This window comes from Centroberyx affinis, unplaced genomic scaffold, assembly GCF_046629955.1.
Source record: "Centroberyx affinis isolate AG114_WGS23_722 - 3 ecotype Tasmania unplaced genomic scaffold, CSIRO-AGI_Caff_v1 ptg007973l_1, whole genome shotgun sequence".
NCBI lineage: Eukaryota > Metazoa > Chordata > Actinopteri > Beryciformes > Berycidae > Centroberyx > Centroberyx affinis.
The window spans coordinates 161,455-229,739 of NW_027283997.1; the positions used below are offsets into that span (position 1 = coordinate 161,455).

The 68,285-nt window shown below is 42.6% G+C and overlaps 3 protein-coding genes across 5 annotated transcripts in view; 1 reads left to right on the forward strand and 2 right to left on the reverse strand.

The window, feature by feature from the left end:
• Positions 1-3,891, reverse strand: part of mrpl23 (mitochondrial ribosomal protein L23) — a 30,331-nt gene extending 26,440 nt beyond the window's left edge. The window contains exons 1-2 of one of the 2 annotated variants that reach the window (XM_071514120.1): positions 2,034-2,053; positions 1,874-1,996 (exon numbers count right to left, since the gene is read on the reverse strand). In XM_071514120.1, the coding sequence (XP_071370221.1) occupies positions 1,874-1,996; positions 2,034-2,053 (143 nt within the window). Of the gene's footprint in view, positions 1-1,873; positions 1,997-2,033; positions 2,054-3,778 lie in introns of those variants that run through there. The other variant, XM_071514119.1, reaches the window with a different exon arrangement.
• Positions 3,892-12,204: 8,313 nt separating this feature from the next.
• On the forward strand, positions 12,205-31,937 carry LOC139639954 (SITS-binding protein). Its single transcript, XM_071514123.1, has 10 exons — positions 12,205-12,675; positions 14,630-14,801; positions 23,063-23,270; positions 23,474-23,624; positions 26,281-26,478; positions 26,885-27,153; positions 28,056-28,192; positions 29,067-29,188; positions 31,427-31,606; positions 31,764-31,937. The coding sequence occupies exons 1-10, from the start codon at positions 12,205-12,207 to the stop codon at positions 31,935-31,937; spliced, it is 2,082 nt and encodes a 693-aa protein (XP_071370224.1).
• Positions 31,938-36,917: 4,980 nt separating this feature from the next.
• Positions 36,918-60,276, reverse strand: cpt1ab (carnitine palmitoyltransferase 1Ab (liver)). 2 transcript variants are annotated; one of them, XM_071514122.1, is made up of 19 exons: positions 60,178-60,276; positions 55,545-55,709; positions 54,850-54,992; positions 52,774-52,945; positions 51,762-51,863; positions 50,744-50,881; positions 50,490-50,567; positions 48,864-48,971; positions 47,345-47,429; positions 45,026-45,221; positions 44,056-44,244; positions 43,827-43,932; positions 43,485-43,601; positions 42,990-43,154; positions 41,179-41,310; positions 40,779-40,931; positions 39,658-39,771; positions 39,278-39,370; positions 36,918-39,155 (listed from the first exon to the last, which is right to left on the reverse strand). In XM_071514122.1, exons 2-19 carry the CDS (start codon positions 55,683-55,685, stop codon positions 39,069-39,071), a joined length of 2,319 nt encoding a protein of 772 aa, XP_071370223.1. In that variant the 5' UTR covers positions 55,686-55,709; positions 60,178-60,276; the 3' UTR covers positions 36,918-39,068. The 2 variants fall into 2 exon arrangements, with proteins under 2 accessions (XP_071370223.1, XP_071370222.1); XM_071514121.1 differs by lacking the exon at positions 47,345-47,429 and adding an exon at positions 47,980-48,067.
• Positions 60,277-68,285: the final 8,009 nt, after the last annotated feature.

Here is a 68,285-nt window from a genome sequence, read left to right on the forward strand (position 1 = left end):
CACTACAACAGCGCCTACCCACACTAACACCGCATACCCTCGCCAGTCATAACTACGGCAGCTTTCACTGGTGCAATGACTCAGACTCGTCAATAAGCTGGGAGTGGGAGCGATATTTGCTTGTGTGTGTCATTGTGTCTGTGTGTGTGAGTCAATTTACTACGTCTGTGTATAAAAAGTAAAAATAGCAAAGTGTCTCAAGCGCACAGTGAGGCTTCAGCAGCATATCAATCAGCGATGCACCTCTCCCAGGCCCAGGCATCAAAGGCTGCGAGGAAAAAACCCTTACACACCCTTATATACACACACACACGCACCCTGCACTTACCCACTTTCGTGCACGCATACACACAGACACACACCCTTCTTACAAACTGACTCACCCACACTGACAAGCGCACACACACAATTACATAAGCACCCTAGGAGTTTGGCAGAGACGCAAGAATCAGAGTGGGAGGCCAGGCACCTGGATGAATAGATTATGGTCTAAACCCCACCAGAGACACATAGATGATCTGCCTCTAACTTCAATTTTTCTCCCCAGTGTGGGTTCTGGAGGACTGCTAACCTCAATGACCTTAGCTGGAGGAGGGAGTCAGAATCAGCTCATCACTACTAAGGGGTGATTGGTATGGGCTTAATGTTGCGTTTTATGACAGAAGAAATATCATCCAAAACCGCCGGGTCTACTAGTTGTAAGAAGAACAACAAGACATATAGCAGGGGAGTGCTCCCGTGCAAAGTTAGTAGGCAGTTAAGTGGTGTTATGCGTAGCAAACTCCCTTGAACTCAAGTTTTGGAGAAGTATCAAGAACATTTTGCCTTCATTTTTTTTTTTTGTAAAGATATTAATACTGGCTCCTCACAGTAACTAATGTTTGACGTCTGGCGGTCGATGCCATCCTCCAACTCTCCACTGTAGCGCCAAACAACTACACTTTTGACCTCACCCCCCACCCCACTGATGTGTCAGCCTTTCACAAGTCATCAGTCCCACTGATCCTACTAAAGACAGCCATAGGGTAATAAGAACTGTCTACGCCACTGAGGACTGATGCCTCTCATTTCTTTTCTTAAGGTTGACACTCCACCTGGTGGCCATGATGCCCAACTACAGCTGCAGGTCACTGGTCCGCCAAGACTACTAGTGAGTCAGTGAAGACAATGAAGTCATTGCAGCCTTTAAAAAAAAACAGACGTGCATTATAAAATAGGATTGCATTGCACCAAAATACTACCACAGTCTCACAAGAGCAAAAACGTAAAATAACTTTGATGCCAAAGATTCTGTACTCTCATAGTACTATAAGCAGTAACATTTAGTATACATGGCATCAGCTTGTGTAGGATATTAAATCTGATTTCTTTAAAGAAACATTGTAAAATATGAGACCAAAGGAGGTGATTATCTTTGCAGTTTGTGTTATTATCCACCAGTGGCATAGTGTATTGATAACAATCATTCATTCACCTTGCAGAGGACTCCTTGAGCAGGATACTGAATCCCTACCAGCTGTAGGATGCTGCTCTGTAGCTAAGCCTGCACTTTGATCTTTGAAGACAAGTGGCTAGTTGTCTTGGTATTGAGATACTACTTAGCCTGACAATGGCATTATTAAAAACAATACTCCTGCAATAATGGTAATAATAATGATAAGCATTTAAGGACACCATGAGACTATGTAATATTGAGTCTGACACCATAAGGTACTGGCAGAAAGACACAAAACCTACAATAAAATCGAAGTATTGCTTACTGAACAATTTTAACTACGGCTTCAGTAGTTTAATAATTGGAAACATTATGTAATAGATGTTCAGATTCCCTGTAAAGCATGGCAGGGAAGAGTCACTCTAACCAGAGACTTACTCCATGGGGACGCGAAACTGGACGGTGTCTTTCGGCTGCTCCCTCCCCGGCCTCACCAGTGTCAGCGCCCAGTTTGGCCTGAAGATCCTCAGCTGAGGGTTTCCCAGCTGGTAGATGGGGTATCTGGAAGGAAGAAACGAGGCAGACTGTTAACATCAACAGTAACCTGCTGTATTTCATTACATCACATCAACAACTTGGTAGGTGTCGGGGCTGCACAATTAATCATGTATAACTGCAGACTGCATTTTAGTTATCACAATAATCATAGAATATTGGCAAATTAAAACATTTTGATCAGAATGTCTGCTACAGTAGAAGATTGTCAAAATGTTGGGATGCCAAAAATACAAAAAAATAAATCTTTGCCAAAATCATCAAGACTAATACTCATAATTAATAACACATTTAACACATTTAATTAAGAGATGTGTGTGTAATTCCAGACCACAGCATATGACCACTGTTTTTAGTACATGTTTTTAGTACAATACAACTTAATGAGAATATTACACATGCCTTGATGTTACGGCTGTAGTATCAAGGCATCAAGGAAATCTTTTTACATCCCTCCATGTAAGCACTGAGCTCACTTGAACAAAAAATGGCATGCTTAAGAATTTGTTGGTGGTTGTATGAAAGAGAGGTCATGTATTTTTAAGAAGTATTCCTCACATTTGTTTAACAAGGAAAACATGTGGATACTGGACATTGGAGAAATAAAACTTAAGTTAATCAAACATCACTACTACAGTTTGGCTTTGACAGGTTACTTTTTTATGTCAAATGAAGATCCCTGATTATCAAGTCATGGTATCAAATCTCCTTTCAGATTATCATCACATTAATGTAAGGCCTGATGGAAAAGTTCAAAATTGTGTCATTATGCTGCTATAAATATGCCAATGGGACCTGTAGGCTATTGCCACCAGGTCTGGCAATTTTTCTCTGAGAAACACCATACATTGAAGGCTGTTTGACCACTGTCTATGCTGAAAGATGATGCAATATATCTAAAAGAAAATGCCATTATTAGCTGTTAATAATTGTGCTCCAATATCTGAACCCTAGCTTAACACAAGCCCTTTTATTCAACATGTTTCATACCACATGCAACATAAACAATGAAGTCTTAGCAGCCTGAAGTGGACTGATTGGTGAATAAATATAGACCCCCACCTGTGAAGTAAAAAACATATATGGGATACAACAGTGGAGAGAGTGAAGCCAATGATTAAAATAGACATTTATTCATTCATTCTCGCATTGGGCTAACTTCTAGGAAATCTAATAAATAGTTAAATTCATGTATTACTGAATTTGCTGTGGACCCTGGTAGACTCCCTCAAGGAACCCTGGGAGTCCTCGGACTGACGTAGATGACACAATATTCACAGAGCAATAACCCAATATACTGACACAGGTAAGTTACTTTACCAGCCACAGACCACTACAGTCAGTGAGCTCCGTGTTATGTTAACCTACTGTACAAACTTAAACTGTTCACTTTCTGAGTTGGAGCTTCTCTGAAAACAGACAACCAACGTTGGCTGTAAGTTAACGGGAGGATGTTTTTAGCATGCATTAGCTGGCTAAAGCTAACTGCAAAATTCAAGTTTATTGATTAGCATTATGCATGTTTTGTTTTTGAGTGCTTATTTGTGATGCACGGTGAGCAGACGGGACATTGACTTAAACGCGTTATGACAGTGTAACAGAAAGACATGAACACTGTGATTGCTAATTTTACCAAACACACATAGGACAGCTGGAAGGCTCACAAAGCTAACAGTGTAATATTAGCTGGGTTTGCTAGCTTACTAAATTGCCAGTAAACTGTGACTAGCTGAGATGCTTTTGCACGTATTTACACCCAGCACTGTACGGACAAAACATGACACTTACATTAGTCTTCTTGTTGCCATCGCTGTAGTGGTTTGTTGTGAACCATAGGCTGATACCTGTTGTGTAGTCTTGTCAAGGACTAGCTGTCAGAGGCTACACGTGTGGAGTACTTCCGGGAACAACCTTACTGCGCAGGCGCGTTCGTGTTTCACCCACAGAGGTTATGCCCTTGAAGTGATATCCCATCCTGTGTGACTTCTGCCTCTTCTGCACAGTTCTCTCAGTCCTAGGTGGTAAAACAAAATTAGTTAGTCTCAAGTTTAAAAAGCTAACATACGCATCAGCATATTGCTGTGCAGGTTTAACATGCAGCGCTTCATTCACAGACTGACCCACCTGCTTGTAAACGTTTTCAAAATTACAGTTTTGCCCAAGGCCCCGCTGAAATTACAGATTAAAAAAAGGTGATATATTTGTCACTGATTGGCCCAGCGGGGAGTACTGATGGTGGACAACATGTTCACAGATAAGATTTAAAGATTTTTAACTTCAGTATATTATATCCATCCAATGTATCTCACAAGATTTGGCATTTTACCATTTTTCATTCTTACACCCTCGATATCCATCCTGCAAAAATACATTTACACATACATTTAGAACACTATTTTCCTTCTATGTTTGTTTTTGTGTTTTCTTGTTTATTTCAGAGAATAAATAAATTAATAAATATTATAGGTGTTTATATATTGGTGTATTATAGGCAGAACGATATAGGTAGATATACTGTAGATATTGATTTAGATATTACTGCCTTATCACACACAATTCAATACTCAATTAGCAGTTATGGACCAGAAAATGTGACTGTATCTCTACTGAATACTGTCATTTTGCCCATAAACTCAGTCTCCCATTCAGAGTTAGAGGAGCAGCTGCAGGACTTGTCCCATTCCAAGATTACAGCAGAGGGTGTATTCTTTTCAAGGGTGGATTTCCCTCTTGGGAATGTCACTGCTGTGAGTATTTCTCTGGGCACATGTTATGAGACATCAGCAGAGGGAGACCTTATCCCACTGGTCCCGTCCCTCCTTCAGACCCTGTGCCCCAGCGTCTGACCTCACACCCACTACGATGTGCCTGCCATGGGGGTAAGAATGATTGCGGGCCCCCTGAGTGGAACATGAGTCCCTGGCTCAGCTGGTTCAGAGCTGGCAGGGGCGGGATAGCTTACAGCCCACACTGACAGCCCTCGCTATGCCAGGGAGGGAAGTTTCCATCAGTTAAGATGCCATTGTGTGTGTGTGTGTGTGTGTGTGTGTGTGTGGAGGGTGCTTGAGGGTACAGCAGTTAGGCAACTGATACAATTACCACAGAGTCTTCATTATGTTTGTAAGTTGACATGGGTACTTGTCACTCTATATCAGAATATCTTATCAGTCTTACAGTCTACCGCTTGTGTCATTTTTTTTGTTGCCTTGAGAAAAAAACCTTACGGTGCCACAAGTTCATTGGTTGTTTACTTGTTTGTTGCTTTGGATCTGATTCATCTGACAGCTGATATGAGAGTGTACTGGAGATTCATACAGAGGCGGGGCGAAGTTGGGAAGCTTCCTTTCAAAATGTATAATGTATAATGCCCATTACTTATTACTGAGTATTACTATTTAAAACATAAACCGCTACATTATGCAAACTCAGTAACACTTTATATTTCAGTTAAATTATTAAATTCTGTTGGCTCTAAAATACATTAAAAAAAAAGAAATCAAACAGAGAATGTATTGCAATACAGGCTGTAATTTGAATAGTGTTCTTGTTTTATTGGGTTATCATGTTATCACATGGTTGGCAGTGGCTTAGAGGTTTGTGACTGGAAGGTCGCCGGTTCAAATTCCAGACCACCAGGGAAAATCTGGATGAGGAAAATACACTGTGCCCCCCTCCCTCAACAACTACTGTCCCCACAATATCTAGTGTGAGTGTGTGTTCTTGAGTGGGTGTGAAGCAGGGCATGGCTGAAAAAGATGATGCACTATGTCAACCTAAATTGGTCAACAAATGTCATGTCAACAAAAAAAATTATAATAATAAAATAATCTAAAATCCAAATTTAAGTAAATACTGACTTTTCCAAAATGATCTGTAGTCTGATTAACTAACAGCTTACAGTTACAGGGATGACTGTAGGAGTTCAAAGATACAAAGAGGTGTGTGTGTGTGTGTGTGTGTGTGCGTGTGTGTGTGTGGTGTGGTGTGGTGTGGTGCAATGTCTGTGTGTATCTGTGTGTGTGTGTGTGTGTGTGTGTGTGTGTTATGTGTGTAAGGTTGATTCCCAGATTCTTATGACCCCCATCTGTCCCTTGGCCTAGGACCCGGAGCCTGCTGTGGGTGCAGTAGCAGTAGCAGCCCTGATTACCTCAGTCGAGGTGCCAATGTTTAGTGAGGCTGCAGCCAGGGCAGACCAGGCCAGGTCTAGAGGGAGAGGAGGGGGGCCGCAACATGAACCGGAGCAACCTTCAGCCAAAGGTCTGGTCTCACACTGTTGTCCAACTCTGCCATTTATAGATGCGATACAAGCCTGTTTGTTAGCGCACACAGTTGGGCTCTTTGACGGAAAATAAAAGTTAACCATATTATCTAATTTCACTGGTCGTGACACGGGTCATATGTGAATGCGAACCTGATTAATGACGTTTTATTGCCTTCCACATGACCGGGGCAACAGCCTGAGGGAGCCCTGCTGCTCTCATTACTTTTTAAATTTGCTCTTGTGCAAATGTTGCTTTTTTTTTTGCTTATGGTTAATTTTCACTGAAGTCATATTCTGGTTAATGGCTTGGCCTTTGCTTGCCCTCTTTAGCTACTCAGCTCGCACCACACACACACATACACACACACACACACACATAGACACACATATGCATGCACACACTGGCACGTTCAGGTGCACTCAGGTGCACATGCAGCAAAGGTCAATAAAACAAAAGTAGCAAAGTTCTATCATAAATCAATTATTTCTTGTAGTGAGACAACTCAACAAAGCCCTCAGTGTACTTATACCAAAATGTCCACAGATTTTACTCACACCACTCTGAATGTGTGTGTGTGAGAGAGAGAGAGGGAGAGAGGGAGAGGGGGGGGGGGGGGGGAGATGGAATGAGGGGTCAGGTCTGGGGTAGTGGAAAGTGGCTGTTTGTGTGACAGTACAAAACGGGGAGAAAGTAAGGGAGAGAGAGAGAGAGGGAGCACTCTAATGGGAGAGGTGGATAGACGGAAACAGTTCGGTCTACAGCAGGATTGTCCCGCCAAGAGCGGGCGCTGGGGCCGCATGGAAACTTTCCCCCTCCGACTCTCAGGCAGCCGGGGAGAAGTTGTCGGTATTGAATATCCTAGAGAAGAAAAAAAGGGAAATGGTAAATTGAAGATCCAGACGTGAAGATGGAAAAGTTTGTCAGTTGAAGTGAATAGTTTTGCTTGTAAAGGGACCCAGTGTTTTAGTGTTTTTGTCTGAAGCCATTTCGCCCTTCCACGAAGAACGGGTCATCCTTTTGCTTTGAATTGTTTCCCCCCTATGGCTGCTTGGCTAAAAGATTAAGATGTGTTAATGACAACTAGATAGATAGATAACTACATAGATAGATAGATAGATAGATAGATAGATAGGTGGGTGAGCAGCAGGTACACAGAGAAATGGTGGGACACGACCAGAGACAGAGCAAAAAGGGCGGGAACAGCAGAGTCAAACTTTGGGTCCAGGGCAGATTCAGCAGTGGCTTGTTCATTGATGTGTTCTGGGAACGCAGGCGAGGCCAGTACAGTAGGGCTTGGGCTCCACTCCCAGTGGGGATGTTATGTGTGCTATGTAGCACAGTTAGGGATGAGGCAGAAATGTGTCCGGGGAGCCAATTATCATTTTTGGCAGCAGCTGTTTATTAAACCATTTTCAATCCCCTCGTTGACAATCTGTAACAGATGTTTCATTGGCAGAGAGGATTGTAGGCTTCAGTGGCTTCCTATCTATCAAGGGTCACTGAACAGTCCTCGGATCACGTCTTTAGATCGTAGTGAATGGGACAGATGTTCAAGGGGGGCGATTGAGAGATCCAAAACCAGCGCTCCCACTCTGAGAGGCTTGATTAATACAGTGCGAAGGATCCAACCTCTAATGACAAGTGAGATGTGATGACAAGTAATGACAAGTAATGATAAGTGGAAATCACACTGATGCTGAAAAGAAGAACAGTGGTTTTATGAAGAGAGTCTGTCCTGTTCTATTAGACAAGAGATTTATCAGATGTCATAATAATAATCTTTATTTATATTTGATAATATAAGATATTTATTGTGCTAGAATTGTATTAAGAGATACACCTGTGGGCAAATTTTGTTTTGAAGTATTTTACACTTTCAAGAGGAATGCAAAAGCATCACAAGAATTCAAGAACAACTTCACAAAATTTGGCCCATGAGAGATTTGATGCATTGAGTCATGGTTATCACCAAAATAACGTGATTACAAGTAGCTCCGGCAAATTGTCCACAGCTAGTTGCCTTAATTGCAACTTTGAACCTTCTGCAGTTTAAATGAAGCTGTCAGTTGACTTGTCACACCAAGCGCAAAACCGTTAGTCCCTCCACCCCACACCCAATTAAACCCTTGCCCCCTCGCCACCAACACTAAGTGTGTGGTCAGAGGTAGTGGCCAGTTCAGGTCAGATTCCTCTGTTTTTTCATGTTCCATGTTCACACTCTCAGAGGGAGCGGGTGCATGCCACGCAGCAGTCCTCTGGCTATTTATAGCCTTGAGGGATGGAGTCGGGGGCAATCTGGATGGCGTGTAAATTTAGACCCTCCCCCCTGGATGTTCCGTTGATGTCATAAGCCTGACCTCTGACCCAGGAGCCTGGCTGCCACAAGGCCCATGTTGAACTTGAATTTCAGGGGTTCACTGCCACACGCATGCAAGCGCACACACACATACAGTACACTACATACATATAAGCATGCACACACAGGCACTAACAAAATGTACTGTGTGAAACTGTTCATAGCAAAGAGCTCTATAAATATATTAGTGAAGATGCATCGAATTTTGTTCACTGATTCAAATACTAACCCTCACCCTTGCACTGTAAGGTAAGGTAGTGTAGTGACTTTGCTATGCCCTAACAACAACTGACACTAAAAAGTAGACTGTAGAGCTTCTTTCTCTTTCACATTGACTAGCTTGTGCGCACATGGAAACACTGTTCTTTCCCATGGGAAATATTTTGCAGGAAACACAGTAACTACAGACTCTGTGTCTCATCCTAACCTGAAAATGTGGGTCTAAAGGATTACAAAGATTGTGTAAAATGGAGAGGAAAGACATATACTGATTTCCATAGATTTTGAAATCGGCTACAGTTGAAGTTGGGGTGATTAGGTGGAGAGCTCACACAGGTTCCCACAGCCTTATCCAGTGTCTCTCCCCCTGCCAGAGATATGTGATGCATCAGGGGGGCCTGACATGCACAAACGGGGACAGGGGCAACTGATCTTGAAGGTATGTCAGCCGACACTCTCGGGATATCTGGTGCACTGCACCGGGGCAGGCCTTAACCTACAAACATAACAACACTGTCCAAGCCACAATATGCCTCTCCTCCGATTTTTAGGTTAGACAAAGCTGGTGTTGGAGAGATTTCCCTGACCGATGGAGACATAAGCTTGTTGCAGTCAGACAGTAGAATCCTCCTGGCAAAGGATAAGGATAAAGGATAAAATCCTCCTGGGAAAGGATTCTTCTGTAATAGCTAAGAGTTGAGCATCAGGTATTTGATCATGGCTTCGTTTGTGCACTATATTGCACGGCTGCTGCTGAAAAGGGAGCGTACATTGATTTGGCATACAAGTCGATTGTCACCAGAGCCGCTATGTGTCAAACAGAGTGACATCAGCTATATGGTGACTTTGTGGTTCCAGACACAATGGATGTTGACAGTCCAAATGCGTGCCAATGCCACCTTCCACCAATCACACCGCCACCCGCTACCCTTGAAGCGCTCATAAACAACATTCCTACCCTCAAATGTCTCTCCTCCATACCTCATGAGCCACGCCGTGCATTAACCCTTGCACACGATCTACAATGTATTTTTGGGGTCGCGTATCAAATGCAAGACGTCCATAATCCACCGTAGATTCTGATATTTTTCCATCCCATGCTTATTACACACATGCGCATTTTGCACAGGTCTATGACAGTGATATTCCTAAACCACATGCACTTAGCCATTCCCAAAAATTGTCTATCAGTGGAACAAATTTATGGGCCCTATACCATTACAATACACCCAAAATAGATGACACACGCCAGAAAAAAATCTCTGTTTGTCATTAAGTTTCAACTATGTGGGTTTGTCCTTTGGCTAGACCCATGCATCTCTGCACATCAAGGCCGTACTCCATATTTGGAAGTGTTTCTTGAAAGTAGTATTTCACTTCTAATGTGTTGAAATGTTTTCTTTTTTATTTTATGCGCAGAACAGACCCTAATGATTCCCATGTTAAAACAGCCCAAAATAATGGTTACCCTGCAACAAAGTGACTTAGTCGTAAAATCTTTTTTTTTTTCTTAAAATAAGTGAAACTTTCTGTCAATGTTGTGAGATATTTCCATTTGTTTCCAATGCAGTCTCACTTGTTTCAAGAATATTCTAGAAACAATAATATCTTGAAACAAGGCAGAATAAGGCAAATCACTCCACTAATACCAAGACAATGACATTTCATCCAAGAAAATTATTGAAATAAGTTGAGGTTTGGTGTGAGGTCAAGTGGGACCTTTTCGTTAATGACTAGTATAACACTATGTAATTTTCAGTTATTGTATTACAGTTACCAACAAAAAAGTAATCAATCACTTCTTTTGTTATCACCCCCAAAATATCAGGTTGATGTTGCATTGTCCAAAACTAGTGCCCCAATTAGTTTTCATCATAACTCCATTAATCTAGTTTGAATGAGAAATGGCAGAAGGGTTTAGGCTACTTCCTCTGTGTGGAAGCATTCCCACTACTTTGATTTAATCGAGCCAAACAATGACAAGAACATTGGACATCAACATAATTTGATTCCCATGATCGTCCACAGGAGACGGGACTGAGTTGCCCTGATATTTGGTGGGAAGAGAGGATACAGTTGTCAATTTTTGGGTTGTAATGGAGATGTAATGTAAACGTTTCCAGTAAGTAATTATTTTTGAAATTAGTCCTAAGTGATACTTTATTGAAACTCTCTTTTCTGTTGCCCACTTCCACAGGGAGGTCAGAGGTCAGGCTCAGCTGCAGAGTAGGAATTCAGTGTCTTGCTCAAGGACACTTCAGCAGGGGAATGTTTGACCCAGGGGGCTTGAACCGGGTGTCCGGTTGAGCAATAATAAAGAAATAATAATATGTAAGTGACCGTTCATGTGAGAAGTTGTCAAAGACAGTTTGAGCATCTATACACTAAACCCTATAAGATATGGCAAAGTCCCTGCATCTATCAATTGCCACTTCAAAGCCTGTTTGATTTCTGGGGACACGTGCAGCAATGACTGATGACGGATAAGATATTTTTAATATTTGGCCAATGTTATAAATTATTTGACGTAGCCAATCAAACTATCTTGCACAGACTGACGCACGAGGCTTAAAGGGAACACTGTCCTGGATACTCCACTGATGTGATTTTGTACATTTGGCTTCCAAATCGATTCCAGGGAATATTGCTTGATCTTCGCTCTCCATTCTAATGATAAAAACGACAAGATCCAGTTTCGGACTCGCTTAGACTGAGGCATGGCAAGTGCCCCTACCTTGTTATACCCAACTGACGCCCATTACCGTTTACCAAACAAGCGGACGACAAGTCTCCACGGTCTTTACGCACGGAGGGCGCACGGAGAGTTAGCGGGCATGGGGTCACTCCCTCCACGCTGTCCGTGGCCTCGTCGCCCCGGTGGGCAGCTCCGGGACTCTGCCAAACCCTCCCGATCCCCCTCTCTCCTCTCTCTACCTTTCCTCTGAAGAAACAGCCCGGCGTTACGTCAGAAAGTGCAGGGCAAGCAAGTTAGCGTCTTAGGAGCTATTCGTAGGCATTGCTGCCAAACCCGGCTTGGGGCTGCTCACGAGCTCACTGCAGCCAATGCAATTTACAAACCCAACTCTTTTAAAGCAGCAGCAGCAGCATGTGGTAAGTCAATTATTCATTGATACTTTTTTTATCTCCCCGTTGGGATTTTTTTTGACAGTTTTCTTCACATGACAGGTCTCTGTTGCTGGCACAATTGCGCAAAAACCAACGGTGTAAACGGTGTAGCAAAGATAAAGAGTAGGCTGTTTTCCCCTAAAGCCTCACTGCAAAACACCATGACATGATGAACCATCATAGATTTTTAACGCACAGAGATTTCTGCAGCATTTTTAGTGTGTGATTCTTTGCTCATCTCAAAAAACAACATGCCCCACGCTCGAAATAGGAACCCTAGCCCCATCCCAGAGGTAACATGGGACACGGGATTGAAGGAGATGAACGAAACCTGGAAGGGAGCTATAGCCTGTCTCGGGGTGGCCGTCTTCTTTGTAATGACCATCGGGATCATATACTGGCAAGTGGTGGACCAGCCCAACAAGAACTGGATCCTCAGGGGGACTTTTAGCGGACTGATCTGGGAGAGAAGGACCCACTCGCTGGTCATACAGACCCTGGCGGAGGACAAGACCTATGTGGAGATAGACGTCGGGAATGTGGGGAACCCCGACATTGAGGTTCCCTTCGTGAGGAACCTGTGCTGGCTGAATAAGACCGAGTTCTGCTATACGTGGGACTCGGTGGCCGAGGTGAAGATCTCGCTGGAAGTGAATGAGGAGACGGAGACGGAGTGCTACAGCATGACCTGGGCGCCGGTGCACTGTCATGTGGAGCTGAAGGTACGGCTTCTCTGTCTCCATCTGGCCACACGGCACTTAAAAAGAGTCACCGTGAATATGCGCTATTTCTGCTGAATGGAAATGCAGCGCAAAATTAGGCCCGCAACCAATTTTTTGCACATGCTCATGCTTGGAACATTCAGGCTAATGCGCGTGCCATTTATTCAGTGTTAAGCGGCATGTTGCTCATTGTGCTTGAATTGTTGCAATATGCACACTGCAAAAATATCAATCTTAACGAATCATTTTATCTAGTAGAGTCTTAAAAACTTCAAACAAGTGGCCAATCTGCCAAGGGTGAGATCATTTCACTTGCTTGCCAATGTAACGCAATTTGTTTCAAGACATTTCTTGGATCAAGTGTCATTTTCTTCTAGGAGAGTGAACTGACTTCATCTGCCTTGTTTCAAGATACTGACACCTGTTTCGAGAAAAATCCTGAAACACGAGAAACTGCATTGGAAACGAGTGGAATTAACTTTTCCCACTGGAAATGATTTTCACTTGTTTTAACAAAAAAGATAACTGACTTGCAAAGATGGACTTTCCCCCCCCCCCCCACAATGTGTAGGCTTAATTTAATGTTTCCCCCTTAAATACATTTGCACCCAGCCTAATATTTAGCTCTGGTGGGAATTCTTGTAATGGCTTCATTTTGTTTGGATTTGCTGATTTGAGATGTTTTACATTTCTGAAATTATCTTACTGGGAGCCTAATTAAATTTTCTAAATATCACGCACTCGTTGCACTATCTGTAGACGCGTCATGAGTCATCTGAGTTAAAATGATGTTACAGACAATAATAGAGTTTGCGTGATTTTGCCAAACAGCACTTTCCCTTTTTCAGCCCTCGCTCCAAGCGCACACGGCTGTACTGAAGATATCTATTTCATCTCAAATCTGCCTCGTCATCGTATTTGTGTTTTTGTACATGCACAGTACTTACTGTACTTTCCCCCCAGCTTAATTATCGAAGGCACTGAACTATTCGGATGTTTTTTCAAAGGTTAATCTGTCCCCACTGGAACATTCCTCGGCATAACTCCCCGTCATGTGGCACGACTGGTCACAGAAAATCTTTCCAGCCTAAAGTCGCATTTATTTCTAATTTCCAAAATCCTGCCCAGCGCCTCTCAGGTGACTACTTGGCACCTGCTTTAAAACTCTTTCACGGGGCCCAGGCTTGCTGACATGAATTAAATGATCGTTGGCTAGACTTTGCGCAATTATCCCCTGTGCGTAAAGACGCTCTGGGAAAGAAAAGCTCCCCCTTGGAAATAGCCAGTGTCATTTAATCCTTCATGCGTGCGGTGCTTTCTCAATGCAATAGTCATTACCCATCACTCGATGCACTATTCTGCACCAAAGTAACAATAACTTGCACTGAATATCAACGTTTATATTTATACATATTCCTTAGTATTCTAAAATATCAAGAACATAATTTGATAGCATTGGAATATATTACCTCTATCAAATAAATCATGGCCAAATCTCACCAATACTTCAATTAAATTTACATTTGCCATTGTCACTTATGTGTGCTTTGATTATTAGGATGCTCTTGCAGAGTTTTCAGATGGTTTCTGTGTGTGTGTGTGTGTGTGTGTGTGTGTGTGTGTGTTTAGTTATGTAGGTATGTGGCAGGAAAGAAAAAAGATAAAAAAAGATAAAATATACATTTTCCTCTGTCCTCCATTGTCTAATACAGCTCACCACCATCTAAACTCTGCCACTCTACCACTCCAATTTTGTAAATTTCCTCTTCTACAGTATCTCCACCTCCCCAGTCAAGTCTCCCCACACCTATTTCTGTTTCATTGCATGTTTTTGCTGTTTATTTGTGTGTTTGTCTCTCTCTTTCTTTCTTTTGGTCACTTTCTCTCTCTCACTGTTTCTCTTTTTGTTTGTGACTGTATGTGTGTGTGTGCGTCCATGTGTGTATCTTCTCAGGACTGCTTCTCCATGGCCAACGTGTCGTGGTACGGCGGGGCCAGTGTCCGGGGCCAGAGCTGGCCCATCAACGACCAGAACGCCACCATGCAGCCCTTCATCGTCAGCGATCTGAAGGACAACCCCTCCGGCTTCGGCTCCGCTCTTGAACGCTACTTCCTGGGCTCGTCAGGTAAGAGGTCATCGCCATGGTGATTTAGGAAATCCAGAATACAATAGTGCTTTTATTTATTATTATTTATTTATATTATTTGTTTGTTTTTTGTGTGTATTCGTCATTTATGTCAGTTTGAGATTACTTAGAGATTATCGCCTAAGCAAAAGGCGTCTCACTGAGTCACAGTCATAGTCCACGTCTATAACAAGGAAGGCATGTTTAAATCTTTAAACTGATACAGGGTCAGCTGTTCCTCCACAGCTCCCAGTGGTGCAGGGTTTGCACTGCGGCTAGGGAAATCTGATCCCGCATCAGCGGGTATATGCCGTGCGGCGTGAGTCACTCTGGGGCAGCGAGGGAAGCCCTGTGGATGTTGTTGTGTTTACTTATCCGACTCATGCGCGTGTTTGTTTGTGTTCGAGAGAAGAAAAGTCATCCCGCCGCCTCTAGAACCGCCGTCTCCAAAACACCACCACTGGATGGGACAGCTGGCCCGCAAATAGAGTGTAACACAATACAGTCTGCGGTCTCCCAGCATATTAATTGAGAGATTAGACTACAAAGGGAAGCAAACCACCTTTTGCATCTTAAATTAACTCTTAGGGATACCGGGGTAATTGCCTTTTGTTTCTATTAAAAGGGCAGGTTGGATGAGGGCCGTGCTGACTCTAATAACTCGGCAGGTTATTTTGGGGGTGTTGGATTTTATCCTGGGGGCAGAGGGGGGAGGCAGGGATGCCACGCTAAAGGACCACTGGCGGATGTGAATGGGTAATGTGACTGATGAAGAACGTCTGGTGTGTCTGTGTGTCTGTGTCTACGGGTGGGTGTGTGTGTACAGGTGTGGATGTGTGTGATAGTGGGTATTATATTAACCCCGGGGACTTTGGGCTACCAAGCTGGCAGTGTGTGTGCATTTGCTTACTGAGCCGTGTTCCAACCTATAGCCAGCCACAAACACAAACACACTGCAAAATCCCAATGTACGTGCACATTTTGACATGTGCGCTGTAGGTGTGTGTGTGTTTGTCCGTCAACGTGTTAAAGAAAGCCTGTGTGTGTGTGTGTGCATGTGTGTGAACTGAGTAGCTAAAAGGTTAAAGTGCTAAGCTGTGTCCCAGACAGCTGTATGACTCTAGATCAGAGTGGAGGGCATGACATCAACTAAAGGCCATAATTATCATGTGATACAAACAATCATCTATTATGACTTCACTGATTGTTAGCAGGGTTCTGTGTTCCAGCAGCCTCACGCACACACACACACTCATGCCTGCTGACAGAAACAAAAGCATGCACGGCCACACACACACACACACACACACACACATGCTGAGGTCTTATGTAACACAGTGGCGGGCTTAACTAGGGGAGTCGCATGACTTAAATCCCTTTTCCACCTTGTGAGAGGACAGCAGTAATTATCGGGACCCTGTAACCCTTTGTTTCTCCGTTTAGCTTTGCAGAGACGGGGAAAAAAAAACGCAACGAGATGAGATCCTGATGAGAACAACTGTTTGAATGTTGCCAAGTAACCACTCACAGACACATACTGTACATAACCCCAAACATAGCAAACTGATGCCCAGCAATGACAACAATGCCTATTGCCTATTGGAGCATTAAAGGTATATTTGACATGATGTCTTGTTTTAAAGTTCAAGGATTTCTTTTTGTTGGCCCTTGGATCGGTGTAATGTGCATATTTGTAGAGAATCAGTTATTCTTCAGAGTTGAAAAGGCAGCACTGAAAAATGTACTTAGCTACATTCCTAATTAGGAACAAAAGAAGTTATTCACCATGAGTGATTTTGATGAGGTTGGATAGGGCGCTGAAGGTAGCTGTGCACTGTCTGATTCTTCCTTTTTTATAAATTAAGGTGAAGAGAGTTCATGAGTTAAGATTACACAGACCTAACAGTGTGTGTCATGTGCCACATTTGGCTGTGGCAAGAAAATGCCAAATGTTTTTTAACTTTTCACTTCACTCTACTCGCTCCTGCAAAGTCAACAGTAAGTGGGTCAGTTAGGGGGAAAAGATTTCAGTCAGAGAACATGGAAACATCAACAGGGATCCATCAGATCCTTCCCTTCCTGTCCTGTCCCGTCCCGTAGAGCACAACCTGAAACTGACATGAGTGCAGCTAATTGTTTTTGCCCCCTTTGCTGTCCAACAATGAAATCCTGTTGATGTCTGTGTGTGTAACTGAGACCCTCCATACCCAGAGTAAATCCCAGGAACCTGATGAAACTATCTATACCACAATATTAAGGTCACGTTTCACGACCAGAGATTAAGATGTGCAAGGTGTTGCGTAAAAGATGCATGGTGACGATCACCACTGAACGCTCTATTTTAGTATAAGATTAGGCTTTATAGCCATATGAGAAACTTGACTGTAAACCATTGACCTCTGACTGTAATAGTTATTCTTGTTGCACATTTGAAGCATTGTCAGCACATGGGCCTTGTCTTCACTGACTCTAGTTAGTCCAAAGTTCCCATTATAAATGCAACAGGGAATATGAGAATATGTGTGTGACATTACCAACCTAAGAGGACTCCTGGGGGTTGTTAGAGAGCGAGAGAGAGAGAGAGAGAGAGAGAGAGAGAGAGACATAGGGAGGGAGACTACATAATTGTTTGTATTAAACAGTGGGACAGAAGAGAGAGCAAAAGCAAGAGACTGAGTAGCAAAGTAAAGAAGAGGTAGAAAAGTACAGCAAAGACGCAGCAGAGAAGATATGCAGCAGTGCGCTAGAGTGACATTTGAGAGTGGTGCCAACTGGAGGAACTTGTCATAGTCCCACCTGTCTTTAACCATACAAAAACAACTGGGCTACTAAGAACAGATTAGATATCGCTGAGACCACATCCTGCATTGAGAAAAATAAGACGGGAACCTCAGGCAGGAATTGTCCTAACGCACCGGGGGCTTAATCCTACATTGACACTACCTGAGATCCTGAAGATACATTTTACATGGGGCTGCAATGACCAATAAGTAAGCAGAATTAGTGTTGGGTAAACTGTAGGTGGCTGTCAGACACTGACAGATACTTATACCATGGAACTAAATTGGTAAATTGGGAAGGAGAAATCAAACTAAAAGGAAAGGCTATTGGTTTGATAGAATACTGCAGTGCAAAGTTCCATTGTCAATTATTTACAGGGATTCTATCTAGTTCTGAAATCATAAATGAAAAGAACTGAATCCATGACACATCAAAAGGTTCAGTTTTATAAATCACAAAGGCAGTATCATCATTGCCCATGTGTCCATTGTGTGCCAGCATTGTTAGAATAGGATATTCCAGCAAATATAGATATTTAAATAAATAAATGTAGATTTGTATTTTTTTTTTTTTCTGTGTACGTAAAGCATCTATTTCTGTTTTTATCTGTTATGTTGCTCACAAAACATAGCTGTAATCTATTTGTTGTTTTATTTGTTTTATTTCACCACTTCAAAGATTTTCTTTTTTTACATCCTTTGCATTGAAATATTTGGCAGTTCATTTGATCTGTCAGGCTATTTTATTCAATTCTGGCGCATATATTTGTTTACCTATTTTCCTATTTTATGATGCTCTTGTTTAGTATTTTTCTTCTGTTATAGTTAATGAGGTCTGCCAATCAAACAGCATTGGGTGGACCAACTGGAGCAATCGATTATAGATCACAAAACCGTTATGGCAGCTTGGTGAAAACTTGTCTTTTTCCTTGTACAGTGTCCCTGTTGGCTGATTGAAAACACAGCTGCAGGCTTGTGCAGTCGAACCCTCAACAAGCAGGATGATTAGCCAATGACATGTCAGAGCCTGCGGTCAGATCCACCTCGCAGTTTAGCCACGCCCATCTCATTATGATATTGCAATAGAATAGGAAGTAGAAGGAAAGTACTAAATGGGAGAAACAGAAATAAGAAAATAGATATATGAATGTGGGCCATGACTGAATAAAATAACAGACACATAAGTAGTTTCAGTGCAAAGGATAAAAAATAAGAAATATTAGTATGAATTAAAATAAATAAAACAGTCATTTAAAGATGTGATTTGTGAGACAATTAATAAATACAGCAGTAATAACTTATTTAAGTACAGAGAAAAATGTCATTTATTTGTACCCATTTAATGATCCTCTCCACACAAATATGAATCCATTTATTTAAATATCTATATTTCATGCCTGATCATCCTCTTTGAGATGCTGGCACACAATGGGCACCATATTGCCAGCTATTTTACCCTGAAATATAATTAATCTTTTTTCCATTGTCTCATCTTTTCTCTCAGGTACAAGCATATTTCGTAGCCAAAAGGCCTATTTCTTCAAATGTCCTCATGCAGATACGCCTAAATAAGACAGATAACTTGGCTCTCCTCAAAGTTTCCCCAACTCATCATTACAAATAAGGGCTTGGAAAGATCCCGTCCTCCGTTGTTTTCACAGCAGGCTGTTGTAATAAGTGATAGCGTGATAGCTGTTCCTTTGAGATCACCTAGCTCTCTTGCAGTCAGTCTGGATCCAATAAAAGTAATTTATTTGCTTTGCGGTTGATATCTGGTCTCTAGGTTTTTTCCATGCTGGCTTTTATGGAGTTAGCACCAAAGATTAGCGAAAGAAATTAATTCTACAAGACACATTGGACCTGACAGCAACTCCTTGAGACATGTAGACCCCCTCCTGCACACACACACACACACACACGCGCGCGCACACACACACACACATACACACACACACTAACTCTCTCATCTCCCCATCTCTCACTGTCTTTCTTAATCTTTCACTTCAGTATAATTTTTCTCTCCTTTGTGTTCACTATCTCCTGCCCCTCTTTCTTTATTTTTCTCACAACTCAATCTTTCCGTCTGGAGCCCAAAGGAAAGATACTTTGCTGCTCTTGCTCATTTGTTGTTTGGCCTGTTGGTGGGAACCGGCCAAGCACAACAGACAGATAGGGATAACAGTTATTTAACTGTTGCGGTTTTTGATACTCTCAGATTTTCTCTTTCAGATAATCTTGTATTACATCAAAGGCTGCTTAGCCTAAGAATGACTTAATTACCTTATTCTAGTTGCTTAGTATGATGGCCTCTTGTCTGATCCATTGATGGAAGGACGCTGTTATACATTTGTGATGTCAAGTTACATCATATGACAGCAAGGAGTGTCTCATGCTTGAAACACTAAAATCCTAACTCAGCTGATAGTTATGATCAACTGAGTGATGACGGGAATAGAGCAAAAGTGCAGTGAAGGTTCTTCAGAATTTCAGTAAGTGGGATTGGAAATTTACTACTATGGCATGATCCCAGTTTTTGTGGCCATCAATTTCTTGAGGTTGGGCACAGAAACTAAGTTTCCATTGTTAAGGAAATACATGCCTGAACACACTCACATGCACGTCCGCACGCACACACACACATTCGGGGGTTTGAATGCACATTTTTATAACCCCGGTCAGGTCTGTAAGTGTGTGCAGGTGTCATAAATAACAGTATAAATATGACAGGTAAAAGAGTGCAGCCCATCTGGTCCACAGCAGCGCTTTCCCCCGGTCCAGCCATTCACCGAGGCCTGGACGCCACATTAAAACCTTCCTGACCCCTCTGATGGTGCAGGGGGTCACCTCCGCTGCCACCCCCAAACCCTCAGCCCAGACTGAGGGAGAGGAAGTCCAGAACCTTTATGGTCCTATAAGTCCTGCTTTGTTTTTCTTGGATGTCTACGGTATCCCATTAAAGAAAGTGTGTGTGTGTGTGTGTGTGTGTGTGTGTGTGTGTGTGAAGGCTTGAGGCAGTCCAAGGCGGTTTGATTTGTGTGTTAGCTCAACGGCCGTAAAATCGAGGCATGTGTGTGTCGTATCATTCACGTCTGCCCGGTAAACTTCATTCATTCTTACCTCTGCCGTATCTGCTGCTTTGAAGGCGAGCGGATGCAGTCAGTCAAGCGTTCAATTTTTCTCTTTAAGAGCTAGTGGAAAATATTCCAGGGAAGCTTGGAGTGTTTAAGGAATTGTTCTAAAAATAGGGGGCCCCCCTCGCTTCCCCTTTAACTCCTGGGCACCCCTACCTTAGCTGTAACTCAAGGCCTAAAACTCGCTTCACTTTCTTTAAATAACAGTTATTGATTCCCGCTCCTGTCTGTTACATGCATCTGGGGGTACTGATCAGGCAAAGATGTGGGTCTGTGTAGAGCATGGCACTAACACTGCCAGGGTGCGAAGTTCAATTCCCACTGGGGCCCACCCATACTAGATATGCATCTCAACACAGTAAGGTACTGTAGAATATATACAAATTTGCGTGTTGTTGAGTCAAAGATGGACTAAAAGTATAGTCATTTTTAACCTGGTCGTCCTATTCCTCGATGCCAGTTATGCCCCAAAAAAAGATAATATGACTCAAGAAGTCGGGGTTGCAAAACGAAACTCCACTTTCCACTTCCCTCATGCACTTTGGTAAAACACACTGTTTGCAGCCTGCTGTATCTGCACATCATTCTACAAGGCCGGCCGGTGTCTGGTGTACGCCGGTCGCCTCTATTTCCACTGCCTGCATTCCACTTCCATCCTTCCATAAAGCTATAACATTTTCTCCACTGCCCCAGTTTTAACTCCTGAGTGTATATGCACAGTACTGACATGCATAGACAGTTTCATAGAACCTTTACTTGAATACGTATTCACTTTAGCCATTCGCTTCCTCGCAGTTCAAATCTAGCAGTGTCTTTGCAAGCGAAAAGCTACATTTCACTGCCGCTTATGAATTTGTAATAAACAGTTGTGTGGTGACCTAATACCTTGGGAGAGGCAGGCGAGGTGTTACCAGTATCTCTTTGACATTATCCTTTGCGAACACATGGGAATTATCTTGCTGGTTGAAGCCTCTTCGCTAGGCAGTACTTGTAGACTGATCTCTGAAACTATTAATCTGATTATAAACTGGTACATCAGTATCCTCAGCGCTCTGGCCTGGTCCTGGTCCTTGCTTGCATAAGAACAGTAAGCCCATTGAAATAAGAGAGGCTGGTTGAAGTGAGCCAAGCTCTCAGCCTGGGCTCTCAGACTGTCTGCCTGCTTTGGACAGAGATCTTATACCTAAACTGAGCTAAACTTCTGTGATCAGCTCTCCTTCTCCAAATTCCCCGTTATTTGGAGCTGATTATGCAAAACGGGGTTGAGTCCGGGCCGCCGTCTGGGTCGAACGCTCGGTTCGATACAGGCCGGGCTCTGACCTGACGCGGATCGGAAGAGAGAGAGCGGTAGTGAATCTTGGCCGGAGGGGAAGGAGAAGGTGGGAGTCAGGAGGGGTGAGAAGTGGCGAGGGTGGGGGGGTGGGGGTAACCTGAGAGGCGGGAGGCATTCCTTGCAGGGCAGCTACATCTGCGGACACAATTATCTGCTTCACATAATCTCATCATTTCACATGGTCCCAGAAAGGCTGTAAATACATAAATGCAGGATATTGCGGAGAGAGAATGAATGACCAGAGATTTTAGGAAAGTTTTTGGGTTGAGGGTATTCAATCAAATATATTGAACACTGGTTCTTCTTCTTAGTTTTGTTCCCCCTTCTCATTTTGTCACAAAGAGAGAATGACAGATAAGATGTCACTGCTGATGATTGTTTTAATGTTTTGAAACGTCCTGGAGCAAAAACAGTCTGGAAGAAAAAATAAAAAATGAGAATGGATGTTCATCTTCATGACCACTGTCACTCACAATATATATCCAGGCATTTCCAGCAGGCCATCTAAACCAATCTGTCATGGGTGTGTAGTGCGCTTACTCGCAGATACCAACAGTCCCAGGGTAAACTCATCCAACCACATACTGCTATATGTCATTCTAGGGATGCTTTTCTCACATCTGAGTGAAGCAATATCAGCTGACACAGCCTACACTCTACCTCCCACAACACTCCATCCCTCACACCCATCCCGGTCTCAATAACACCCTCGCACTATGTCACATCAGTGGAATCTGTGATGGGCTATCTCAGTGACCCCACAGTTTTGTATGTTTATTTCTTTTATATATATATCAAGGCCCGTCTCTTATTTGAGGGACAAACAATTTAAGCATTTACAATATTGTTTCAGTGTGGTTCAAGCATTTTGCAGAGATCTTATTCTACTGTGCTAGACAGGCTACGACTTTATATTATCTATCTGATGCTTTGAAGCAGGGTTTATAACTTTAAGAGAAGCACGATGGTAATGAATTAATGTCCCCCACCCTCTCCTCCCTACTTCTTCCCATGTAGGTGTTGCAGTGCTGGTGTCCCCTGATATCCCCCTGCAGCTGGGGGTGGAGAGCGGACAGCAGTTCTGCCTGCAGTCTCTTCCCAGTATGGAGCGTGTCCCACTACAGTACACTGTGTGTGTGGCGCGCAACGTGAAAGCCGCTCACCAGGAAGCAGTGCAGCAGCTCTCCCAGCACAGCAGGGAGCTGCCCAACATGAAAACACTGTGGTTAGTTGATTTTCCTTGCCTCTTATCCAAGGATATCACAACAACTATAAGTCAACAGACAGACACTGGTGATCTTGTGGTGTATCTGTAGGTCAGCTGAGCACTGACTAAAACATAATAGGTATTTAGGGAATCAGAAGCTAAAATCTGTCAGGTGCCGCAGCAGAGCAGCAGGTCCTATCTGATCCTACTGTGTGTCCTAGGCTGCCATTCTGGAAGCTGCTGGCCAGTGTGGATTCAGGGCCGAAGGTGGAGAGGGAGCTGAGGACCTTCTCTAATCGTCTGAGGAGACACCAGCTGGGGGAGGGAGTCATCAGCCTCAACGAACATTCCACCACCCTCCTCTCTGATATGGTAGGTGCCATTCTCTCTGTCGCTCTCCTAAAACCTGTCGCAGACCGGAGTGGTTGGTTGGTAATTGGTTGAGTTAAACCTCAATGGACGGAGCCAAAGAGCCACAGTTTTTCTGACTAAGTAACGTTAACATTTGGCTGGTGAAGCCCAATGAAAAAGACAAGGAGGTAGCTAACAATATGAAGCCTAGCACTGTTGCTTCTAACTGGAAAAATGCAATCTAGTTATCTAGGTTAGCCAGTTAGCCTAGCTGACCTTCCAAATTCAAACTAGCCATACTAGCCTATAGGTATCTAGGTAAGCTAGTTAGCTAACCTGCTAATCTTCCAACATCATAAAAGCCATGGTCATGAATGAATGAAAAAATAAGTCATTTCCATTCATAATTTTAGCTATATTTTGAGAACAGAGTTCCTTCTTTGCCATTCAAGTTTGCCAGCTTTTGTTCTGCACATTGAAGTTTAACTCAACCAATGAGAGTATTTCTGCCTCCAGAGCAGCGCAGACTCCAAGAAATGTTTGTAGAACTAAAGCTCCAATCTGCAAACTTATAACTGTCCCACTTTCTATTATCGCTTTGTAATCTAGCTACAAGGTCAAGAACATTCACTACAGTATCTACAGCACAGTACTACTGTACCTAGCAGTACGATACCTCCCTGCTGGAAATGTTCTGTTTTATCTGCCTTTCTGTCCATGCTTTGCATTGGCGCCTTGTAGCTGTAAACTCTCACATGAGGGTTCATTGGTCAGGGGCTCAGTCCTGGTCAGGGACAGAGATGAAAGGGTTTGCTTAAGTGGATCTCCAGAGCGCTGGAGGAGGGCGGGGTATGAAGGAGGGAGGACAGGTTCACGGAATTGCCACCCTGTTAAAAAATGTGTTTCCCAGAGGCAAAAAAATGGATTTGAATTATATGTCAGAATTTGAACTACTTAAGTGTTTTTGATTTGCCTTGCCAGATGCAATATGCAGCCTCAAAACTGTATACACCAGTTACAAAATAGATAAATCAAGCTCATCTCATGTTTTTTAAGTATTCTAAATTTATTTGACTATGATTTGGTCCATGTCTGGTGTCATTCCAGCTCAAAATTGAATTATTACCATGATCAAACTATTCTGATACAAGACGGCGAGTGACTCTCTTCTATCCTTTGATATCCTCTTGCTTTCTAGGATTGTTTCTACTTTATATAATTACTCTCCTTCAATGTTATTGGGAACTCCCTGGAACGAAGACCAGTCATATGATATTTCTTGATCGCTGTCAAATGGATCTAAGTCAATACCTGGTGATATTCCATTGCAAAACAAACATGGCTGAGAGAAGGAAAAGCAAAGACTCCTCCCTCACAGATCCCATGGTTGCTATTAGTGAGGCAGCAATGGGATGGCGAAGTATAGGGTGTGATGGGACTCAAGGGGCACTCAGCCAAGACTAACTAGTGCAGGTGATCCTGATGCTGTGATCTGCCCTGGTACATACGATAGGAGTACATACTCTCATTCTACATACTCTCTCCATCAGAGTATTTCAGTTTAGGCCTCTCAGTACTCACATGCACCACTTATGTTCCCATGACCAGTTCAGAAGGTGTGAAAAGACAGAGAAAGAGAGAGAGAGGGGTACAACATATGCCATTTGTTAAACAAGAATTTTCCTTACCCAGAATTTGAAGTCTTCTGGTAGATCAAAGATATTAAACACCAGTTTTGTTGGCTCCGCATCGTTCAATCCCCTGCGCTAATTGCTGTAAGGAATAAGCCAAGCATACGGTGCCGCATGGAAACTTATGGAACTTGAAGTTGTCCATGAAGTGTGTGGCACTGCGTGAAGTGTGAATGGCAACAATGATCCTCTGTAAAAGCCATGCTTCTCTCTCATTCTAGTTTTACAAGTATTCATAAATTATCAGTCACGCTATGAACTTTCTTTTCTAGTTTCCATATTAGTTTTCAGCAACATAGTCATGATTTAGAACAAGCTGGTGTGGGGAAACTTGGGTTATAAATAGGTTTGGCAGGTTTCTAACCTTATTACTGAGATACTGCATAATGCAGTGTATTGGCAAACCAAACATAAAAAATAAAATAGGAAGGGTCTGACCACTAACATTGTTATGTGTCAGTTTCTCTATTCTATTTGTGTGGTTATTTATGTGCATATGCAAAAGTCAGAATCAAATTTAAAAAGAGGAATAGGATCAAATGCTTAGGTCTATAATCGAACATGTTAAAATGTTAACAGTGTCTTGTCAGAAAAATGTTTCTTAGAAATTGCGTAATGTGTGCTAGTCTACCCCTTCTTCCCACCGTGTGTTCACCTCCTGGGGTCAACCTTTGTGTTCATAAGAGGTTTTGTTCCACAGTTATGTAATCTGAACTTTCTGTTCGTCCTTAACATGTGAATACCAAGGGATTATGATATATGTTAAATGGTCTTGACAGGGCAGATTGTCAGGCTGCATGTTTGCATGGCCTTGAATCAGTGTGTAGAATACTAGGCTATTTTATGCCAGTTGATGGCTTACTGTATGAACATTTGGATAGTTAAAATAATTTAATAGTTTAAATACTTTTAAATACTTTATGAATAATTATTGTAGTGATTATCTTTAAATGATGTTTCACCCATTCTTTTCTCTCTCTCTGCAGGACCATGACTACCTCAACAGCAGGAAAAAGGGGACGTCCAAGAGACAGACCAGGGACCTCCCGCTTGTCAAGCTTCTTAACATTTCCATCACCCTGTCCCCTTTCCTGGGCGTGGACACCACGCAGTTCCACACCTCCCTCATGGATGGCACCGAGGCCTACTGGCTCAGCCTCCCCTCGGCCCCTCAGGGACACCTGGTGAGACTCTGCACCCTAGTGAGTGGGGAACATTCCCTACATAGTACTAAACCCCACTTCTTCTTCGTTGTGATTGGTCGGCTCACAGAGAACGCATTCCACGTCATGTACGGTCCCCTAAAAGCACTTCGCTCTGCCTAAAAAGAAACCAGACACAGCGCTTTTTCCAAAGTGGGCACTTTCCATCCGCCTTGCAGCCACTCTCCATTCACTTTAATGTAAAAAAAGCAGTGGCAGTTTGAAAAAAAGCAGAAAAGTGTGAATATGGCCTAATCTGTGAAATGTATCAATGCAATTGTGAGCAGAGGCAGAAATAATGTATTGACTACATCCTATGGTTGAGAATCACTGGATGCCAATAGTGCAAAATGAACTCCACTCACTCACCTCCTTGTCTCTGCCTCAGATCCCTGTGCTGAGTCAGTGGCGGGGGAGGTTCTGTGTAAAGCTGAACATCACCAACCCAGGAGCGGCGGGCTGGTTCCTGGACAGAGTGGGGTCCTTACAGGCCCATTTGGGCATGGAGTACGTACTGCTGGAGGGGGGAGAGGGGAATGTGTTTGAGGAGCAGGCCCTGCGGCCGCCACAGGCTCTGGGTGGAGACCAGTACATCAGCCTGCTGGCAGACCTGGCCACCAGGATAGGAGACTCCACCATCATGACAGCAGGGACACGGTAAGACTCAGAACAAGCACCTCATCTCTGTTCTACAAGGGAACAAATCAGTCTGGTTTACTTTGTAGACTGGGATCTTCTTGCTCCACCAGTCTGCTTTTCTATTTAAAGGACAGTTGCAGCATGATTTGAGTTTTTGCTCATTTTTTACATTTTCCACCCCTGTAATGTTAATGCGTTTTTACATGCAGGCGCCACTATTGAAGATATTTTAAATCCGTTTCGTCACACATCTTGGGCCATTCATTCCCATTCAATTCCAAACGGCATAGAAACCGAATAATTTAAATTCAGTTGGTAAAGGTAATAATCCATCAATGTGAATGAGAAGCCGACAATCGCATTTTGCAAAGTATAAACTTTTACATTTTGAAAGAAGTTCCAGTGACTGTTTCATATTAATGCACATATATTTGGGAAAAGAATGCACGCATTACTATGATGCTTCCCTGACTTCCATGTTTTCCTCTCCAAAATAAAACTTTCAACGAATAGCTAACGTTCTCTGTGCTTATGTTAGGACCTGCCTTCTGTCAATCACAACCCAGTCAAGCCAACAGACAAACCAAAGGAAGACGCTTCCACTAGCTATAGTCTGTGAAATTAAACGGAAAATAAAGCTTGATTTTACACAAAGCATAAAATTGCCACCCTCTGGGAGTACGAGTACAATTACAATTACAATTTCCCATTTGGCAGACACTTTATCCAAAGCGACATACATATGAGAGTACCTTGTGATATTTAGACAGTGTTTATTTCAACAAGGGGAAAATAGCAAATATATCAAAATGATAAACGCACTGGAAAATTATCTACAGTAAGGGAATGCAGGAAATGAGCAAAAACTCCAGTCACTCTGGAACTGTCCTTAAAGGTTTTTTCTTGTTGCGTCCCACCAGGTCGAGCCACAAGCCCCTGTTTGTGAGGATGACCCCCCTGCAGTCCGACTGGAGCCCTATGGGCCTGAAGGGCATCATTCCCTCCCTGCTGCACCACACTCTGCTGGGATACAACTTCCTCATTCCTGATGCAGTAGGTAATACCACGGCCTATGGATCCCTTTCTCTCCATTACTATAAACAATTACTGTACTGTACTGTTGATGGGCACAGACGCTTGGTCAATCAATATGAAAAATCATCACACACTGCTATGCCCTTAAAATAACTTTCATACTATACAGAGATTCACAAATCACTTTTACACTGGTATTATTAAGTACATTCATATTCTGCATTTAGACAGTCGTGGAAATTAAAAAGAGCAGAACTGAAATTTCAAACAAACTCAAACTTCAAACAAACTTCAAAATTTCAAAAAGCAGATAGTTGGGGATCAGAGCTACTATTTAAAGCAGCATTCATCATTTTCACCTTCAATTTTCTGGTCAGAGAGGTGAAGCATCCTCAGGCTTTGGCACAAACTCCTGTAATATTCCACATTCCTGTGATGGCGGACCACAGCCAGTCAAGTATTTACTTTGATGTAGAGAAAACAGAGAGCTGTCAGTATCGCAGACGGAATGGATGGCCTGATCAAATCACAGACTAATATGATACATTATAGACTACTGGTTTTACACCCATATACCCTATCCTTCAGCCATTGTGGATAGGTGTGAGACAAGGGGCGCTCCGTCAGGCAACTAAATGAATGAATACCTCCTGGATAGTAATTTCCTTTTTTATTTTACCACTCATTTGAAAGGGTTTTAGCTTCTTGCCTTCATTATGTCATTTCTGATGCTACAAATTCTGTCTTCTGCAAAACCTATTTTACAAGTACCTTGCAACTGTATCATTTTCTTATGTCACTCTTTCCCTCCAAAATTCTCTTCTGTAAATGTATTTAATCTTCTCTCCCTCTCCCTCCCTCTCTCTCTCTCCCTCTCTCTCCCTGTCTCTCTACAGGCGGCTCTCTGTCTGGAGACCTGGTGACAGATGAGGAGTTGTTTATCCGCTGGCTGGAGATCGTAGCCTTTCTCCCCGTCATCAGCTTCCACACGCCGCCCTGGGTCTGCGGAGAGGAACGGGTATGCAAGTCGTACAGCAGCACCTCACAGAAACTCACAAACACACACACTTAAAACCAGGTCCGAGCATCTCAGGCACCTCACACACCTTCCACTTAAACACAACCATGCCCATATTCATGATAATTAACGTCAGCCTTTATTGATCCCCCTAGGTGAAGTCCTCTAACCACTAGGCCTCTCTGCGTTCTAGCTGTGTAATTCAGATTAGATAGCAACAACATGGTAGTTTCACATTCTTTCACACGCTTGATAATAAGATCTTCACTTGTGAAGATTTACAAGTCCAGCGATGTGTGAATGCTGCCAATTAGATGTTCTACAAGGGAGTGAGAGATTATCCTTCCTTCTCACACAGCGGTCTGAGTTTGAGTGTGTGTGACAAGAGGCAGGAGAGCAAGGGTTTATTGACCCGGCAGCCTCTCCCCCATGGGTCCGTGGGTCAGTGCCAAGACGTTCCCACCGTGTCAGTGAGTTGTGTGTGTTTGTAGAGGGGCACGAAGGCCGCTGTTCAGGCCTTTGCCCCCCCCCTCCCGGGCAGGAGAGCTGGAACCCCCGCCCCCCCGTCCCTCACCGCCGGACATTAGGAATGTACCGTTCACCGCGGAGGCAAGGCAGGAAAACAAGGCCCGCAGTCTCAGAGAGTCCGGTCACAGATATTGATATGTTTTACAATGTGGGACCCGGGCTCAGGTTCCTGCGCAGAAAAAGCACTTGATGTTTCTGGAGAGGGTGAAAGCTGCTCCCCTTCCCCTCCCTCCTCCCTTGCCCTTCCCTTCTTCCCTCAGTAGGAGTGATTGCTCGGCCCCCTCCCGACATCACCTGTGGTTAAGAGTCCATCTGGTCTGAATTATAAGCCCTCCTCGAGATTTATGGCTCACTCTCACTCTCGGCTACGACAACGAGAGCCACTTCGGCAGGAATGATAATGAATTTGAGGACAAGTCTTGGAAAAAGACTTTATTATGGCAATTAAGATTTCCATGTGTAATTGACAAGTGTGACAGGGTGGGGGAGATCGACTGTTTTTTCCAGTTGGAGAAGACTGAGGCAACAGAATATATTGGTTGTGACTTGTGTTGCGTGACAAAGATAAAAATAGGCCTTTTGGACGGCTAGCAATTGACAGCAGCAATGTTTTCCATTTTGGTCTCTTGCATGGCCTTCAACTTATAAACTCAGATGAAGCGAGACTGAGAAGACATTTTAGGGGATAGACTCTGCTGGATTACCCATGATAAATGGCTATGCTGTATGGTCATTGTACAGTAGTTTAAGTGTGGCACCTTTGTTTCCAGTGTGCAAGACTCGAGTCAATCACAGACAGATCACAGCAATGGCCACACTGGAACCAAACAGCAATAAAACCTCAAAACCACACACATGCCTGGCTTCTCAATTAGAGAGAGATCCGCTCACACTCGGGTTGTGATTTCAAACTCATTCCTACAAATGTTCTCAATCCCCACTCATAAAAATACATTTTTTATAGATGCGGTCAAGTTTTGTTTTTGTCATGGGACACTGAAGAGGATGTGACCCTTCCAGGAATGCTGAAGTAGTTTGGCCAGAGGGAGACAGGAGAAAGACTTGGACGGTGTTAAACCACAAAGTCAACAATGAACTGCTCTTTAGTTCTGTCTGTGTGTCTGAGAGCAGCGATGGCATTGCAAATGTCTTTAGCAGACCTTGCTGTCAATATTATTCTTGTCATAAAATTCTTGTAGCAGATGATTTCGTTTAGAAAAGGACTTTTGTCAGATCGTCTCAGTTACTCCCCCGCTCTAGATTTCTTGAAAATAAATGTGATGGGATATCAATAAAAGACATAAATGATTATGAATGAAAACACAGCACATCATTGTACAGTGTACAGAAAGGCAGAGAGATATACCAGATACTAAGATACTTGGCTACTTCATTGGGTAACTTTTGTAATGGCAGGATCCGGCAAGCTATTACTCAATCTTGGATTTGTAGAAAATTGTTTGTTTCAAAAGAGTAAAGGGCAAACACGAAATGAATCATGAAGCCTCACTAGCAGAAGTGTTATACATAGTTACATAGCAGCACATAGTTAAACCTAATTAAAAATTCTACTTTTAATGTACTACCGCTAATGCACGCTTAATGCACTAACTAACTCCCCTCTTCTCACCACAGATCCAAAAACCATCTTCCCATTTCTTCTTGAATTCTTGAATTTACTGTTTTGTTTTTTTTTCCTGTTCTTCGTAGGTGCTAAACCTGACCCGGGCCTACATCGCCCGGCACCAGGATTTTGCGGTCCCCCTGATCGAGAAGTATGCGGAGGAGTGGCAGGCGACGGGATTCCCCATCTACCGGCCGATGTGGTGGCTCAGTCCCAGTGACCCCATGACCTTCACCATCGATGACCAGTTCCTCCTGGGAGACGAGGTGACTCATTGGCTTTCTCGATCGGCGGGGGGTCGAGTTCCCTCTGATATACTCGCCATCTGAAATAGGAATCACCCTCCGCTGCAACTCGACGTACAACCTGCACCCGACATCTGAACTTGTTTTCTAACGGGCCGTGTGTGTATGTTGTTTTCAGGTGCTGGTGGCGCCAGTGGTGGAGAAGGGGGCGGTGCAGCGGGATATTTATCTACCTGACGGGGGCTTCCAGTGGCAGGACAGCCGTAACGCTCAGGTGTTCGACGGGGGGACGCTCCTGCAGGATTACCCCGTGGCCTTGGATGAGGTGGCCGTTTTCTTACGGAGGAGCTGAGGCACGCGGCCGACCCGCCGAGTCACCCGACTCGTCCCGATACTGTTTTCAAAAAATCTTACTCATTTTTTTTGTTTTTCTAAAGATCCGTGCTGTTCTCAACTTGCACTTTTCCACAAAAGACCATTGACCGTGTCTCGAGAGCCCATCTTGAGATTAGATGTAGAGAGATATTTTTTATACTTGCACTTTACAATTCAAAATCATTTGTATTTTTTTCTTTGTGACGTTTTTTTTTTTCTCTTCCTTTTTTTAAAACGTTAATCAGTTTTACCTCTTGGCTGATTTGTTTCCGGACTTTTTTTGATCTGTTCTGCCTTCTTCTTTTTTTTGTATGTAAGTTACGGAGAAATCTGCACGTTTACATACTGCATTTCTACAGTCTTTAAATGTTTAGCTGCTGCTGGCTCTCTTGATAAGGAGGAACAAAGCAAGCCCCTTGTTTGCTTAAAAAAAAAATCTATGAATCTCTCAAGAAGACCAAATGAAGATGAAAAAAAGGACAAAGGAAGATGGTTGAAAGGGTTTTACCGAGGGAAACGCTTATCGGAAGGAAAGTAGCTCACAGAAAGCTTCATATGAAGGAGACCGACACACCTTGGTACCGTGCGTCTTGCTCACTCATCGGAAAGGCTTTTACTTGAACTTACCAGGCCGAAGGGCTGATGGATGATGAATGTACCTCAAGTTAAGTTTTTCACTGCTTTACAATGTAATCGTCACCAGACACAAACAACCCATCACCCCCTTAGCACTTATTCTTAGAGTAGTTTTAACTTAATTTATCAACATACCACTCTATTGGACACATCTGAATGTCCCTTAGTACTGTAGGCCAGATGAACCCGAGGCCAAGCCACTGCCGCTGTAACGCGGCATCGTAACGTGCCACAACTCTGGCTATATCTGAGTTTATCCACTAGATTTTAACCTCTTCCTGGCCTGCTATTTTAAGTGCTTCTAATAGGCTGCTCATTTTTTACTAGCGCTCTCTGATGTTGTGTTGATGTGCTCTTTCGTGATCGCCAGAAGTTCTAAAGAAAGCCTTGCTGACAACACCGCAGAGGCGGAAAGGAGATCTTGATCGGACGCAGGGGAGGAGCGCCTTACCCCCAAATTGCGATAATATGATGCTCTCATTTGTTGTGTGTGTGTGAAATGCCTCTCGCAGCCTCCCTAGATTTAACAGAAATTGTTAAATCAGATGCATAATCTCATGTTTAAGGTCACAGAAGTGCAGTTCTCTATAGGTGGCCACTTGGATAAACCTTGATGAGCAAGTGAAATTCTGCCCTTACATGTAACTCTAGTTTATTCTTCTTCACACCCACTTCCATCACTTGATCAGTAGCATGAGAGAACGAGAGCATTTCTCAGAGTTGGTTTGAACCCTGACTGGATGTTTGAAGCAGATGAGATGATAATGAGATCACAGAACATCATACTCCAATACAGGCCACAGAAAAACGTTACTCATTCATTACATATAGTTAGTTCACAACACTCTTATTTGATTTTATAACACTTCACCTCTGAACATGGCTATGCCTTCACCGTATGGATTTATTGGGCAGCAGTAACAGTACAGACTGTTGTGGGAGTCTCTGCCCCCCCAATCACTTACTCAATGAATACCTTACCACTAATTGATTGTGTAACTTTGATCTAACACGTTTACTGTATCAACACAAACACTCAGGTCTACTGAAGCTTATCAAATCACCAAATGTCTTAGTGCAACGCAGTGTGTTGTGAACACGTCAACGTCTTAATCTCTCCTAGAGCTGAATGTACAATGGACAAACTGTGATTTCCCAATGGAGCCCTTTATGTAAAGAGCTTTTCTAGTTCCCATGCTTATGCTTTTATCGAAGGCTGTGGCACGTTAACGTATAAGTTGCAGGCAAAGCTTTGATGTATTATTCCTTCCCTCTACAGGCTGACAAAAACACGACGCCACGTGCCTCTATGTCCCACTCTTAAATCTGGACAACAAAAGTGTCTGGATTATTGCAGTATCAGCAATGTACATATTACGATGACTGTGCCATTACAAGTGTTTTTCTCTTCTGTAAATCAGAGAACTTAGAACGACAAAGTTGCAATAAAGTTTACATTTTCTTACCACACTTCCTCTTGAGTCATTTAGTTAATGCTTAGTTAATGAATGTTTGATTTTATGTATCAGCAGTGCTTACAGCTGGGCAGCAGGGTGGCCTGGCGAGAAGGGAGACTGGCTTTCAAGCAGAGGACCTGGGTTTAAGCCCCTATGTTCGCAAGCATTTAGACTGCTTAAGTGTCCTTTAGCAAGACACTCAATCCAAAACCAAGGGGCGGTGCTCTGTATCCTGACCTCTGACCTCTCTGTGGAGGGGGGCAAACAGAAAGAGAATTTCCCTGTTGGGATCAACATTTAATTGTCTAGTGAATTATGATGTAATCCCATAATTTTTTTTTTTTTACTTTTTGGATACTTGCATGCAATTCTGTGTCCATGTTTGTTTGCTTGCATGTTTGCTCCTGTGTGTGTGTGTGTGTGTGTGAGCCCCTTGGTATGTGCACTCTCTCTGCCTTCTCCTTGTGTCAGTCCATGACTATATATCTGTAAACTGATGACTAACATCTCCACTAATTCCACTTAAACCTAATAAAAGTTATTTATAGCTGCGGTGAGCACGCGGTGGGTGAGATTCTCAGGGGAATCACATTCGCCCCAACCTCCGCCCTGCTTCTCTTCCTTACCTTCCTTCCTCGTCGCCCCTTGGCTGACGTCCACTTTGGGGCCCCAGGCCCCGCTCCTTTAGCGCAGCTAGACAGGTGCAGCCGGCCGCAGACACGGTTCCTCCACGCCAGCCGCCGTGCTCGCCCTCTCCTTTTACACCCTCGCCTTATCCACTTAGATTCATATGGCACTTTTTAAAATCTGGGCACAGTTCTCAGCCAGATAAAATTCACAAGACATTCTAGTGTGGCACCAGGGTTTGAGAGGTGATGAAGTTAAGATGTCAGTGGCTGGAGAGGATTTTGCTTCATAGGAGCAGAGCGGAGGGGCTGAAGGGGTAATGAAGTTGTGTCGTTTTGGGAGAGGAACCTTAAATGACCTTCATCACATTACTTTCTCCTGCGTTTTCATTAAAAAAAACCTTTGCATTGTTTAAAAAAGCTATTAGCAGAATGCCACATAAAGATACCTAATCCCTAATCTGTATGTGTGTGCACAATACTTTGTGTTTTGATATTGATTTCTTTTGTCTTTTCTTCTGAAATTGCCTTTGTGAGGTCCATCGAAATGTTAATTCCCGGCACGATAACAGAAATCCTTCCAGTCATTGTGGTGAAAGACATCCATCCTTAGACTAACATTTTGCAGCAGGACACAGCGGTTTAGTTACTTTTTTTCCTTTCTCACTGAATCAACATAGTCAATTAGGTAGGGGCATAACAGAGCCTTATGTAAGTTGTCCAACGGTGCAGGAAAAACAAATTGTCCTGCCAAAACCCAAATCAAGAATGACATGAATGATCTACATACAGTAGCTGCAATGAGAACAATGTTATTCTCCTCCGTTAGCAGCAAACGGTGATTACCAGCGGACAAAATGGGAACATCCCTGCTCCTGCGTGAATGAACAGCTTATAAAATAGGATAGGCAACATTGGCTCCCCACTTTCTCTGAGGGTGTTGTGGAGCAAGTAGCCCATGAATTAAACCGGTGACAAGCAGAGGCCGGAGACCTCTCCCAAAGTCTACTTTTAGAAAGTGCAAGTCAAGGTTTTAAGTTTCAGTGTCTGCTGTTGAGTGAATGGGTTTTCCAGCTTGCCAATTAGATGTACAATTTAAAGGCTTGTTGTCCATGGGCCAACTGGTTGGAGGTCTGTTGTGTATGCTGTATGGACTGTGTGTGTGTGTGTGTGTGTGTATCTGTCTTGTGTTTTGTACAAATATAAATATGTATAAATATAAATGAGAAGCCAGGAAACACAAGACTTGCGATAGAGACATCTAAAAAATAAACATATACGAAGGGCATCTTTGAAAGTGATCCTTTCTCTCAAGCGACCAAACTGCAGGTTCTCAGAGCTGATGAGGAGCAAGCAGACCTCAGGAATGCAGCCTTGAAATGTTAGCCCGTTAACGGAAGCCTAGGGCAGGGTGACATCGGGTACCATTGTGGAGGGGTGTGTGTGTGTGTGTGTGTGTGTGTGTGTGTGTGTGTGTGTGTGTGTGTGTGTGTGTGTGTGTGTGCACATGCGGCGGAGAGCAGCTAGAGGGAAACTGTCACATGTAATCACTTCCTGCCTCTGCCCTCCTTGGAAATCTGTCACCTCGCGACGCCTTTAAATGTCTCCCGTTTAATTTGAGTTTGTAGCTGAACGCCCCCCGACCAGCCGCTCCGGAGGAACTTATTAATACCCCCAGAGACGGAACTGGCTCCTCGGTGCGGTCCACTTGAGCCCAGCCACCTGGCGGGATGGCAGGCCGGTGCTGCGGCCAGCTTCCCTCTGAGAAGTAAACACTGACCCAAGGAAAGGAAGGATCCCATTTTCACACCAGACTCATTTCAGGAGGTTTTCAAAGTGTTAGAACTAAAAGGGGCTGGTAAACGCAGCTGTGACACACTCACAGGAGACGTCCTTCAGGTGAGGATGAAGGTCATCTTTCAGCTGTAGTCTCACTGATTCTCGGGCAGATGATGCTTGGTTACATGGGCCTTGTGGTTGAAGAAAATGTCTCATAACTAAAAGGTCACAGGTTTGGTCTTCAGGACAGTTAATGTGACCAGAAGCTGTTATAGATACAACTGTCTATTGTTTTATGTCCAACTTTGGTGTTCTCAATGTTCACAATCAGGCTTATGTTTGGTTTTGGTTCAGTGCTCCCCCATATTAAATTATGATATTTTTTAAAAACTGATTAACAAATTAAAACAGATCAATATGCAAATAAGATATTACATACTTAGAGCTAGTACAGCTGTCTGACATTCACTTTTATTGTGTTAAACTTGTTTTGGTATATAAGCTGCTTGTCTTTTTACACATCTTTAAATTAAAGGCAAACATATACAGCTTCATCTTAAAAACCATGCAGCAGCGTAAACATGAGGTCTACCGAGATAAAAAGTCACACAACTACAACGTGTCATTGTCAAAGTCTGCGATAACAAAACTAAATGTCATGTCAAAAAAAGAGGAATCAAAATATTTTTTTGTCCGTTTCACTTCTTAAATCAGCAAAAAATTGAACTTAACTTAGTGCTCATCATATGCTGCACTCAGCTGGTAAATATGCACCTGTCTTGAACAGTTCAATGTGTGAATAAAGAGGTTAACACATGGAAAAAATAAATAATATGCTGTACTGACAGAGAACATAATACAAGAAACAGAATTGCATTCCTAAGCATGAGAGCCCTTCTGTGTATCTGCGCTATATGTAGCCTATTCCTAAACATTACTGTCCATCTGTTGGGTCTGATTTCCAGACCTTGAAATGTTACAAGTTGTCTAACACAGAACGATGCAAGTGAAACAGCGATTTCCTACTGGTGGGACATAACAACCCACCAACCAGTTAAGCATCTCATCTGACTATAACTCTGGCAATAACAATAGCTGCAACACCACGATGCTGAAAGTGATATTTGACATCTTGACAGTCATAAAAGTTTACAAGTCCCATTACAGGCTGATATGAAGCCAAGACAGACAGATCAGATCATAGCGATCTGACAAAAGGCTACCAAGGTACCAAGTTAGGAATTAGTTTGTCCGAGCTGACGGACCAGTCATGGAGTGCACAACATTGTGAAAGTACAGTGAGCACACCCTTTTCCACACACTACACTACTACAGCAAAAAGTCACCATTGGCCACACTTTGCGTCAGTCGAACGAAACACATTGTGCAAGTGAGATTACCCCCTGAAACATACCCTGTCCCCCCCAGCTGCAACAGGGAAGTCAATGCTATACTGTGAAACGGCTCACTGGTGTCACATGGCATCGTATTGCATCTCAACTTCATGTACTGTTGCACGGGTACATGCCAACATAAGCACATATCTTGCAATGCTGTAGCCAGCACCCTAGAATACTACGCCAAGTTAATAAAACCTGAGTATGGAAACGACAAAAACAACACACAAATATGATCTGCCCATATCGCTATGTCATAAAAACATAGCAGCTAAAAAGAAACAAACCGGCTGTACACATGAGAGTCAGAAAGGCAATGGAGATCCATTCTTCAGACTGAACTGCTAGGATCAGGCCTTTGGCTTCTGCGCTGGTGTCCAACAAGCTTCTCAGAGTAAGAGCAGCGCTGATCCAGGGTCACTTTCCAGATCAACACCGACTACGTCATTTAGAATTACCTGAACAAGTGAAACCTTCTGCTTCTACTCTGACAGCCTTCATTAGACACCAGACACTATCAGAGTTGGTAAATGTCTCAACTGAACCACATGAAATTAAGAGAGACCAAACAATATTAGACTTGTTGAAATAATTTGCCGTCTCGCCCATTTCCACAAGACCCAGGTGCTCTGATCTTGAAGACTGGGAAAAGTGACAAAAAAACAAAAACAGTGACACAGGATTTTCACCCCCATGCTCCGCTGTTGTGTAGGATGGACTAACTGGGACAAAACCTAGTCAAAAATCTTGCAGCATTTCTCAACCCAAGCTGAAATATTGATTCAGATAACGCAGGATATTGAATATTCAACTCTTCAGCCTCAACTCATCTCACAGACTGTGTTAATGTGGACTTGATCTCAAACTTGCAGTACTAGAGTGGCACTAATTTTCTCCTCCCTTTCTGTCCTTTTACATTAGTGGGTCACTAAGGCACCGGTGCATACAGTCTTGTAGATAAACATTTGATCTGCGCACTACCCGTGCCCAATTCCACCAGAATCTCACATTGCCCATACATACACATGTACCTCTCACAACAATAAAACAAAATGACAGTAATGTTTCCAAACACCTTTCAATCATCATCATTTCTTTAACATTAATTAACTTAAAATAAAACCCAACATTATTTTTTTCTGTACAAGCTTCAGGAAGAATATATCTTTTGTTAAAAACTTTCTTATGCTTTTTCCACCCAGGGAGAGGGCAATCACTTGGTGGCTTTTTTGTCAAGCTCGAAGAGATCCAGAATGTCCAGCATGGCCTGTCTGATGTTGCCGCCAAAACGGTGGGAGTCCTACAATGAGGTAAAAAAAAAAAAAAAAGAGAGAAGAAAAAGAGATGAAAAAAGAGTCAGAGGAAAAACAACACAAAGGAGAAACTTAATTGTCTGCAGGAAGGAAAACCAAGTGAACTTACGGTTTCTGGGCTTGAGTGTTTGCTAGAGATGTGGAAGTTGATGAGGTTCTCACCAACAATGATGTAGGACACACCATAACCATCATCAGCCACCTGGTGGACACAAAAAGAGAAGAGAGCAGACAGGTGAGTTGTTATTCCAAATGCTGTAAGAACCAGCTGCTGCATTCTGAACAAACCGTAGACCAGAAACTGAGTTTTGACTGAGACAGAAATAGAGATAAACGAGATAAACGCACGACTGAACTCTCAAACCATTGATTTGATTTAATGTTTCTCAAATGCATGAAGCAAGCCTGCACTACCCTCTTCACCCCTTCTTAAAAAGTCAAAAATCACTCCTGAGCACGAATATGAATCGTTCTGATTGGACAACTCACCGGACCAAAGCCGCCTCCGGAGGACACGTACTCAGGGTGTCTGACCAGGTCAAACAGCTCGACCTGCTGCAGCGGGGTCTGACTGGTAGACAGCCTCCAGGGCTCAGACAGGACCTAGACATAAAGATGACATGCAGCGCTTTAGTCAGTAGTCATTGAAAACTAGACTTGCATGGTGTGAACACACATCAAACATAAATGGTAAGTGCAAGAATGGGCATTTTTCACTTAGAATGAGTTACAAGATATAAGTGGTCAACACAAGAAAGGATATGGAACACGATCAGGAGCAACATCCAATCAGAGAAAAGTGAGCAGAAACCAATTATCAAATTATTGCATGCACCTGTTTTATAACTGTATGATCAAAGGTGAACAGGTGACCACTCTCAACACTTTTCATCATTGTGTGTAGGAGTGAGCAACCACTGATGAACAGTGTAAATGTTAGGTGGTGTATTAACCACCAAGAGTGGTTACGACATCAGCTCGGCAACATGTAAACAGTTTAAACTAGAATGAAACCCCTGTGTAATCTGGAGCATGACTCGCCCATTATTCCTGCAGTTTCAGTTGCTGCCCACTAGGGGGCCATAGAAAGTCCCAAACACGAGTGGCCTCCTAAACCCTTGATCAGCTGTAATTCAGCTTTTGCATATACAATACTTGCGCTGCCTCAAGTAGGATAAAATGACGTACTTATTTTGTATTTTTAATGCTTTGTGTGTTGACATGTGATATCATTTGTATCTTTTTTTATCCCACGTAAGACCAAAGGCAATATTTCACCTTGTGTGGACAATAAAGTTGTATTACGTATCAAGGTGGGAGACAGGTTAAAATGATGTACAGGTTTAACAGGAGAAGGAGTAACTAACTTCACTAATTATTCATCAATAATTCAATCATACTATCCCTACATAATGAAAACCTGCCTGAACGAATCTCGTTATTGCCAAGGCAAAACAGATTTTGTCAGATGTCAAACAGACTGAGTAACCATAATCTGGTCTGTGCTGACTAAAAAGGACAACAGTGCACATTGGGGGTGCAAATTACACAACCAGGTATTACAGTATAGGAACAGAAATCCCACGATCACTTGCAACAGCAGCTCATACCTCCTTGAGGAAGGGAGACTCCTCTCCCAGGTATTTGGAAACCAGGTAGAGACAGAAGAGGTGGCGGTCGATGCCTTTCCCTGTCATGGCCAGGCGGTACATATCCTGGTGCTTTTCTGCTGCCAGTTTCAGCAGCTTCATACGCTCTTCTCTCTGGATGGAGAGGAAAGAGATGAGAAAGCAAAGAGACGAGAGTGAGACAAAGATGACAGATGAGAAGGGGTAGATGGAGAAAAAAGAATGGACAAATATAAGGATTTGTGTAGCTGTTTTGGGCAGCAATGCTTTGCTTCAAGTTGTTGTACTATCATGGGTATGGTCTGCATATTAGACTAATGATTAGAGACTAGCAGTAGTACAGTAATCAGAGGTGAGGTGTGTTGCTCCTGGTCAGCCTTACCGTCTCATCTCTGATCATGGAACGGACGAAGGCACAGGTCTCCATGGTGCAGGAGCGCACCGTCTCTGTTCGGCCCTCACGGAACAGACGGGTCATGGAGGCTTCGTATGTCAGGCAGAACTTCCCTTTGTCCTGTTTAAACACAATATACAGCAGACCTTAACCACCAATATATACACTGGACACAAAAGCATATCTGACAGTACACTCTGTGAAAGGTTAGTTAATAATTGTTCATTCTGTTGATATTACACAAAGATCACTGAAGTGCAGCAGGCTTCCATTTACACTTACAGGGGATAGACTAAATAGCAGTATCATCACATAAAAACTAACTTTTAAGTACCTAAATCACAATTACAAAGGCATCTGCACTAGCAAGTGTAACTGGAACGGTAGTTAGCACTAAGTGTTGGCTTTAAAAGAGGTCTGATTATTATTCTAATTTGTTAGTTGCCTCATGTTGCTTTGAAAACTCACTGAGTTTCAAAGAGGCCAAATAGGTGGCACCTAATTTACATTGGTCACAAAAACGGCAAAATAACGGCAAGGGGAAGAGACTCAATGCAAAACACAGACAAACTGCATTGGCAAAGAGGAACAGCAGTCACAAGTTGAAGTTCCCTGACAGGGACAGACAGACAGGTAACAGGATAAACATCAGGAAATTGTGGCCTCAAATTACACACAATTGAATCCAAGACATAGTCTCAACAGATATTTGGAAACCTAAAGATGCATTACCTGGTGTAAGCAGCACAACACCTGGACCCCTGAGCAATGAAAAAATGTAATATGGTTGTCTTACGACCTCTTCCTACATCCAGTTGGAGAGAGCCAAAGGATGCCTTCAACTCACAATGTCTGTTAAGCATTGTGCAATCTCGAAACCCAACCCCAGAATGGAGTTGGAGTTGAGAGACAACATCTCATATGCAGATATCTGTTTATAGAGATTAGCCGAAATGTCGTCTGGACCTAAAACACCTACAAAAAGTATCGATGTCCATGTATTTCGTTTGTTTGTATCCATTCTCGCGTCTCAAGTTGCTAATCGGACTGTAAACAATGACCGGCGCATGGAAGAGGAAGTCTTGGCCCGGATGTCCGCTGTCTACACTGGAAACCTCGAAATATTGGCCGTCACCCCTAGAGTCTAATGGTCGTCAGACCGATAAACGATGGGTTCCGAGATTGAACATTGTGTAATGGAATAGACAGCCATCTTGTGGGAGTCATTAGGTCCGATGATTGTTCTGCATGGTCATATAATGGCCAAGGAATATGAGGCGATTTTATAGGACCAGAGCTGCACCCTATGGTGCAAACAGTTTCCTCATGATGTTTCCATATTCCAAGATACCCGCACACACACAGCTATACAAATTCAAGAGTGTTTTCATGAACACTACGGTGAATTCAAATGCCTTCTCCCCAGTCACCTAAACCTTTATGGCAGGTATGGAGCACAGACTTTGGGTTCATATATTGTTTGGTGACATTATTTTGTCCACTCCCTGTAAATTTTGGGCATTCACTTATGACTTACAATGAGTGTAATAGTACAATAAGCTTAAATTCCCAGATCACACATAGCAAGCAACCAATAGTAAGGAGTGCAAGGGTCAAAGCCACAGCTCCCTGACACTAGATCTAACAAAATATTCCTGTGATATGAATGATGATGTGACATAGAAAAATGTTAAGAAAAAAGTTTAGATATTTCCATGGCTGATACAATGATTATCATCAGATGCATTGTATTAATAAGTGTTGTTTTGCTCCCAAGCCAATGAGCTGGATTTACTTACCCTGTAATGGGCCAGCTGCAGAGCGATCTGGATGAAGGCATCGGGGCTGGTGCGGCACTTCTTAATCAGACCCTTGCCAAAGTCATTGAAGGGGAAGATGTGAGAGTCCACATCATCAGCCAGAGTCCTGGCAACTGTCAGAGAGCTCTGGATGACCTCCTGGCACTAGGGGAAGTAGCAGAGCCGTATGTTATACATAATTACATTATATTTTATTAAGAGCGTTCGGATGAATACAAACTCATACCAGTGGCGTGATTAATTTTCAATCAAACTAACATGTCACTTACTGTATTGACACTTTTTAAATTTCAAATATATAGCACTTACAATTGTTCCACTATATGGCATACTCCACATCTTTGAATGACAATAGCGGTGCATGCACATGGCTAAAGCGACCAGCAGAGGGCAGTCAAGGTCTATGAATACCAAATCTCAGTCTCACCATTTCAGGTACCAGACTATGAGAGAGACACACTAGCAGTGCCTTACCTCAGCAGGGATGTCCCAGTGCAGCTTCTGGGGACCAGGCAGGTTGGGGTGGGGCTCCCCACAGCAGTGGCCATCCTCAGTATATCCCAGTTTAATAGGGTCCATGGAAAGCACATGCTGCAGTGCAGAGAGAGGAGTTTTAACATGACTGTGTGTGAAACAAGGCTAAGACTGAATTCAAACTGAAATAGAAGACATTCATTAATTCAGACATTCATTTCTCTTGAACCATCATGTCTTAAAACGTTTGATTAGCAAATGTAAACATGTAAACCATGATTTGATCTGGCATTATGGCACTACTGACTCATTTATTAGACGAAAAATAGCACAGTAACACACCTCCCAGAGATGTCCAATGATCGGAGCATCTGCCCAGGAATGCTCCGCATTCAGTCCCATGGTGCCGTTCTTGAAGACTATGAGGTTGAAGGATTTATCGAACCACCTTAAGAATAAAGAATAAAGGCATTCAGTGTATTTGTAGATGAGCTTGTGCCATACACTACTGTAAAAGTATGAATAAAATGAATAAAGTTCATCTTAACCACTGATGTCTAAACAAACGCACCTGTCATAGCACTTTCCATGGAGGAGGGACTTGGCGTAGCTGTCCAGAGACTTGACTGGGTTGTCCGCCTCAAAACGCTGCTCAGTGTCATCCAGGGTTACAAAGAAGGCCGCCTTCTCAATGGCGTCCAGAGCCTGCTTGTTCTTACCACGGCTGAAGTAGGTGTCTCGAGCCTTGGCCCATGGGGTCCTGCGAGGGGCAGCAGAGTTCACAAAACAGCAAATTTAGAATGGAAACTGCTACAAAAAGTACAGACAACTGCATGATGCGGAACAGACAGGACAGCATACAGCGGGTGTGGGCTCTATATGTGGACTCAACATACATCTGTTACAGAAATTCTTCTGTCTTTGTAGTTTTCAACCTTCTGAACTCCTTTCTCTGCTTTGGCTCCTAGGAACTGCCCACATTCTGGCCTAGAAAGCTACATGTTAACTGCTTCGCTCCTCACTCCAGGCCTCGTTTCAAGCCTACACTCCAGGTGCTCTGCAACTACCAGGTGCATAGCTCTTCTATTCTTGCATAGTTGTGGTCATTGCCCCACCCGTCCCCACCTTCATAGACTGAAGACTCATACCTTCAAACTACACACCCATCTCCATAATTATACTTTGTCTCTGCAATCTACTATGCAATCAATACTTACACAGCATCTATAATAACTATTTTACTTATTCTCTAGTTCTAGTTCTTAGAAATGTTTCTATATTACAAGGCTACTTGTAGACTTCCATGCTGCTCTGGCCAACAGTGTCAAGTAAAAGCCTAAAGAGTAAAATACTATTTATTACCTCAGAATACACCTCAGAACAGAATATCATTGCAGCAAATGTCCATCTACACTGATTTCATCACTTCCTATAAGTGGTCCGGCTACATTAATCTTTCTAACATTATTGACTAAGAAGAAAAAAAATCAGTGCTGGAAATGTGTGACACGAGTTGCAGTTGAGTCTGTAATGCCACCCACCTGCCCCCTGCAGTGAGCGCGGCTAGTGCCTCCTCTCCTGGCAAGGGATCAGACTTGTCGGCCAGGATCCTCTCCATCTGCTGCTCTATCTCCCGTGGCAACAGCAGCCGCCCATCATAAAACAGCCACACCTTGAAGAAGCGACCCTTGTGGTACACAGCAATGTGCTTACTCTCATTCACGTGCTGAAGGGTGTCTGGGCGGGAGGGGCCGATGGTAAGGAGAGAGAAAACAAGCAAAAAAGAGAGAAAGGAGGACAAAGGGAGAAGTGTGGGGCGGAGGTGTGAGGGAGAGTACATTTTTCAGTCGTTGTGCATGTATCTCAGTACAGCTTATAATTAAAACTTTATGTAATTAAATGGTGTTACTTATTGTTTTCTAAACAAAGTGAGAAGGGGAGCAGGACGTATGGATGTCACAGCATTTCATGCCAGGATCAATATGTATGTTAATAAATAAGATTTCTTTGTCCCAGTAGTAAAATTCTGTGATATCCACAACATCAGATTTAGGAACAAAAGTATTGTAAGTAAGTATATTTTAAGTATATTAACGAGAGCTGATTCTTTTATTCAAGTGAATATCCACCTTTTGAAATGATATGCATTTGAATAAGAAAATACTAAATTCAAAGAGCTATATAATGAGGGAGAATATCCAATCGACAATCTAAAGCAGCTTGAAATGGGAAGGACAGGAGATGAGATGAAAAGGGAAAGTAATCTGGGAATGGGGTAGTGGTTTGGGACATAATGGGTAGAGGCAGGAGTCCAAATGTTTGTTTGAGCAGCACCACTCACAACCATGAGAATCCAATTCAAAGCTTTGTTTACGTGAATCTGTGTTATCTTTGTTAAAACGTCATAAAATTGATTTGGTGACGCTCAAAGTGTTCAAACAAGCATTGACCCGGTTACAGACAAGACGAGGGAGAGGACACCTACGCTGGGAACATTTTGACCCCAAGTACAACAACCTCGCATCCAGGTAATATTTAGCCTACTGTGCATCTTCTTACTGTAAGGGCACCTTCAGCAATGTAGCTTCCTCTGGAATGTGAATAAGGGCACTGAGCATAGAGATTCAAAGACATTATAACTGGCTTAGAAGAGCTGGAAAAGACATTAAGATTGTATGCATCCCTTTAGAAATATCTTCTATTCAATGCTGCTCTAATAGCAAACTAGTTTTTCCACTGATGCTATATTTATCCATTATTTTTTCTCCACACAGCCTCAATAATACATATTACAACATAGGGGAAAACTACAAATTTAAGCCATCAAATTGTTTTTTTATGGAGCGCTATCAAACTGAGAGTAATATAAAATTCACAAATATTAATTTTTTATTTTTTTTTTTAAATGGGGGGTGGGGAATCACTGAATTTCAGTGCTCAAATATGTTTTCATATGCACCAGGACAGTAGAGTTTGTATTATTAGTCATTCACTACTGTCCTCTACAGCCAGAGATCAGTGAGGAGTTTCTCTTGGCCCCAAATGTGTGATGTCTCATTATTCTACACCTTCTTTGAGAGAGAACTGCAAAAAGAAGTGAGACATCAAGAGCAGTCGGGAAGTCACAAAGTCAATCTACAATTCATTGTTGATGGTGGTGCTCCAGGTTGTACATCTAGACGACATCACAGATTAGAGTCTTGGTTCTGAGGTATTCCTCTTAGATATACTGTAGAACTCACACTGTTAGATAAAGCAGTAGAGATTCTTTACAAACTGAATGTTCATGGGTTAGCTTCCTATGAAGACTTTACTCAACTCTGAGGTTCCAGGAAGTTCCTGTTCATGACATTTTGTTGTTTCTTGCTGCAAAATGGCTTCCCGTTCCTCTCAGAAATCAATCATTACTTTAGATAATAAATAGCCATGGGTTACACCCAATATTGAGGGTGAGGGTAATATTTATTACCTGCATGTTTTTAATCATATAATCTAATCAATAAATGTTAGATGATATAGAACACCTCAGATTTGTTTCAAGATTAACAGTATGTTATATTCTGTGCTGGTTTGTGTTAACTTATCCTATCAAAACCATGGTTTTTCAAACAACTATGGTTATCCAGGCCAGACCAATGCAGTTTGATATTTCTAGGCCTCATCACTCTTTGAATGCTCAAACTAAAAGGCTAGGCTTCAGTCACATGCAAATTAGTACTCCCCATGTGTATGGACTAGTACACATGCATGATTATTTATAAAGACCAGCTTAATTTAAATTTACGAAGATGTACAAAACGTGCCAAGGAGGAGTACAGTAGGAGTAGTGTGGGAGGAGGCGGCGCCACTAAAGACTCTACCTGTGTCTACACCTGGGACACGACTGGTGTTGAACATACGCTCGTATTGGGATGAGCACATGGGAATAGTGTGTAGGAGCATGAGCTGAAAAGCAAAAGGGGAGAGTCAAACACAAGAGAGATGACAAACTAATTCACTAAAACCCCCAGAACAGCAGACAAACACTTAAGGGGACAGCAGAGTGGGTGAAGTGGAGGACGAGGAGGGATGAGGATTGGGTTGATAAGCAGTCCTAAGGAGCAGGAGGGACCTCAGAAGGCTGCCAGGGTGGGAGACATGAGCAGGATCCAGAAACCAGTGGCCTGCTACCTCAATGCCACCAGCAAAGCCCTTGCGGTAGACATTGCACCTGAATATAGATACCTTTTAGAGATTTAGATCACTTATACAAATTAAAGCAAATTGATATCTCCCAGTCAAATGGAGGCCCAAATTTGCATTCAAAATTGTGAAGAGCCAATAACTGGGAACCTCATTACACAGAGGAAAGCCAATGAGAGGTAGATTCTATTCAGGGCTGTGCTGGTTGACACAGAGTCCAGGAGTCAGGGTTTCCATTGGCTTTTGCCGCGGCAATGGCTAGGGTCACAGGGCAGGGGTCAGAGGGCAGCGCCGAAATGTGCCCTCCTCTTACCTGTCTCCAAACCAGGGACGCGGGTGGTGTTAAACATCCGCTCCCACTGAGCCGAACACAGAGGAACCTTGTTCGCCAGCAAGTATATCTAACGCAGCGTCCGAGACAGCGAAGGGACAAAACAGTAAAACAGAGACAACCGAACGTGAGTGCATAACAGAGCGAGAGCATGCATTTGTGTTTGTATAGATGTAGACATTTGTTGTGTGCAAAAGTGATGTGTGTGTGGGTGTATGTGTGTGAATATATACAAGATGTTGAGGAATTTGTGTCAGTATTGTGCGTGTGTAAGGAATTTGCACTTAAGCATCATGCATGTTGGTGAAGGAAGAGGACTGATAGGCAGAGGTACAGAGGGAGAACAGCCTTCAGTTTATTCAGTAAGCCTGCAGAAAACATCCATGATCTCGCTTTGCCAGTAATTATAGCCATTCTTATAGCAGAACAAGCAAAAAGCACAGTGCGCAGCTCATTCAAAAGTCAGAGTTACAAACAATGAGCTGAAGACAATGGCAGCATCTACAAAATCACTGGCGAGATTATGGATAACAAACACACTTTGAAGTAACAGAAAGAGGCGGTTGCAGGGGAATATACGGCTCTCAGATAACAGCTGTAATAACAACAAGGATTTGTTTTCTCTTATCAATATCAACACATCATAAATGAGCAGTTTAATCATTTACACAAGATCAAATATGCACTGTGCATGTTACTAAATATGTAGTTATATTACAGCTTGTACAATGATTATTAATTAATCAAAGCTCAAGTTAAAGTTCAAGTGAATCATTTAAGGAGAGAAAGAACTCAGAGAAATAGATGAGAGAGAGAGAGAAACAGAGAGATAGAGAGAGATATATAGAGATCTGTTCTAGACTCACTGGTTTGATCTGGGCTCTGTCCAGTTTCCTCCTGTACAGCATGATAGCGTGGATGGCGTTACCTGCCCTGGCAGCCTGGATGGAAGTGGGGAACACATACAGGAAGTCCTGGAGGAAAGAAGAGGGAGGATCAATAATAAGACGATAATTGATGGCATTTCAGCCAATGCATGACACAGTCTTGAAAAATATGGGTGCACCTGTCCAAAACCTGAGATGTGACTTTTGGCCCAGTACTGCACGTATAGATACAGTATTCCCAGCTAACTTGACCTGCTATTCCAAGCATGCCGAGTGCTGTTCCACTGACCCCCATAGCAAGTCTACCTTCCTTAACAGCTGGGTCTTTAGCAACAGGGCTCGTTAAGCAAGAGGGGCCATCTCTCTTTGTGTAAACCATACAGTAGTGTGCACTGAGTCGGTGCTGGCAGAGTCATGTCCCAGACTCAAACAGGCATACATACAGTAGGACTGTCTCTGGGAGCGGTGACCCATCCCTGTGACCGCATGCAGCAACAGTCCAGTCTGCTGTCCCGCTCATTCAGGCAGAAACACACAGAGGGGCCTGTGCGCACGTGCCAAAGTCCCTCATAGAGACCACTCAGTGGTGGCTAGTTATCTTGGGTGAGTTCACTGGATCCATACACAAAGGAACTGATCACAAATATGACACACAGTTGGAGCATTCCCTTCGTCAGCTAAGTACAAACGAGGTGTAATGCTGCGATTGTGGTCATGCTGACCAAGATGCCAAGTAACTCCCAAGCCAGAATGACTATAGTTGTAATGATCTCGCCTGAGACAGTGTGATGAGGTAGCCTATTTCTTACATAGTACACATGGGGTTCATGCATGTCTGTCTATTTAATATAGTTTAAAGAAAAGTGTCTGCTATGCACACAGCCACATAGGAGATCAGGCAGGAGGCATAACATCATAAAACAAATTATTGAAAGGCTAAACATTTTGTTTCAGTAAAATCCCTACATCACTATCCATACAAAGTAGTGGGCAAAATAAATGCAACATGTTCAGTCAAATCAAAGTTGTTGGAAGAAAGTCAATGGTATACTTTGCATAATGCCATTGAGCTGATCAAATAGGAGCCAAACCTGTATAGTCCGAGCTACCACATGGCTGTAGGTTGCTAAAGTGCTTCTCCCCCCCCCCCCATCTTATCTGTCACCTACTGTATCAAGTATCAAAGAAACCTCAACTCAAAAATGGCACGCCTAGATGCAACATAGGCTACACTTCAACTAATGACAAATCTTTCAACCCTTACATGGGAAGATTGCCTCGTGATATGAAAATGGAAATTCCTGCTCAACAACCTAGAATTAGAGAGAAATCGAGCCATGTATATTACTCTCCCCAGTGTCTTAAATAACAGCAAGGGCAATGGGTCACACTCACACAATAGCTTTTTTGGTGGGCGAAACCTTCTGGAATTTACTCAGGTGTCACCAAATAAACAGACAGCACCTGCGCTGGCCGTGTCTTTCCAAAGCTTCTCCCATAGAGAATCAGTCACAGCCTTCATAAAGTTAGCAGCCTGTTGTTCAACTTTTAAACAACAGGCTGAGTCGATGTCTGGAGACAGATACTGAGGGAGAGAGATCTTACCATGGCATAATAGTTGCTGTTGACCATGATGGGCCCACGGCCTCTGAGGTAGATATACTCTTCCCACCAGTCACTGACCTGAGTCAGACAAAGAGAGGGGGGGGGGAAGAAAGGAAGGAAGAGGGGTGAGACTATTATACATACTGCTTTCCTTGATCGTTCTAACTTGATTCATGAACCAAGACAGTGTCCTAAACTGTCTTCTTGGTTACAACAGCCGAGAGGGGATGTGAGAAAAATCCTTTCTGACTTACATAGTTGGAGGCCCACCAGGACTTGAGTTTGAGGTACCACTGCAGTCTGGGTCCCAGGTTCTTCTCAAAGTCCTTAGCCAAGCCCTCCATCCGTTCATACTGCTCATCATCCATCAGTGGGCGGGCCGACTCCAGGTACTGCAAACACATTCACACACAGATAGTATGAAGACAATGCACAGGCACAAAGAGCTGAATGTGGACCCGAATCACCAGTTTTAGACAAGAAGAGAGCAGATAGGCCAGAAAAACTGGCCAGAAAAACTTGCCATCTATTCTTTCTCCCTTGACAAATTACTGGTCTGAGGTAGGAAGTGTATTTAGTGGTTATGGCCTTGGGCAACACGGTCAAGTGACAAAGAAAGAGGACCTATGGCAACTCTTGAACTGAATCCATTTGAAAACCTACACTGCTTTTCTTTTGCACGTCTTAATTACATGCCTGGATTTGAAACCTACTTGGAGCCTTATTGAAGTCTGCTCAGCTGTAGAGACATTCTGAAGTTGAGTAGTTTTTCATTCCTTCAAGCTAAATCTTTCTCAGTTCACAATAGGACACTTGACTAAGGATACACAGATCACAGAGATAAGCAGCAGTACAAGCTAATGACAAACACTTCAGTGGTAGTAACTGGCTTTTATCTCAGTTGGTTCTTTCAATGAATAATGATGAATGGAAAGTCATCTGTAATTTTCTTCTGGATAGAAGGTACGTAGGACTATTGTGGCGCAACCATATACGAGGAGGAGGCGGAAATTCATGAAATTACTGTACCGTTTACTTATTTATGATATGCCCCTAGAGGGAAGTTCATTTAATGATGCCACCAAGCAGAAGATATGTAAAAAAGGATCAGGAATGTTACTGTCTTTTCATGAGCCAACACATGACAGCACATGAAATAAAAACGCAAACTTATGTCCCAGTTCAAATTATACCCAGGATCATTTTGAACAATCAAAAACATACACAAAGCAGCCATTCAGAGAGGAAGCAGACATCACAGGTGGAACTTACCCGTCTGCAGGTGTCCTTTACAGCGGGGACAGGTAGCCGAGGCAGGGAGTTCTGGAAACTGTACAGCATTGGCTTCCTGCCAGAGAACACCTTCACTAATAACTGGATGAGAAGAGCAGACGTGGGGGAGGGGAGGACAGGGGAGAGGACACAGGGGGAATTAAAATTAGACTTTGCACTTTGGCTTACATGCTGTAGGTTGCTAGATGAAACACAAAGAGTTAATAATCAGTGGGTTAAACTGAAAAGGAACCAGTGTAGGACTCATGGCCAACTCAATGAAACCTGTCACACAAAAAATCAACTGTATCTCTGACAACTAGGCCAAGTTGGCCAAAGCAAACCCTGCTATTTGTGGATCGCCACTTATGCATTATTTTAATAAAAGCCTTGCTGTGCGCTGCTTTCTTTTACATATGTTAAGACAAGGGAGGGTCCTCTCCCATCACAGGAGGTCTTTGAAGTTGATAGAGACCTGCGTAAACAACGACCCCTTGTAGGCTTTAATAACTCTCCACAGAATTCTACCGACAAGTTGTCGGTAGAAGCTCAAACTCAAGTGAAATAAGGGCACAATTAATTGTGTATAATCGGATATCACAATTTTAGTTTCCACAATTAATAAATGGTAAAATTCAGAAATATAGAAACATTTACAACACATTCATTTCATTTAGAATATTCACTGCAGGTGGAAAGAGTCAAGGTTTTGTTCAAAATCATATCTCTCGTACATCTGGCTCTCATAAGTTGTGAAAATGTCTTCCATATGCCGTGTCAAACAATCCATTCTGTAGTCTTTTGGAAGTGAATTCCACTAGAACATTCTAGTGTGAATCTTCTCTCAAATGAATTGAGCGGAGTGGTGCATTTTGGCCTGAGCCTTAAGAGTATGTGTGATGCTAAGAGCAAGAGGGTACTGTCTGGGCACAAATGTTGCACTGCATTACCGCCTATGCTCAAAGAACAGAAAATGGGCTTAAGTCATCTTCTCCCCAGGTGGTTGTCTCACCATCCAGAGACGAGTGGACCAGGACACGGAGCCATGACGCGCGTACATCCAGCCATGCCACGACAACAGGCACTTCAGGGCATTCCTCATGATAAAGATTATGGTGACCCACAGGCCCGTGCCCACCAGAACGCCCCCCACTATCCTCTGGCTGTCTGTAGACATGTATCGGCTGTGAGGAGGGAAAGAGAGAGATGGGGAAAGAGAGGGGAGGAGAAAAGAAGACAAAGACACAGAGGGGGTCAAATAACGGCAGCAAAGCAGAACCTGTTCATTTGACTGCATAGTGGAAACAAAAGCCAGAACTTCCCCTCTTGCAAGAATCACATCATTGGACAGAGTGGGGCTTTGTGAAAAATCAAATGTGATTCAAGCAAGTTAATATTCTAGCTTAAAAGGAAATAAATACAGTGTGGTGATATGGCGTGCAAAAAAATAAAATAGGCCTTTTCATTTTCAAGCTTGACCAATTTAGTGATCTAAAAAGAGACTGCACTAAAAGAACACTGATTGGAAAAACAACACTTGACACCAGATGCGATAAAGTAACTGTTGGACTTGGCCCACTTCAAAATCAAAGAAGTCACATTAAATCGTGACTGATAAATAAAGCATGTGATTTATCTTGAGAGGATTAAGCCACTCTGTGGTCCCAAGTCATGATCAATCAACTGTGTCAACAGTAATAACCTAAAATCTTTGGTTACTCAGTGTGGCCAGAGTGTCTTTGATGGTATGTTTTATAAACCCAACAGGTAGCCGGGCTTATAGCTGTAATTTTACGGTGCTTGAAAAAATATGACACTAACAGGTGCTACAACCTCTAACAAAATGTTTCTCATTAGTACAGTGAAAAGAACACACTGCCCTAAATAATGTCCTTGCCTTGAAGGACAATACACTGTGTTATTGATAAGAAAAGCATTACAAGCCATTTATAGACAGGACGCATTTGAGAACTATTGCACAATATCAGCATAAACATGATGAGACTGTTAGCAAACATGAAGATGAGGTGTAGGGGACATTTAGAAAAAAACATTAGACTGTCAAATCTGTGAGTGAATTAAACCTAGGATCTACCAACCACATGAGGCACTTGGGAAAGTAGGCCTACATGTTCTCTTGGCATGTACATAATTGCATGGAAATAATAATAAGACAAACATACACAAGCAAAACATGCAAGAAAATTACGAAAAGACCTTTTTGTACAAATGGGCCTTGAGAAGTGATTTAAAGGACGACTTATTTAGCTAGTCTAAGCTCCTCAAGCAGGACAAAGCCTTGGGCCCTGACAGCAAAAGCCTTGTCACCTTTCATCTTTAGCCTAGACATAGGAATAGCCAACAGAGACCTGGCTCGGATTTAAAGCTGTATTCTGTCTCATAAGGCTTTAAAAGGTCTGAGATGTAGCTAGGAGCCTTAAAAGTTATTAAATCTTCAAATAAATTCTAAAACTGACAGGCAATGAATATCAGGATGCCAGAATAGAGTATTACGATCCCTTCTCTTAGTCCTGGTCAAAAGCCTTGCTGCAGTATTTTCCACAACTTGGAGCTGTGCCACGGTTTGTTGTTTAAGGCAAGTAAATAAAGCCTTGCAGCAGTGACGGTGAGAAGAGCATGTATTACTATCCCTGCGTCACTGAGGGACAGAACAAACAAGAATGTTTTCTCCAATTTTTTACATTTGGCTCAAGGTTTAAATTTGGATCGACAATGACGCCTACATTTTTAGATACAGCCTTGATTGTATTTGTTAAAGGAGCAGTAGACTGCTAAATTTGTCTTGAGATACATTCAGTGCCAATAACAAGAAATTCACTTTCCTCTGAGTTTAACTACACAACGTTCTGAGACATCCAGTTTTGATGTTCAGTTTAATAGTGCTTTCATACGCCCAACCTCTCAATATTGAGAATAAAATTGCACTTGGCTGCTTCTGTGTTCATCAGAAAATGAACCCAAAGCCTGGTTCAGGAGAGTCAAAAAATTCCAGACTTTGATTAAAATCCAGGAAAAATAACCCACTATGGCATGCCAAGACAGCACCACATGATATCACTGGACTTACCCGATAGGTATGTGTTGGCTTAGCTTGGCAACAAACCCCAGAGAGGGATCCAGCTGATTATATTTATTGTAGGACATGTAGGACACGACCACCACCATGAAGCCAGTGGGGCTGCCCGGGTACACACCAGTCATCACCCCATTCTGTGGAGTAAAAACAACAGAGGGTTACAAAGGTCACCGTGGTCACAGAGAACAAAGAGTCTATAAGGATATAGATGATATTGACATTAATTCTATAATTAGTGTTTTGGGTCCTGCTGCTACAGGCAAGTTTTTACCAACTATAATAATCAAAACAATGACTGAAGAGCTATATGTGAAAATGCTAGCAGGTCTTTGGGTTTGGGTGACTCATAATGACAATGTGTGTAAACAGATAAGTAGGTCAAAGGCTAGAATACAAAGAACAGACAGGAACGTTACTGTTACTGTCACTGTCGTGTGTTTGCGGGAGTTCAATGAATAGGTGAGCTTCCATTGAGCAGGAGTTAATGGAATTCTTAACCAGACAAACAGACAGAGCTTGACATAATATGACTGCAATCAGTAAAGTATCAGATAGCACTACTGAGCAACTTACGACTCCCTTTGTTTACCGAGTTCACAAAGTGAGTAAATCGAGTCAAGGATCTCCAAGATTTACCCCCGTAAAAAAAAGCCCTATAGTCTTTGCTCTCGCCCCATGTGTCTCACCTTGAAACGAATGAACCTTTTCTTCCAGGAGTGGAGGCCAGAGAGGTAGATCTGGCGTAGAGCCTCGTGGCACAGCTGTAGGTCGATGCCATCAGGGGTGACGGTGAACTGGAAGGCCACCGCCTGGTGAGCTTCTGCCATGTTGGCTGCTGCTGCGCAGGGTCACTGGGGGAGAGGTAAGTTCATCAAGTTAATGGAGGGAAAGCATAAAGGAGTTTATATCAAAGGTAAATGGTAGATCATAAACGTAGGGCGACAAATAGTGACCAACAAATAATTTGTATCTTCTCTCACTTTGCATGTACCTGAAACGCATCTAGTCATCTGGTAATGTCATCACAGAGTAAAGTTTACAAAGGATACTGATTTCAAGAATGATGAGATCACATTAATCAACCAGGTCTAATCACCATTTCCTGATATGTGGATGATGCTACTGAATGACACTGAACATTAACATTTATCAGCTGAATCCTCCACACTGATCCTTTACCAGCTTATGTCACCGTTCCTTGAAATTTATGGTGCTATTCTTCAACAACTACACTGATGGATAACTAAATTCTAAGACATCATCTAATGAAATTCCCTCTTGGGAAAACAGCCTCAGAGTGGGAAATGACTCTTATTGGATTAGAAAACAAGAGGGTTTACATGGAGTTAGAAGGCCAAAGAGTCAGCAAATACTTTGGGTCGGGGCCTGGTCACACATCGCACATGATGGAGTGGTTGCCACAGTAACGAGAGACTCAACTGCAGTGTTATGGCTGAAACTACTGTAAAATGCAAAATATGGGCCCTAAGCTGAGGATATCATTTTTGAGGCTACATGCAATGCTCCTAAAGAAATCCCTGGCCTCAGGGAATTATTTGCCTAAAGGGACAAACTTAGGTTCGACACCTCACAGGTCATATCATCATGGAAATTTTCCTTTTCAGTAAGGTTAGCTCAAGGCAAAGAAGGGAATTTGCCTATGCAATTATTACTTGTGTAATTTATAGCATGAGTATCAATGGATACGTCCATAAATGTCCACTCTTAGTAACTCTTATTCAGTGTGTCCAGTAAAACATGGAGAGCAACCGCAATGACCTGTGTTTTAAGGTTAACGCAATCCTGCCGTATTTAATGTAATTTAGTTACCTGAGGTCTTGGCCTATCATACACGCTTTACAAGACCCATTCGATGTGCATGTTTTGTATTTAGTTACTATAACAACTGAACTGGTTCCTGTAAGATGACACTATGTTGCCTCCGAGGGAAGCAGATGCACTGGGAGGAAAACTCATGGGTTGTGTGTGAATAGGCTACTACTACTACTACCCATCTCTAAAGAAGATTTGCCGTGGAGGCTGGACGATGTAGATTACGATGTGTCCCCTCTAGGTTTGTTTGAATGGAGGCATCTCAAATATTAAATTTGCGACCTTGCTGTCTCTCCACTGGCTTCTTGAGTCATTGTCCTCCATTTCTTTCTAGTGAAATGGACTCAGGGTTATGACAACAGTGATCTGTCTTATGGAAAGCAATCCATAAGACAATCCGACAGGCCAGACTGCAGTCGCATGGCCATGGATATGTATCACAGTTAGGCTCAAACATGAATGTGGTCCAGATCAGAAATGAAAAGATCTGACTGTGTGTGTTTTTTTTCTGTTCACACTGCTCTAAAAACATCAGATCTGTGTCACATAGGCGGGGAAGATCAGAATTGGGACACTTTCAGCTGCAACATGATCATAGCCTTCGAGTTCCCCTTATTAGTGCTGTTGCTCTGTGAAACTGGAGGCAATACGAAGATGGACATCTGGAAAATTAACAGGTGGAGATAAACCCATTAAGGGCACAAAGAAGAAGCCTTTTTTTTTTAGTTGTGAGCCTACAACATATTATTAATAATTCCTGCTCATGAACCCCACAGACTCTTTTTCACATCCGTAGTACTGTAATTACACACCAGTTACTCCATTCTTCTAGTTTATCAGATTATTTTACTCAGATTATTAAAACATCTTAGTAGTACTTTCTCGATCTGCAAGACAGTTTATGCTCTATGAAATGCTGGTTTGACCAAATGACTGTTGCAACTCTATACTCCATCCCCCAATGGTAAGGTAGATGATGACAGTATTTAATATGATGCAACTAAGTGGTTCCCATGCTGGGGTCCAAGAACCCCAAAGGTTCCTTGAACAGGTTCCAGGGCTCCCAGAAAAATGAGAATGAATTTACTTGAATTACTATTTCATTCAGTAGAAGTTAGCCCAGTGAGAGGGTGTCTGGTAGTGTCTATTGTGAGCACTGTCTATTCTGGGTTTTTACTCTCTCCACTGTTACTTCCCACCTACAGTAAAGAGAGAAAGAGACACAAATCTTCTCACATGATGGTGAAATCATCAGATGATGATCATCTACAGTGTATATTTGGAGGTTCTTCACATAAACATGGGAAAGACTGATGCAACCAATACATCCCTCAGAGTGAATGTGGATGGATGTTAGCCTACAAAATGAAATCACTAATATTTCCAAGATTTTAGGGGCTCAGAAAAGAAGCCTTTCTGCAGGAAGATTGTCTGGGAGTCAGCAAGTGTGAGAGGGACGTGCTGTGGGTGCATATGGGGACGGGACATGTTTTGTGCTGCCTTCAAATGCTGTCGGAAATATTATAATTACAAGTGGAGCGTACATGAACCGCCCAACAAAGTCATAAAAACTGGGACTGGGAAGTCTGAATATCCGGCAATACCCGAATTGCCGAGATGTCAGATTTAGGGGGCGGGACGCATGAAAGTCATGCTAACAACTGATGGTAAAAGTGATGCTGTTTTATATTATGCTAATGTTTGGCATTCTGTGAAAATAATATATAGGCCTATTGTTTATGGTTCCATTTTCACTCTATCTTTTAGTTGTCACTCAGTAAAACACACAATACAATAAATGGCAACGTTTCTCGTCTTTGTTCTCCTGCTGCAGCACAGAGTAACGCTGTTACACTTGATTTTTTTTAAAATTTAATGTCAGGCACATAAAACCTACATTTAGGGTGCATTTTGTTATTATTTGCGACGCAAAGTATTTTAAATGCGGGACAAGTCAGGTTTACGATTTCACTACACGGAAGGAGCATACGAGCAGCGCTTGAAGGCAGCATCTATTCAGCAGCAGCCAGTCCCTTTCCCTTCCCCCAGCTGGTTTTCCCACATCACATGATCCGCCCAGTGCTGCTGAAAACTAGGGGAAAGGTCGCAGCGCTGCGCCGCTCAGACACCGGGCAAAACCGGCAACAAATGCACAAATCCACTATGTGCCAATGTCCCGCGATGGTTACGATGAAGGCATAGGGAAATATCTAGTGTATTTTGGATATGGTATAATCAGCTTTTGTCCGTTTTCTATAAGATGTCCATCATTGCAGATGCAAGACCCAGACTAAGGAATCAGGTCAAACACCCCCACAGTCCACCACTTATCCGCACTATGGCTCTTACCGCAAACGCCGTCAAACTATTTCCCCCTCATCAAACCTGTTTTCCAGTTGCCACTGTCACACCTTTTGACAACCCCCATAAAGTCATTCTGAAATATATGATCGGCATATGTAGGTTACATTTCTCTGGTATTATATTAAGTCTCCTGTCCACGTGGTCTGTGCAAATGGGGTCATTAAGTTCGTTCCTCGCCAAGTCAAGAAGTAATTTTCTATTGATTAAAATAACCAGCATTTTTGACCCAACTGTAAGGAACCAAACCAATGCACGTGCATTATCTCATCACATTATCAATAGGCATTAAGGTTATGATGCTCTTGCACAGGACACCGTGACGAAACAGCTTTGACTGACCTTCACTACCAGGTGACATTAACACAGGTGAATCCCTCTTTTACTGTAACATTACACATCGTAGGCAACTGTCAGGTGAAGACACGGGCTGTACATAATTACTACATAATAAAGCAGTATTTACTTGAGGAAACTGTCAGGTAGGTGAATGTCAGGTAGAATGACCTTTACTTGGACTTTTGCCCACATTCGTGTTGTGATCTCAATAACAACACCGTTACACAACCCGGTGCTACTTGAATACTTGTGCTAGCAACATTTGGTCACAGTACAGTCAAAATAAAGTCATAACACTAATTGTTTAGCATAGATATTCAGTACAGGCCTTTCCAACAAGTTTTCTACACCAACGGTTAAAATCCAAGACTATGGCGGGGAGTGTGATTACATTACCGGAAAGCATTTGGATACTGACGTTATTTTCACTTTCACGAGCCATGATTTGCCCATGAAACTTGCTTTCTGACAGCTGTAGGCCAAACAAGGACATAGCCGCCCGGTTATCGCCAACGTGAATATGGAAATAATAGAGGATACGATATGTAAATGCTGCACAGCTATACCTGCTGCTCTTAGGCGGAAATGTGACTAGTTGATATAAATTGACAAGCGACATTGACCAACGATAAAGACAGTTTTCACGGGATTTTTCAGACGTCTAGTCGGGGAGTTTTTCCCCCTTCAACCCCTGCAGCCATATTTGGCGTAGCTACTTCCAAAACTGCAGAGACACACAAGAAAACCTTACGAGCGGCACCAGAAAAAGAACAGTTATTCACTCACCGACCCCTTCCTATTACACCTGGAGGTCTGCGGCGCAAAATGTAGACAGCGGCGCTTTCTGTATTTTGACAAGGCAGCGAGACGGCTCGTCTCTCGGCGGGGAGCGGGGACTGCTGGGCGCTCTGCATGAATGGGAGGAAAGACTTGTACACACAGTCCGCCCCTTTTGCAACGTCACTGTCCAAAATGAACGCATGAAAATGGTGATGAGGGACGAAACATGACTTAAGTATTCCTATAATTTCCCTGTAGGGATTTACAATGTCTCTGTGGTATTCAACAGTGAGATTGTAGTCACTTTGTCTATGGTATTCTTTTTTAAATCTCCTATGGTTAGCGTTCCTATGGATATGATATATCGTTTATAATTTTCCTGTGATATTTGTATAGTATCCTTTTAAAAATTTACCAACCTTTTTATTAAGCATTATATCACTGCCTATAACAACAAAAATAAAATCTCAAATACTTGCTTGTGATGCCATCCACCATGTATGTACCTACCTATGTAATGGAAGCCAAGGCAATCTTACGTCCACATGCAACATCTATGATCGTCCATTATGTCAAGTGAACATTGGTGCAATTGGTGCAGTATAATGGGCAACTAATAAGTAGCCCAAGAGCACCTTCCTCCCTTTCTCTATCCCCAACACCCCTATGTAAGGACTATGCGGACCAGCGCCCCCCTGAGGACAGTCGGTGTTGTTCGAAGACAGACGGTAAGGAAATGGCCTCAGAAGCCAAGAGCAGTGTGCAGGCACCACAGAGGCCACAAGTGTTAAAAACACTTCACCAGGAAAGTATGCCTCCTCTGTGTATGACTGCCAAGTCGGCGCAGGAAATGATGGGTAAAGTGCTGTTACATTCAAAATGTAACCTGTAAAAGATTAGGTCCTACTGATTATTTTATTAAAATTTTAACATTAATACATTAACATATTGCTCCAATTCAAAAGTAGATATATATATATATATATATATATATATATATATATATATGTATGTAGAATATAGTTATCATCATATATAGCCATAATTATACACTATTTGAAAGTATAGGCTATAAAATAGCGTCAAAATACCAGTTCCCACTATTTTTTTTAAATAGTATATCTGTAGTCTGTTGTTTGCATTATTGTGATTTACCTTTCAAGTAATCACAATACTAGAGTAAGTAATACAAGCATAATCCATGACTCTAGCAGGACCAGTCTGTGACGTAAACATTCCATGCCATCGTTTAGGGCCACAACCGCAATGAAGGGCCACATAATTGAATTATTATTATTATTGTTAATGGTGGGAGAAATTTGGTGGTTATGGTTGGAATGTTTTGGGATCACAAACACAATCTCATTTAGGGCCACCAAAAGCCTAGGGCCGGCCTTGACTCACTTAACACTATTTAGTAAAAGTATCCATGCAGTTCCAAACCTTCCTAGAATATTAATCAGCCCAACCATTGACTGATGACCCTCACATCCACAAATTGGATCTACATGAGTTCAGTGCGTTCAAGCGCTATTTGGAGGGGATGGCAAATTAACCTTTTTGAAGTTTCAGCACAAATAAAGGAAATGTGTGAGCAGCTCTTGGGACTATTCTACCCTACCAGGCTGAGTATCTCTGGCTCAACCTGGACTTAATAAATGAAATGAGACTGTCCTACTTTTGCCTCTGTGAAGTCTCTTGTAGGCAGTCTTCAGATTGCTATACTGCCACAAAACTGATTGTTACCTTCAAGTGCTGTAGGAAATACCATAATTACATGTTGAATGACCCCATAAAGCGGCACAAACGCCTGGGGAAGTGGGGATTTTATATGATTTTCTGAGTTAAAAAGATTTGACATTAAGGGGTCACACAGCATGGAAGCTGTGTCAAATGTTTGACATTTTGTGTAAATAATTAGCATAGTTGTATGGTTCTATTTTTTTACTCTTTAAGTTGTAGCTGTTTTGCACATACAACTTGTTGTTACTAAATTAATTAAAACCAACTACCAAAATTGCACTCACCCCAAAGCTTGTTTAAATTTGTGCAGTCGTGTTGAGTTATTTTTAGTATGACATGAAGTAGGCCTATATCTGGGGTTGTCACTGTTCTAAGCGCCACGGCATTTCCTGTTGTCACACTGTGTAAATGTATCTTATTTTCATTCATTTCAATAAAAAATGGAAATGCCACAGTAGCGTGTCGCCTAATCTAAACATCTGTTATGCCGAAATGATGAAAGTGACTTGGAATCCACCAATCACTGTGGGTAAAAGAGTTACTTTCCGACCCTAAGTGTAACATTTATTTTAGTAAGTGGATAGCCTCTCTTACTAGTGATAGTGTGAATGACACAAGTGACTGTAGTATGTTTAATGTAAACGTCCCCGTCTACCTACTGAATCACACCACCTTCCCATAGGCTATATTCCCCTACGTGCCAAAAATCAACTACCCTTTTCCTCGACTCTTGGGTCGTTTATTTCCCTAAGCACTTCTCATGCAACACACAGTTTGTTACATGCTCTGGCCTTCGTACTCCTTACTACTGTTTGCTTATAATGTTGGTAATCAATTAATTCAAGCTTATTCTACTGTAACTACGTAGTCATACAATGTTAAAACGTGTGTCCACTATTAACCGACAGAGGGCGCGTGAAGACCAAGTTTTTGTTCCAGTTTATTCAACCAGATTTTTCAAGAGTAGCAGACATCATGTTTGTCTTAGGTTTAAGTAACAGCAAACGTGCTAGGTTACCTAATATGTATGTCTTACAGTCTTTAAATTTCATTAGTGTGTCAAAATAGCAGCTAGGGTAACAACCGCTGTATGTAGCCTACTTTTGGCAATATGAGCAAATTGTTGTCTGTTATTAAGCCTCGGCTTGTACAGTGGGGAGCTAGGTGAGCAAAACAAGAAGGAAGTGGTGAAACTGCCTCATAATTTTGGCTTTTGTAGCGTTTTTGCAAAAAGTCCAGATGGTCTTGGTCTCTTACCTTCTCTAAAGTCTTAGCACCGTCAGCTGCTGCATAGCAACCACAGAACACATGCTAAACTTCCCGTGCGATGCGCGCCTTCGGTTGTTCGTGCGCGTGCATAGTACTGTCACTGGTGTGCTGCCAGACAGCTGCAGCTCGCGGCATGTCTCAGACTCCGATAGAGAGAGTGGGGAGTGAATGTGTCTGACCAGCATCGATTTTTAACTAGCCAGCTGACTGGAAAAAGCCCTCAGCAAACTCACAGTTGTCTGGGTGACAGCTCCCCTGGATAGCGAAGGAGAGAATGAGAATAGTGGATTTTCTTTCTGCTTGTACACCGCAGCAGAAGGGAAGTCACACCAAAAGGTAAGCAGCTACGACAGTTTGCTAGCAAGCTAGCTGACGTCCCCATCCTTTCCTCATTAGTCTCGACACTCTTTCGACTTATTAGCAGTGTAAAACACTAGTCTGTGGGTGGCCACAAAAGGCTTGTCGCCTGTGTCTCTGTGACTGCTCCTTTTGTGTTTGTTACAACTTGCCTAATCCACTACAATAGCAAACCAATAAAAGAAGAGCGCAGTAACAAGATCCCGTCGGCCACCAGTGTTTAGCCATCTAACGAAATATCATCAAATTATTGTATACTTTGCCGTGCTTGCACAGCTGTGAGTACATTGTGCTCCATGGTACACGTGATTGTTGAAAGGGAGAATTATACTTGCTCTGTTTCTGAGAGCATCTACTTATTACTATGGGAGTAAATGAGCAGCCTAGCAAGCCCTCTGTGGTTAGAATCAGTCCAATAGTCTAATAGTTAAAGAGCGTTTTAGGGAATTTCTGTTTTTGCCTCACCCTGCACGGGATTTCCTATGCGGTCAAATGGCATGTAACACTGTGTCTAGCATAGTGAGAAAGGTGTATGTGGTGGCGTCTGCCTCATTAACCATTGCAAATTACATTAAATTAGCTGTTGTTTGGTTGCGAGAAGTGTCTGCTCATAAAGGCTAGTCCCGTCCGTTTTCAGTCTCTATACTGCACTGAAGTTTCGCACAGGAAGCATTAGTGGTTTCCCAAAAGGTTAACACTACTTCCCCCTCTTGCATTTAGTGAATTAAGTTTCCTTCAACCAGAACTATACCACTGGTCAAGGTTGTCCTTTTTAATTAATTTGTCTAAAGTGTAAATGTTAGCATCTTGAACGTATCTCAACAGGAACCATAGTTTTGCTGGAAGTAATTGAGCAAGAGCATTTAATTCTATCAGTGTGAAAAATATATGTTCTTGTTATGAGAGCCAGGATCCTCCCCTACTAGCCCCCTACACACACACACACACACACACACACACACACACCAACCACAGATGCTCCAGTATCCAGAAGTAGGCCAGTAACTGGTCTGCATGTCATGCCATGCCATGCGTGGTCCCCTTTGGAAGGTTAACTGGGCGTCTCACTGGCTCACTTCATATTTATGGAGTGGGGGAGGTTACAAATTGTGTGTTTGAGTGAGAGACCTCTAACAGGATCTAGCTCTCATCATATCCTCTGACTGTCTGGTGTCCATTGTTTTACTGTCATTTGCCACCTCATTGTGTTTTTTGTGTTTCAATGCAATGTAGCAGTCTGGAGCGTTAATGGAGGTGAGTCAGAGCGTACTACATTATTGTATGAGTAGAGAGTGGAGTATGAGTATTGTATCCAGTCATTGTTTACCCAATTTTGGAAGTGCTGCCTACTCACTCTTTTTCAGCAGTTGTATTGTACTACATTCTTGTTTGTGGAGGCATTGCAAGTTACTGGAGACAGATCTTTCATCAGGTTTTGTGACTGGGTGTAATTGTTAGAATTGCACAGCAGTGTTTAATTGTTACAATCTGTACTCAATAACCTGGATCTGCAGACTACCATCCAAGAAGATTCTCATGACAATGACAGTATCTCAGCATAGTGATTTCCATTTTTGTTAAAGACCTAGGAAACTATGGTCACAAGCCTATAGCCTAGCTAGACCTAAAGTTTTTCTTTACTATGTTTGGCCTTAGTGTAGACCTACAGCTGTTCACTTTCTGTGACACTTGACTGTTCTTGCAGCTTGAGGAGGAAGCCCCACATCAGAAATGTGACTGCAGTGTTCCCATGCTGTCGCTAGCTGTGTAAAGTGTGAGCCACCCCACACGTACACCTAATTTCTTTCTCATCTCAGTTTTATTTTCATCATGTATGTGCATCTTCTCTCTGTCAGTGTCCTCACTGAGGCAGTCTTCTCATTGCATAGTGTTGTTTCTATTCAAACCAAGAGTCTTTTCAGATGAGAGAAACTATTGAGATAAAACCCCACTAATGGTACAAGATGCCTTTTGGCACAGATCAAAACATTGTTCAAAATCGTTTGTCAGATATACAGATACTATGTCCTCTCATTTGCATGCATTGGATTAGTGTTTTTAATGGGTAGAGGCATATTGCTTGTTCTTATTAAGGTATGTTGCCTGCAGTTTCATCATCTTTTCTTTTCTAGACTAAGTATGGTCTTCTTAATCTATATGCTTTCAGAATCACCAACTCAAGGAAAAGCCCCAATGTGGTGCTGTGCAGGATAGGCTAGCTCTTTTAAAAGCTGGATCTAGCTACAGTTTGGCATTCAGAAAAGGGTGCAAACTAGACTTGTATTTATGGAAAGCTCACAGAGGCTTGAATGTGCTTTATAAACAATGAGCTTATTACCCCCCTAATGCCAACAGAACGTGAGCCACGTGTATGGCAGAGCATGGGGGCCCTTCTGTTGTTGTCATGCCTGTGGATGGGTTGCCTCAGTCACCATCACTAGCCTTTTTAAGTATATCCAAAGGCAGTGATTACTTTGTGTTTTGTTTTTTTTGTTTTGCTGTAAAATATCTAACTTAGAGGTATCAGAGGGTGTTGAAGTAGATTATTCCTGGATAAAAGGGAAAACACAGCATTGAAAATAATCAGTTCAGGCAGGATTAGGTAAACAGAACTGTTGTCTTTTATGTAGCCTGCTCCACTGATGAAAAACATATACGTTTTGGGTTCTAACAATGGCAGCCCTTATGAACTCAGCTGTAACTAACCAAATGTTGATGTTTTACTCTGAGACATTACTGAACGGCTAGCTATCGTTCTGTCACAATTCTCTGCAGTCAGTAGCTAGTAGTTCTTTGTATTCACAAGCTGAAGATATTCTGCGCTCTGATAATATTATTTCACTGAAGAGGCATAAATGGCCCTTTTGTGTGCCTGAATGGCTGCCTCATGAGGGACGTCAAAGGCCCAATGCTGGGTGTCACAAAACGCACCAGATAGTGAAGCCAAAAAGAAGACAGAGAGGCTTTAGGCCTGCTGTGTGACTCTCAAACAACATGTCTTTTCAGATTTCTGTTCAGGGGACTTGGTCAAGCATAGTCTATGTCAAATTTAGCACATCAGAAGAATTTCTCAAGCAGTTTCAGGTCACTGACTCATATAGAGGAACACATTTGTAAAATATCTGCCATAGAGTAGATGTATCGATTGTAAGTTTGATGTTGTGGTCTAAAAGTGACATTGTAGGCTAGAGGACCAGATAATGAATATAGGCTATGTGATGTTGTTTGTGCACATTTGTTGTGTGTGGAAGGTGATTAGTATTGCCACACAAAGTGAAATTGTACAGCACTGTCGTGTGTAGGTTATCTGAATTTGGTCTGGTTAGTGTGCCTCTGCCAGAAGCCTGTATGACATTTGTACGCGCTTGATTTGCCAGACTTGTCTGCAAATTAGCCAAGCCTATTCCCCACACTCTGTTAGTGAAATGGAGGTCAGACTACTGCTGTAAATAGATTGTCAGTCAGGCTGAAAACTGCTAGACCACTAACTGAAGTGATGAGTGATAGCTCACTGGAATAATAGCCTAAATAGTGTAGTTGTTTTGCTTTGGGCACTTGTACAAGAGGCTAAATTAGGCTTTCTTGGAATTTCCCTTCTACCATGATTGTCCCTAGTTCATGTCTTTCTTAGATGTCTCTTCAAATTTGAGTTTGCTCCAAATACTTAACCCCCCCTCCTCTGTTGTTGAATCATGGTGAAATTATAGTTTTCTGCCAATGTAAGGCTGTTCTCCTTCCATGTTTCATAATCCTCTGTTACTGTACTTTCCTGCAAACTAAATTTTAGCATGACAACCAGCTGAATAACCAAATAAGCAGTGGAGTGCGGATCAGTGAACCTAGCAGTCTTTCTGCTGAACTTTTGGTTCAAGGCCAGCTCACTTTGGTCCTGGTCCTTTCTCCCTGGGTAACATGTGCTCTGTGCTTTCTCCTTGTTGCATTATTTAATCTGTTTGGCATTACAAGAGACCAGCAGTGCACTGTGTGGTGTGATGAGGGCATTGTAGTGGTCTCCAAACAGTGTATGTTGTAGCAGATGTCATTTTGGTGTGGGTGACTTCTTGATGACCGGAGTACTTCCACCGAGGTGATGTGGTGAAGGTTTGGTATTCAGACGTGGAAAGGCATGAGCTGTCATGAAAATAGTTTTGAAAACAGTTCAATGGAAGATGAAAATTACAGCATGACAATCGTCATGGGGTTGCCTTACTTCCCTCAGCAATCACTTTGGCCTAGTTGTTATGTGTAGTGTGTGTTGTCCTAGAGTATTTCCTTATCAGGTATTAATGACTGTTCAACTTCACATTCCAAAAAGGATTTACAAAGCCTCTATTCTCAGTTATTTAAACTCTGTATGAGAGTTTTCCTCTGGCTTTATTGTTAGATGCTAGTATTATGACTCCATCCATGTCAGGAAGAGGATCCATTTATGAGAATGTGGCTTTCTCAGCGGGGTCCTGTGGTTCAGTGTTTATGAATACTTTTCCCTTGACATTCCTGTCCTCCCCTACCACCCCTTCAAAATGTGCTGCCACTCTGGGAAACAAGGCCTCTCTCTGGCTGGCCCGCCACTGCTGCATCTAAAAGATTGTGCTGTCATTGTTATATTTAGACATTTTTCCCCCCTAGGTAGTGGAGAGTCAAAGGCAAGGACCGGAGACTCTGGTGCTAGGTTCTCAGGCTGGGTCAGTTGCATGAGGGGGGGGGGGGGGGGGCATCTTGTTATTTCCTATTTTTAAGATAGG

Excerpts from the sequence above, each read along its gene's own strand:
- cpt1ab (XM_071514121.1), bottom strand. The coding sequence starts at position 55,685 with ATGGCAGAAGCTCACCAGGCGGTGGCCTTCCAGTTCACCGTCACCCCT. Across the intron at positions 44,245-45,025 it reads GCGCTCACTGCAGGGGGCAG|GACCCCATGGGCCAAGGCTC; the intron begins GTGGGTGGCATT and ends TGCCCCTCGCAG. Across the intron at positions 43,602-43,826 it reads TCATTGGACATCTCTGGGAG|CATGTGCTTTCCATGGACCC; the intron begins GTGTGTTACTGT and ends TCTGCACTGCAG.
- LOC139639954 (XM_071514123.1), top strand. The coding sequence starts at position 12,205 with ATGCCCCACGCTCGAAATAGGAACCCTAGCCCCATCCCAGAGGTAACA. Across the intron at positions 14,802-23,062 it reads CTACTTCCTGGGCTCGTCAG|GTGTTGCAGTGCTGGTGTCC; the intron begins GTAAGAGGTCAT and ends CTTCCCATGTAG. Across the intron at positions 31,607-31,763 it reads AGTTCCTCCTGGGAGACGAG|GTGCTGGTGGCGCCAGTGGT; the intron begins GTGACTCATTGG and ends TGTTGTTTTCAG.